The 72,089-nt window shown below is 37.2% G+C and overlaps 1 protein-coding gene and 1 long non-coding RNA gene across 5 annotated transcripts; one reads left to right on the top strand and one right to left on the bottom strand.

The window, feature by feature from the left end:
• Nucleotides 1–14,599: 14,599 nt before the first annotated feature.
• On the bottom strand, nt 14,600–52,813 carry LOC145163006 (uncharacterized). Of its 4 annotated transcripts, none has more exons than XM_079081944.1 (16): nt 52,523–52,813; nt 51,829–51,923; nt 51,613–51,726; nt 51,343–51,447; nt 51,163–51,234; nt 50,970–51,082; nt 50,669–50,830; nt 50,521–50,589; nt 50,358–50,445; nt 50,204–50,275; nt 49,940–50,040; nt 49,633–49,750; nt 49,193–49,252; nt 48,985–49,095; nt 15,068–15,194; nt 14,600–14,722 (listed from the first exon to the last, which is right to left on the bottom strand). In XM_079081944.1, exons 1-15 carry the CDS (start codon nt 52,635–52,637, stop codon nt 15,087–15,089), a joined length of 1,503 nt encoding a protein of 500 aa, XP_078938070.1. In that variant the 5' UTR covers nt 52,638–52,813; the 3' UTR covers nt 14,600–14,722; nt 15,068–15,086. The 4 variants fall into 4 exon arrangements, with proteins under 4 accessions (XP_078938070.1, XP_078938073.1, XP_078938071.1 ...); XM_079081947.1 differs by having other exon boundaries at nt 51,829–51,918; nt 52,523–52,610; XM_079081945.1 differs by lacking the exons at nt 14,600–14,722; nt 15,068–15,194 and adding an exon at nt 20,374–20,779.
• Nucleotides 52,814–53,891: 1,078 nt separating this feature from the next.
• Nucleotides 53,892–55,442, top strand: LOC145167286 (uncharacterized). The gene is made up of 2 exons (XR_013741031.1): nt 53,892–54,243; nt 54,334–55,442. It is a non-coding gene; the product is annotated as an uncharacterized LOC145167286 (long non-coding RNA).
• Nucleotides 55,443–72,089: the final 16,647 nt, after the last annotated feature.

The raw sequence follows: 72,089 nt of genomic DNA, 5'->3' as shown, positions 1-72,089 counted from the left end.
TACGATAAATGCTAGCTACATATTAGTAGTCTGAAATGCCATGTCCGAAATGCGATGTCCGAAATGTGTCTCTCCGGAATGCGATGTTCGGAACGTGTGTCCGGAATATGCGCTCACAACTCATATTCATCAGGAATCTATGACATTTATGATTGATTTGACTAGACATGAATGATTCATATGACGTCTAAAATTTCAGTCCAGAATTAAACTCCGGAATGACATGGAATCTTGAATGAGAGAGTGAAATTACGGAACCTTTAGAACTCCGGAATGACAGTAAATCAACCCTATCCGTGGACTATAGAAGAAAATATCATGTTCGTTCAGTCTTGGAAAATAATTGAGGATGAATTGGTTGTCCTCATGCTGCCACATCTAATGTACGGATTGTGATGGGCACGCTTGAAAAATATGTTTCACTACGAGTTATCTGTTGCACAATATCGAACTAAAGAATAAGTGAAGACTAAGTTTCTAGACATACAGTCAAAACTAAAGAATTTTATCAAAATTTTGAGATCAACAACGAATTACTGATGAAGATGAACAAGTAATTTTTCACCTGACAATGGTGGAAGACAAAAAGAAAAATAACAAGGTTGATTTTCCATATGAATATGCTTGGCATATTTTAAAAGATGTCCTGTATTTTTAAATTATGTATTTTGTTTTTTTATGTTTAATAAGGTTATGGTAGTTCTATATTATGTTTTTTCTATTATTGTAATATGTAACAAATATTAAGGCAATAATAATATTTTTCATTAGTCACTCCAAATCGATTGCAAACATAATTAATTGCGATTACATAGAAAATAAAACATCCAACAATGGGTCTGGTATTTCCCATTCAGACGAAGGGGGAAGAGGGTGCACATTTTGGGTCTGGTAGGTAGTTCGGAACACATCAGCCCAGTAATATATATGAAGCATATCGGTTAATTCAGTGATGTTTCAATAACATGATGCTGCAATAGCATGACCACACACTCTACCCATATTGCGCCATTTCCCACGTGAGCATGTATGGCGGTTCAGATCTACAACATAAGTTGTTTTAAAATCAAAAACTCAGAAAAATGCTAGACAGGAATGGAGACGAGATCTCAGGCGGGATCTTTATTGCTTGCCACCAAACAGACTTTTGCATTCTCCTCTAAAGCACCATCTCTGCATACGGGGTTAGAACGCTAGTCAATGTACCATCCCAAAATTCATAGCCAAAAATTTCATTTTTTTATTTAAGTTATTATAAAACCAATAGTATAAAAAACATCCTTAGTGTCATCCCATATCAAAACCAGTATGTCAATAATCAAAACATGTCATAATGAAACAATATCAGGTTATAATACCAAAGATCTCATATGCGGAAAACATAGTGTGATGCGCTGCGATCATGTCGACTCCTTTCCTTTTTGAACAAGAAGTACCTGAAACCAAACCTGAAAACCGTAAGCACGAAGCTTAGTGAGTTCGCCCATCATACCACACACCATACAAATAACATATTGTCAGACATATCTGGGAGCCCGACCTACCCCTTCAGTCTCTTTCAACCGGTAACCGCCTAGCATATCTGGGTGCTGGCCTACCCCTTCGGTCTCTTTCAACCGGTAACCGCCTAGCATATATGGGTGCTGGCCTACCCCTTCAGTCTCTTTCAACCGGTAACCGAGGATTATTTCACCCGCTACCACTACCACATACATATACATATAAATCACATACTGCCTAGCATATCTGGGTGCTGGCCTATCACTTCGGTCTCTTTCAACCGGTAACCGGGGACTATTTCACCCCTACCACTACCACATAATAATGTAGCATACTAGCACATAAAGCATAACATATAGTGGCATACCATACAATTATCACAAAGACAATCATCTCAACTATAATCACCTACTAGTGGGCCGACATTAGTGCCTTAGACCAACTTCTATTGGAAGGTAACTCACCTCGCACTGCTGAAGTCCCGCGGACAAAACCCTAGCTGCTGGATGACAGATTCCCAAACTGTCAACATCAAAACAACACCTAACTAATAATTGGGTTCCAACACATAACCATAAGTCTATGCTTGGGTAAAAGACTACTTTACCCCCAACTTAGCTTGATTCAAGCCCAAGGCCCAATCCAAAGGTCCAAAAGTCAAACAATGAACTAAAGCCCAATATATGGCCCAATTTTCCAAATTGGGCCCAAACCTCTACTTGGTCTTACCCTAAGGCCCAACCATTTATTCCAGTCCAAACATTTGGCATTCCAATGGTCCAACATCTCATAATCATCAAGGCCCAGTTATGGCCCATCTATAGCCCAATTTTCTAAATTAGGCCCAAACCCTCACATAGGCCTTACCCTAAAGCCCATCTAAATATTTTAGTCCATATACTTGTTCTTGAATGGCCCATCAATGGTCCAATTACCAAAACCCAATAGAAATGCCCAACTCAAGGTCCAAACAATAATTAGGGTTTCTCACATGAAATAATGATTAGGGTTAAGAGTTTCTTACTTAACCCATTAAGAACTTAATCCATTAAGTCCATCACTCTACTAGGTCAAACATACATTGTGGTCGGGATTAATTCATGATTCCAATCCAATGGTCCAAACTTGCAGGTCCCGACAATTCCAAATTAACATATACAAAATTAGGCTTTTTCTAAACCCTAATTAGGGTTTCCAACCCAATCACGATCCAGTTAAACCATTAGTTAAGCTTTTAGGTTAATTAATTGTTAATTAAGTCGGGCACCACCCACTACCACCTCGGGTAGTGGTGGTCAACGACGGCTCACGGCGGCGGCCACCACCTCGTGGTGGTAGTTATAAATTTCCTTTATTATTCCGGTCTCTTATTACAATTATACAACATAATATCCAAATGAACACACACACACACACACACACAAATAACACATACACACTGATAGTCACGGCGTCCGACGATGGATCCGTCTTTGATCGGCAGCAACCGCATCGGCATTAGCGGTCGTGACTCATTCCTCTTCACTCCCGACTGAAACGATATCCCACTGTTGATCTTCGTCCGTAGCCACAAGAGAAACGGCGGCATCAATACTTGAATCGGTGGTTCTCCGGCTCCAACAGCGGCGGTGGCGACCGGAGGTGAAGAAACGCGGTTGGCGGCTGGAGAATGAGAGTAGTGAGGGTGGCAGCTGGTGCATCCGTGATTAGGGTTAGGGTTGGACGAGGGTGACGGGTTATATACCCCGATCCCATGAAACTTCATTCCATAATGCCCCATTTGATCCCTCCTTCTCCCTTTTCTTTCAAATTGAGTCCCAATGTAACCAAATAGCCCCTCCTCTACAAATTACTTTCAACTTTAGTCCATATATATTATCATTCAGCCCATGTCTTCTGAAATCTTTACAATCCAGGTCCAGATGTTACCCCTTTAGCCCCTGCTCCCAATAATCTATTCAATACAAGTCCAATTGATATAATTTAGATTTTAAATTCCCGAAACTTATAGCATTTAGCTCCCAAGACGAACACTAATTAAATTATTATGGCTTCAGGGCTTCGATAAAATAATATACAAAATACATCTCGGGATTTTAGGGCTTTTTATTTATTTATTAATTTTATCTATGTGTTTATTTAATAAACGAGATGTTACAACTCTCCCCCACTTAAATTCGATTTCGTCCTTGAAATCATTCCTTACCATTCCTGCTACACCAAACCACTCAAGTGACATGGCCACAATCCCGAGCACACCCTAGCCTTCCCAGGGCAACCGAAACCAACCTTTGCAAGACCCTAAAATCCACAGATGAACGAATTCCTTGCAACAATCACATTTACTCCATCTGAAATATGCAGTCTCGAGATGGTCAGACTCCCTGACAAACCACCCCTACTGAGCTTTACCAAGCTTAATTTTCCTCGAATGATCGACCAAATGCACACTTTCTGCCTTGATTATCTCGATGCTACCATTAGAAACAAAATCACTGACCATAATCAACTATAGAGCACTTATACTTGATAGAAGGCTCAGATAATCCTTCGAGTAGAAAATCCATCCCTGCAACGGTTAGACTTAGACGAGAGCTACGTAACAGGGTCAAATCAATTACTCTGAGATTATATAATCTGACTGCAAGTGACTTGGAACTTTCAATCAACAAGCTACTCATACACACATGAATCCCCCGATTTATTATCGTTACCTGAATCATCACGTCGCCTCCTATCTGCTTTCCAAAGGCAACCGAGATCTCCCTGGTCCCCAACGACCTACCGTTTCCCGATTCCGATCATACTCTGGCCTACTCACATTTGTGCGGCTGACCCGCTCTGGACTAAATCATCTGAAGGAATATGTGAGTGACTTAGCACTACCCAAACAATCAGTTACCCATCTGTACCTAAAATCCTAAAACACTAATACTGCCCGAAACAGCGTGCTGCCACCTGGCTGCTTTCCAAAATACATCGAGACCTCCCTGGTCTCAATTCGTTCTCCAGTCATCTGAGTACCGGGGTCCGGCCTGGTTGCGGAGCCAAAAGACTCCCACGCAGTCGCCCCACACGACTTCCGAACGAAATCCTTGTCTGTCAATAGTTTCCACTAGTTATCTTGCCACTGTGGCTCTAACGACCTTCTGATCTAACTGATCGGATCCATACGTCGAGTCTTGATGTCACCAATTCCAAGGCTAAAAGTGATTGCTACATGACTAAAAGGTAGCCTTGTACCACAAACGACCTTATACGGTCCATTGCTTCCCTGATCCCATAACCGTAGTGACGTTCCTATGGTCGTATCGTTGGCTCAACCATGTCTAACTCATCTGGGGAAATCCGTAAACCAATATGTGGATTTTCCATGCCCTCACTGCCGCACCAAAACTGGTGGGTACTACTGTTCCTTACGTGATCTAACAACACTCCCATGCTATCTACTAACACAGTGAATGCTACGGCTACACCCGCAGTCTTACAACACTCTAGCATTATCTGTCAACCTTGTGAATGCTACGGCTACACCCACAGACTTACAACACTCGAGCACTATCTGCCAACCTTGTGAATGCTACTGCTACACCTGCAGGCTCACAACACTCGAGCACTATCTGCCAAACTTGTGAATGCTACGGCTACACCCGCAGTCTTACAACACTTTCCATACTATCTAACTGCTTGTGAATGCTATGGCTACCCCCGCAGTCTTACGACACTTTCGCCCTAAAACAATTGCAGCCCGATGCCTTACCCCTAATCTATCAATTCGAAACGCACACAGAGTCGAGCACACACTTGAACTAACACTCAACTGAACTTGAGTACTAACTGGAGCTCTAAGTTGGTCCCCAAAAACCTGCTATCCAATGCCAAGGAAAGGCGTGAACCAAATGTTGGAACGTTTTCTGAAATCTCAACTCACACAATCCTCAACCTAGACGGTCACTCGACCGCCTTCCTCCCTGTCGGGGATGCGAAACTCATCCTAGTTTCACACCTATTTCTGTTCCTGAATACCTGGTCAATTCTCCCCCACTTAGATTTGACTAAGTCTTCACGGCACGTGAGAATTGGAGGATTCCCAATCCTTCTTGTTTTCTAATAATCCACTGTTGACAACCTGTGCTTACCAATGCTAGCGTTCCATTACCAACCAAACCCTAAGATCGTCCATCCTTTGAAATCTTGAAGAGTACTCTTGAAATCTGGTCCAGTCCGATACCTCAATCCACCTCCCATACTGGTGACCGGAGGCCTTAATCTTTACTCTGGCTGACGAATCCTCGTTCCCACTTCCATCCTCGCAGCACCGCTGAACTCTAACCGAAAACAACCCATGCAAAAGTGCAATTCTCTTTAACATCCAATAACCAAACACCTATGCGTCTAACACCCGTATCTTCCTGCTACCGCTCCTCTCCTAGTGTCAGTAGTGCTAGAACCCAGAAGTTATCCCATAGGCTACCGCCGATCATACCGGAACAGATGATGAAACCACCATGCCCTATCAATAGAGGGGGACTAGACTTGATGAAGCTAACCCCATACGTTCTACATAATACCCCTGAACGATCTCTACTACGAACCGAGAGAACACTGAACATCCCGATCCGGCAAAAGGGAAATGACCTTTTACTAACTACTTAGTAATTCATGGTATGCAATTGGCATATGACGATATTTGATGATCTAACCCAACAGGAGCAAAGAAATAACCAAGGATACAATTACCCAACCTTCTACAATATTCCAAACTAAAGCAAAATTCTCACAACAATGTGCCGGTAAAACTGAAAGACGACAAGGTTACATACCCGCAACATCGCCTGTTGGAGTTCTGACTTCTCTTGTCTGACACTGCAGGGCCTGACTCCTTCTGCTGACATGACCAACCCCGCCACACTTGTAGCAGCCTAAACCCTTGGAACGAAAAACACCCTTGTGCACTTTCCCGCACGTGCTGCACTGACTCCGACCCTACTGGCCTTTCACTCGATGATCAGAAGTCTTGGGTCTCTTCCCGGGACCCTCTACTATATGCACTTGGCACGACCCTCTCTTCTCAAAGTGGTACAAATCGATCTCGCATCCTCGAAATTTGGAAGTCATATCCTCCAGGGTCTGACACCTTGTCACGCTCACTATCTCACTTGCCAATGGCTGAGCTGCAACAGCTGGAACATCCTCTGCCCCCAAACCGGGTCAAAAACTCCTCCCCGAATCTTCTCAGATTCTCCAACACTCTCACCAATTCGAGTATGGATCCTATGCTTTCAGTAGTACGGTCCCAATACTACCTTCCATACCTATCCATACTTTCCTCAACAATCCTCCCGAATCCTCCAAGTCACTTCCTCAAACTGATGCACTCACTAAACCTCACTACTAACCCTTTGAAGTATATCCTAGGCTTTCCTAGGTTCCTGAACCCACCCAGTCCTCAGCTGCTGAAAGATTCTTAGTAATGTCAACTAGCTACATCATGAATATAGTCACATGCAACAGAGATCATATAATCCTTCGAGTAAAAGACTCAATCCTAGAACGATTGGAATCAGACAAGAGCTGTGCAATAATAATCACTCTGAGATTATCCATCCTGTACCACTTATCACTTATCATATTCACTTAGTAGCTAGCTCACATTGCTAAGAGTCCCACAAAGCAAAAAGCAAGCAACATTCAGACAATGTAAAAATATAACCAATATACTCCAATCAAACCATTCTATCCTCTTATCAGGAATCTATACTGGCATGAGATTCTAAGACTCATGCAATTAGGCATAACCTAAACAGGCCATCCTATCACTGACTGATCAGTACTAGCATGCAGGTCTACAAGCACATACAATAGGCATATAAGGCATCCTTCCTAGATCCTTAGCCCTAACCTAGCATGTAGTCCACATATCCTCAAACCAGGGCTCTGATACCAACTTGTAACATCCCAAAATTCATAGCCAAAAGTTTCATTTTTTATTTAAGTTATTATAAAACCAATAGTATAAAAAACATCCTTAGTGTCATCCCATATCAAAACCAGTATGTCAATAATCAAAACATGTCATAATGAAACAATATCATAGTATAATCCTAAAGATCTCATGTGCGGAAAACATAGTGTGGTGCATTGCGATCATGCCGACTCCTTTCCTTTTTGAAGAAGAAGTACCTGAAACCAAAACTGAAAATCGTAAGCATGAAGCTTAGTGAGTTCCCCCATCATACCACACACCATACAAATAACATACTATCAGGTATATCTGGGTGCCCGACCTACCCCTTCAGTCTCTTTCAACCGGTAACCGCCTAACATATTTGGGTGCTGGCCTACCCCTTCGGTCTCTTTCAACCGGTAACTGCCTAGCATATATGGGTGCTAGCCTACCCCTTCGGTCTCTTTCAACCAGTAACCGGGGACTATTTCACCCGCTACCACTACCACATATTATCCTAGCATATACACATAAATCACATACTGCCTAGCATATCTTGGTGCTGGCCTACCCCTTCGGTCTCTTTCAACCGGTAACCGGGGACTATTTCACCCATTACCACTATCATATAATAACGTAGCATACTAGCACATACATCATAACAGATAGTGACATACCATACAATTATCAAAAAGACAATCATCTCAACTATAATCACCTACTAGTGGGCCGACATTGGTGCCTTAGACCCACTTCTACTGGAAGGTAACTCACCTCGCACTTCTGATGTCCCGCGGACAAAACCCTAGCTGCTGGATGACAGATTCCCGAACTGTCAACATCAAAACAACACCCAATTAATAGTTGGGTTCCAACACATAACCATACGTCTATGCTTGGGTAAAAGACTATTTTACCCCCAAGTTAGCTTGATTCAAGCCCAAGGCCCAATCCAAAGGCCCAAAAGTCAATGAACCAAAGCCCAACATATGGCCCAATTTTCCAAATTGGGCCCAAACCTCTACATGGTCTTACCTAAGGCCCAACCATTTATTCCAGTCCAAACATTTGGCATTCCAATGGTCCAACATCTCATAATCATCAAGGCCCAGTTATGGCCCATCTATGGCCCAATTTTCCAAATTGGGCCCAAACCCTCACATGGGCCTTACGCTAAAGCCCATCTAAATATTTTAGTCCATATACTTGTTCTTGGATGGCCCATCAATGGCCCAATCACCAAAACCCAATAGAAAGGCCCAACTCAAGGTCCAAATAATAATTAGGGTTTCTCACATGAAATAATGATTAGGGTTAAGTGTTTCTTACTTAACCCATTAAGGACTTAATCCATTAAGTCCATCACTCTACTAGGTCAAACATACAATGTGGTCGGGATTAATTCATGATTCCAATCCAATGGTCCAAACTTGCGGGTCCCGACAATTCCAAATTAACATATACAAAATTAGGGTTTTCTAAACCCTAATTAGGGTTTCCAACCCAATCGCGATCCAGTTAAAACATTAGTTAAGCTTTTAGGTTAATTAATTGTTAATTAAGTCAGGCACCACCCACTACCACCTCGGGTAGTGGTGGTCAACGACGGCTCGCGGCGGCTGCCACCACATTATGGTGGTGGTTATGAATTTCCTTGATTATTCCGGTCACTTATTACAATTATACAACACAATATCCAAATGAACATACACACACAAATAACATACATATACACACACACTCAGCCACCCTTATGGCGGTAGGCGGTGGCTGGAGATTGCAGCCACCACCTCACAGTGGTGGTGGTGGCTTTTCTCGTGAAATCCGACCAAGCAACACCACACACAACATACACTCATAGCAGAAATACACACACACGCTCCTTCTGTTCGTAAAATGGACCCAGCCATCCACCTGGTGGCGTACGACGGCGGCAGCAGCAGCGGCTAACGGCGGCAGCCACCATGGTTGGCAGCTATGGTGGTTTTCCTTGGGTTCTTCTGTCCAGCGAGCACCCCTCTAGACTTCACGGTGGAACAGAAAGCCACCGTAGGGAACGATGACGACGGTAATCGGAACTCAGCAGAAAGCCACCGTAGGGAACGATGGCGGTGTCGGACGCCAGTAGTCGCAATCGGAGAAGAAGCGGGAGGAGAACAAGCGAACTGAACAACAACAATGATAGTCGCGGCGTCCGACGATGTCTCCATCTTTGATCGACAACAACCATAGCGACATTGGCGGCTGACTCATTCCTCTTCACTCCCGACTGAAACGATATCCCACCGTCGATCGTCGTCTTTAGCCACAACAGAAACGGCGACAACAATACTTGACTCGGTGGTTCTCCGGCTCCAACAGTGGCAACGACGACCGGAGGTGAAGAAACGGGGTTGGCGGCTGGTGCATCCGTGATTAGGGTTAGGGTTGGACGAGGATGACGGGTTATATACCCCGATCCGATGAAACTTCATTCCATAATGCCCCATTTGGTCCCTCCTTCTCCTTTTTCTTTCGAATTGAGTCCGAATGTAACCAAATAGCCCCTCCTCTACAAATTACTTTCAACTTAAGTCCATATATATTACCATTCAGCCCCTGTCTTCTGAAATCTTTACAATCCAGCTCCAGATGTTACCCCTTTAGCCCCTGCTCCCAATAATCTATTCAATACAAGTCCAATTGATATAATTTTGACTGTAAAGTCCCGAACTTATAGCATTTAGCTCCCAAGACGAACACTAATTAAATTATTATGGCTACAGGGCTTCGATAAAATAATATATAAAATACATCTCGGGATTTTAGGGCTTATTGTTTATTTATTAAATTTATCTTTTTGTTTATTTAATAAACGGGATGTTACAGTCAACCTCCGTGAAAAGTAAATATTATCATTTTCAGTTAGTGTACTGGTAAAAAAAATCAATATTTTATGGTATTTTACCTCACCTGAAACCGCGTTCAACAAAAATTCGTTGAATGTAGTCACGAATTGCCTTAGTAAGCGTTATTAACAGTACATTGTGTTGATTAACTGATAACCCCTACATAAATTACGGAATATCAATGTTGAGTACATTGCAATAGATGTTAGGGAAATAGGTTCTTCCCCATTTCGCATAACCGATGCTGACAAGCACCTCACGTGCATCATGGGTTAGCCGACAGAAGTTTTGCTCAAAATCAGACATAATATATGAGTTGGATGTCATCTAGAACAAAGGTTCCAATGTTCTGTTTCCACTAACTCTTCTATACATATACATGAACACACTTTTATAAGTATACCCATGATAAGAATCAGGGAATACCTGACATATGCAAGAACTAATGACATCGTCTATATTGGTTATGAACAATACTTTCCTACCCTCTCTCTGAGCTTCCTTCAACCTCATCAGGAACTAGGTACAAGAGTCGACATTATTTTCCACACCTAGACCAAATGCTATAGGTAGGGTCTGGTTGTTCCCGGTCATAGAATCTGCTACAAACATTGTGTTTAGGTAGTCGTCTCTTAGACACGCTACCTATAAAGATGACAGACAACAAACAACCTATGAATGCATGTAGCTGCTTTTTTTGGAAAAACAAACAAAGATGCTTTAGATATATAAACGTTATCAATTTTAAAGAAACGATAGAATTATGGAACAACAAAATTTACCACACATCCAATAATCACAAACCAGACTTGGAAATGATCTATCACATAAATTTTGATGTTCGTGTAAGTATGAGGGTTGGTCCGCCTAAGATTGTGTAGGTAAACAGGTAGACTGGTAAAATTCTCTTCGTGCTCACTCTCTAAGCAACTGATATTGAAGGAGTCATACGAGATAATTACGGATGATCACAAGTAAGCGTCTAACTACATGCGGTAACAACAGTTATATATAGGGGGACAAAAATTGATGTTTTATAATCCAAAATAATTGTCCGGAACGTCTGTCCGTGACTACCTAAATTCAATTCAAAGTTCTAACCTGACAAACGTACAAAGTTTTTTGTTTCGAACAGGGATACTCTGGTATGTAAGTCCAGCATGTACAAACATTCTTGTTTCAGACCAAATCTTCGGAATGAATACCCGAAATGCTATATTCCAGAAAAAGTGATATTTTATAAAAATAAATAAATTAAGTTGGTTATTATTATTAAAATACTTGTTTGTATGAGTTATATTACTCAATTTCCAATAAAACAATTTAAGATAAATAGTTAATAGTTAATCATATAATAGATGCCTTAAAGTACACTTCGGATGACCTTCACTTGATCGATTGGACATATTTCCTTTTTAGCTATTTGTATTTGTATCTACTCATTTAAACCAGTTTAGCATCGTCATATAATTTATTTTATAAATCGTCATGGTCTTCATCATTTTTCATCTTAAAAACCAAATGCCGAAATCGAACAATTACGCATTTCACATTGTATATAACAATTTGGATGAAAAACTTGAAATGAAATTAAATCAAATTAAGAGGGAGTGAGACAAACTGAAACCTGAAGCAAGTGAGTATTTGTTTATAAGATAATATAAGATAAGGATAGAAAGAAATAAATAAGGTATGTTTGTCAAATTTCAATGATGGGACGAAATAATAAAGAAATGAAATGAACGTAATAAAACCAACAAGATAATGGAATAGCTTATCATATTGCATTGTTATATTTGTTTGGTGCCAAGAAAATAAAACGAGTCATTCAATTATGTTGTTGGTTATGTATAGATAAAATACTAAATAAAACTAAATAGATAAATAAAGAAAAAAAAAAGTTATTTTCTAAAACACAAATTTTAATGAAATAAAAATGTAAAAGTATATCGTTAAATAAATAAATTGTATATAAACATATTTGATTTTGTTTAAATAAATTGCATATAAACATATATTTCATTTCGTTTAAAATATTCGGTATATGCAATTCAAATGGTTGAAAACGAATTATATATCATCTAAAGAATTGTTTACTAACACATAAAAACGCTAAACCATGAAATCTTTAAATATAATTAAAATAAATAAATGTTTTGTTTCTTTTGAAAAAAAGAAGATTATTTAATGTAAGTTTTGAAAAATTTTAAAAAATTTAGTATTATATCCCATTTCTTAAAGAAATGAAAATAATACATTCTTCCCCAGTGGAAAAATCATTGACAAAAAAGAATCTCGTTGCGTGAGAAATGCTCAATTCTATTCCTTTATAGCAAATAAATAATATATTTTTTTTTTTCATTCCGTGGCTTCACTCCATTCCCTCTTTGATTGTTGTATACTAAACACTACCTAAAACTTTTACGAGTTTAATGGCATATTATGTGTGATAGGTGAAGATTTAGGATACAAATTTGATTTTTTTTCCATTGACTCACAGTCAGCATATTGTGTGTGATAGGTGAAGATTTAGGATACAAGTTTGATTTTTTTCCATTGACTCACAGTCAAACCGAACGTTCTACAAGACTCTAGTTCTCCAAAATTAACATGGCCTAAGCATGAAATTATCGTTTCAATTGGTAACACATGTTTAGAAAGCAAATAATTCACTAACTATTCAATCCACCAATCTTATTCTTAGGGGTGGTCATTGCATTTCAAATGGCTAAATGCAAGAAACCGAACTTGTACTTTGATTTTTGTGCACTATAATATCTTATTTTCATTTGTTTATATTACATCATAGCAAATTGCATTTCCAATTTTTTCTTAATTTAGGAATTTGTATTTTAGAAAATCTAGGAACTATAAAATCGTACTTTCAACTTTCATACTTGGAAATCTCTAGCTATTTATAACATTAAAAAATTCTTTAAATTTTAATGATATTTCTAAGAGGAAAATCTCCAGAAAAGTCCTAAAATTTTATCCTAATTTACGAAAAAGTCTCAAACTAAATTTTGTTTACGAAAAAACATGCCGGTAAAAATGGCGATTTGACCCATTTTTTCCGGTTTACCGGTTTTATTACTCACCTATTTCACTAAAGTCCTATTATTTTACCCTAATTTACAAATAAGTCTCAAAATAAAATTTACTGATGATTTGGCCATTTTCTCTATGTAACATACATTTTACCGATTTCATTGCTGACCCGGACGCCTAGTCATTAAATGAGATGATGAGATGGATATGTTGAGTTATATAATGCTATGTTTAGCATAAAACTTGATATCCTGATGTATTGTATATCTTTTTGGAACATAAAATGCATCAAACGAAGACTACAATAATTACATAAACTAACAACAACTGTGTTATTTTTTATGTTTATAAGAAATATCAAATTGTCTATCTAATCTTATGTAACCCAATATATTCATCTAATCAGACATCAATTCATTTTCTGCCATTTTTTCTTAGAAACACACATTTTATTGGTTTTATTGCTGACGTAGATACATAGTCATAAATGAGCCGATGAGATGGGTAACAAATTTACAGTAAATGTTACATTTTATAACCCATCGTATTCATCTTATCAGTTAATCTAATGACTAGGTGTCTAAGTCAGCAATGAAACCGAAAATATGTATGTTACATAAAGAAAATGGCCAAATCATCAGTAAATTTTATTTTCGGACTTATTCGCAAATTAGGGTAACATAATGGGACTTTAGTGAAACATGTAAGTAATAAAACCGGTAAACCGGAAAAAATGAGTCAAATCACCATTTTTACCGGTAATTCATGCTTTTTCGTAAACAAATTTTAGTTTGAGATTTTTTCGTAAATTAGGGTAAAATTTTAGGACTTTTCTAGAGATTTCCCATTTCTAAGAAATAAAAAAAGAATGTTATAATAAACTAATAAATAAAATAAAACTGTTGTTTCTTGCATTTAATCCTATTTTAGACTATAAAGTTCCATTAATTTTAAAATGGATTCTTCTATTGGCGATGTTACTATAGAAGAGCGTCAATTAATTCATCTTAATTTTAGATAAAATATAAGATAATCATTTTGAATAGTGCTAAAACTAAAAAAGATTACTACACTTGAAATGACTATATCTATGTATTATGATTCACTCCATACATGAGGAAAAATCTATTATGCGCGCGCGCGCACATATATATATATATATATATATATATAATATTCTTTACTTTGAATTCTCTAAGTCTAATTTTAACTGATATTTTGAACGGAAAATTGAAAATAGAAAGCAAGAACCACCATGCATGCTCGGGAAAAACAATGTGCAATGCTATTCTTCCAAAAACACTTGAGTTGGCCCATGCTGCACCACCTACCAAAGTACCTATATTGGTTTTTTCTATTAAATGTCCCCCTTCCATTTATTTCTATTAAAGCATTGCACTTTTAAAATCTTCCTAATTATAGCAACATCATCCAAATTCAAACAATTTACATTGCTATAATCAAAAACATTTTGCAAAGTACATCTTAATTAAAAAATAATAATAAAAGTACAATGTTATAGCTGAGTTAATTTATAAACCACAATGCCTTAATACGAAAAATAAATTGAAACTAAAATGCTTTAATGGAAAGAAATGAAAGTAGGTTGTTATTTCTTGCATTTAGTCTAATTTAAAATGTATTCCTTGGGAAATCACATGAATATCGAAGAGCAAGAGCTTACCACACACATAGAAACACATTTAAGGACCACCCTCTTGTCTTGCCTTAAGTACCATCTCTTCTGTGGTGGTGCCAATGATCTCATTTGCACGTTTAAGACCAGCACAATAATACCTCCCAATTGCATCCTAAATTCATAAGCATATATGATAGCAAAAACTATTTATAAATAACTACCATTGAATTAATATAAAGACATATATGATCACTTACTATTTTCATCACATAACTTCATGTATTAATATAAAGGCATATATGATCACTTGCTATTTTCATCACATAACTTCATGTAAAAGAAAAAAAAATGTATCTTATAATATAGTTTTTGTTTGCTGTATTACACCATGAGGAAAAGAGAAAAATGAAAGTATGCTACCTTAAATGGGATTTGGCAAACTAGTAATGCACCAGATATAAGGATAAGAAAGTTTAAGATATCTAATGGATGAAAAGTACAATTGATTAAGTTATAAGGACAAGCCATAATACACGACTAAGATGGGAGTTTATCCCATTTTCACTAAATGCCGGTACCTAAGCTTTTTCTAGTTAGGATGTGGGAAACTTTTGGTTATTAATGTTGAATATAAAAAATCTTAACACGATTTGAAGTTTTTTATATTTACCGATCAAACCTTTGGTGTTAGAAATTTGATCTTATTATGAAGTTAGGCTTCTAAGGTGATGAGCCACTAATGAAGAATGATGCAATTGTTGGAAGGAATCAAGTAATGGGTTCATATTATAACTATAACTAAGAATGAATTTCATTTACAAGTTATAGAAACATCAATAATTAAAATGTTTGACTTTTGAAGGTTTTGGTGAAACTTTTGATTATGATATTGGTGAAGGTTATACTGAAAATAAGTTCAATGGTTCCCTTTTATAATGGAAGGATAGTACGATTTGTGAGTCATTAACTTATGAAAGTAGGCTCCCTAAATGAGTAATTGACAAACAACTTAGTCTTGTTGAAATTGAAAGGAGTAAAAGGGATAATGCTAATTGTTAATGTATATCATTATCTTGCTAATTGTTAATGTAATACATGTCACTTTATGGACATCCGACATAAATTTTATGAGATAAGTGTAATATAAAACAAAGTGTAATGTACAAATTAATGTATATGTTAGAAACGGGAAATTAGGGATCTTAATCAAAATGGAGTCACAAGGTTAAAAAGGGTTTATTAAAGGGGGAAATGACGTGTGAGGATAATTACATTTTCGTCTTGTTTACGTTTAGGCAATTTTTTTGTACACAGCTGACAACGGTAATATGTGAACACATTTAACAAGTTAAATGATTAAATATGTATTGAAAAAAAATATTGCCTAAATGTGAACATTTTTTTACAAATTTCTTTAAGACTTTTATAATTTCTTACAATATATTTATGATATTTTTTTCATATAGTATTTTCTAATAGAATGTTTTAAACTTTGCTTAGTTTTTTTTTTAAACTTTTTTTATACTTTCATATAATTTTCATACAAGTGCTTTTAAACCAAATATTTTCAAAATGCTTTAAAATTTGCTTATAAGTTTTTAATTTTTAATTTTTATATTTTCATACAATTGTTTTTATAACTTTCATACAACTATTTCTAAACGTTCTTTTATAATATTTTTAAAGCGTTTCACAGATTTTGTATGAAATTTTAATACTTTTTTATAACATTTAAAATATTTTCGTTAAATACTAGTTTATAACTTCGTATTAAAAAAATTAAAAAGTTTATAAACTTCTAATTAAAAACTATAAAAAAGTTGTAATAATTTTAAAAAATTTACATTATATAGTTTATTTTTGTTTTTTTTCTTTGCTACGTAATATTTTCTTTTTATTTTTTAAAGACCCTCCGTACTTATTATTACGCATTTAAATTAATTTATTTTATCGATAGATACTATTTACTTTAAAAATATTTGATATGCTTAAAAACAAAAGAAAAAAAATATATAAGAGGCTATACTAAATATTTCACAAAAAAAATATTTATTAATTAAAAAGTAGAGTTTAGAATTGATCAATATTTATGATAGTAAGTTTTTGCTAAAAATAAGTAGTCGAAAGATTTGTCAAAATCAAAAGACTATAAATGGGATAGATAATCAATCATTATGGATACTTTAAAAATAACGTTTGGAAAAATAATACAAACAAATATGAAAATTAAAATCACTATTAAAAGTAGGGAAAATGACTTATCAAAATAATTAACTTTTCGTTTTGTTCACATTTACACTGTTTCTGTTTTTTTGTACACATTCGACCGTTTAACTTGTTAAATGTGTTCATATGTTACCATTGTTACCTGAGATGGCCGGTGCCAATGGTAATATATGAACACATTTAACAAGTTAAATGCTCAAATGTGTAAAAAAAATTTCCTAAATGTGAACAAAGTGAAAAAGATGATTGCCCTGGAAAGTTAATTTGCTTATTAGAGGAGTAAAGCATTAATGTTATGTCTTTTATGTATAGACAATTTGTTGAGAAAATAAAAGGGATTTGAAAGGAAATTTGGTTTCCAATAATTATTTGGACAATATTAAAAAGTGTCTAATCGCTAGTCACTCAGTCTTCGAGGACTAATGAATAACTGGCCTACGTGAGGACTACTCGAGTTATCTAAATTGTAAAGCAATTAATAGCATTTCTACATCTTAATTGATAACCATTCGTAAAGTTAGGACATGGAACAATAATTCCATTCACATGTGCAATGTGTTGCTTCAATTTGTAAATCCTTTCGGATAAAAATTTCACACACAAAGTGCATGTGATCTTATATAGTTCATTAAAATCGATCAAACATCTACATCCCCAATCAACATCACTTAATTTCTGTTTAAGTTCAACATTAGCTTTTGTAACATGGATGGTGAACTTGCAAATGTTGTTCGGTTAAGTTCAACACTAGTAGTTGATTCCATTAATGTTGTAATCAAGAGAGACAGAGAGGAATTTTTTTTAAGAATGAGAGTCAAGAGGGGAGAGGCGATATCTGAGGTTCAAAGGTGGCGGGAACAAGATTAGTGTTAGGTTGGAAAGACTTTGTCCACCTAGAACCCCTTTGATTTCTTAGACCGACTTTTGATTGATTTTTTTATCCATATGGTATTACATTTTACATGAGATAAGGCAATGTTATGCCAATAGTACAAACATGTATTTTGGCATGAAAAGAAAGCATGATTTATAATATATCCTGCAACTGAAATCATTTACAACATGGATTGTTGTAAAGTTGCTAGGTGCTAGTGAGTCTGTTGAATTGGGATTAGGGACTAATCTGGCATAGGTGAGGACAAATCAGGTAATAGGCGAAGACCCTAAATTATAAAGGAAATTATTTTAAAAAAGAATTAAATATTACCAATATCCTAACAAAATAAGTAAATAACCATAAAAATAGTCATTTAATCGTTTAAATATTTAAGTCAAACAATCATCATATATGATAATAAACTCAACAAAATAAAAATTCGTTTTCAAATAAAAGTATTACTTTATTACAATTCTGACTTTCCATTAATTTTGACTTTTAAGAAAAACATTTTTTGATAATTCAACTGCCATACCAATTTTTGTCCGCATAGATCAAAATTGGGAGAATGATTTGTAAGGGTCATTGCATTTTCATCTTGTTCACGTTTAGGTAATTTTTTGTACACATTTGACCATTAACTTGTTAAATGTGTTCACATATTACCATTGTTCAATATTACCATTGTCATTTGCTATCTCAAGTGATAATGGTAATATGTGAACATATTTAACAAGTTAAATGATTAAATGTGTACAAAAAAGGAAGTTTCCTAAATGTGAACAATTGTTTTTTTACAAATTTCTTAAGACTTTATATAATTACTTACAACATTTTTATGATATTTTTTCATATAGTTTTTTCTAATACAATGTTTTAAACTTTGCTTATAATTATTTTTTTAACTTTTTTTTTATATTTTCATATAATTTTCATATAAGTGCTTTTAAACCAAATATTTTCTAAATGTTTTAATTTTTTCTTACAAGTTTTTAATTGGTTTTTACATTTTCATATAACGTTTTTTATAACTTTCATACAACTATTTCTAAACTTTCCATTACAACATTTTTAAAACGTTTCATAGACTTTTTTATGAAAATTTAATACTTTTTTAACATTTAAAATACTTTTATTAAATACTACTTTAGAACGTTGTATTAAAAAAAATTAAAAAGTTTATAAACTTCTAAAGAAAAACAATAAAAAAGTTCTAATAATTTAAAAAAATTTACATTATGTTGTTTTTTTTATTTGCTACATAATATTTTCTTTTTATTTTTTTAAAAGACCCTCCGTACTTATTATTTCATATTTAATTTAATTTATTTTATTGTTAGATACTATTTACTTTAAAAATATTACATATGCTCAAAAACAAAAGAAAAAAAAAATAAATGGCTATTTAAAATATTTCACAAAAAAAATATTTATTAATTAAAAAGTAGAGTTTAGAATTGATCAATGTTTAATTAATATTTATGATAGTAAGTTTTTGCTAAAAATAAATTAGTCGCAATATTGATTTGTCAAAATCAAAAGATTATAAATGGGATAAATAATCAGTCATTATGGATACTTTAAAAATAACGTTTGGAAAAATAAAACAAATAATATTGTTTTGGTATATGTAACACAAGCTTAATTGCTTTTTTCTTAAAATACTTTGTTCATGAAAGAATGGTGATATAGTTGACTAATTTTTTAACCCCACTTAGCCGTATGGTTACTATTTCACTATATGGTTTTGGTGCGCATGAAGTTATGTGTGGTATTAACGTACTCCTTTATGTTATGTGCGAGAATTCATGCATTACATTTGCGTTTGGTTTTATGGCACACAAAGTTATGTGGTTTAAGAGCCAACGATTCAATTAGAGTATTTTAATATATGGAAAACCTTTTATTCACTTGTGCTATTAGCCTAACTCTTGTTTGCAAAATGGATATGTTTTTCACGTATCTAACATGAGGCCATAGTCACATAGCTATGATGTTTCTAGGTATATAGATGCTTGATAAGAAAGAAAAAAGAGCATAAGATAGCCATGTATTATGAATTTATGATTAAATTATGGTTTAGGTTGTTATATTTTAAGGGATCAGAATAACAATAAATACAAACTTGGATAGATTCAAGGATCGTGTTTACAAACACTTCCCGGAATCTGTAATTCATTCATTTTTCCTGGGTACACGAATTCAGAAGTGAGATAATCCAAGAATGAACCAATCTGAATTGCAGGTCTAATTTATATTTTGAAACAGAGAATACCTTGTTAATGTGTTCTTGAGAGATAAATGAAATCTTAATATACACATTTTAGGAGTATATTATGTAAAACATTTTTTGGAACATGAAGCATGTTCTTATACAAGAGGGAAAAAGGTAGTTATTGGGGGTTGCATGTAGTTTTGGCGCCAAAACTGGTATTAATGGACATAACTAACGCTTGTATCATCATGATGTCATCAAGTGAATTTAGCGGAACCACCGCCAGGGGCTCTGTCCTTTGGACCCCGCTAGAGGCACGACCCCTAGACCGCGCCAGGGGCACTTCCCCTTAGAACGTCGTACCCAGGGGCACTGCCACCGAACCCCCATATCCCGAGCTCATATTAATCACTTCGAGTGTGCATCCTACACCTCCAATCTTGGTGAATGAAATAGAACTCAATATATCTCAATAGTAATAACAACTACACTAAAACATGTTGATAACACTAAAATCACCAATACAGGTCATATCGTGGTGGGTTGAATTTAGCATTTTTGTACCATCAATTAGAATGATGTTGGTATATATGTTATACAAGTATTTGAGTTCATATATCGTCATTGTTTGGGTGTATAATGAAATTAAGGTTTGTAGCATATTATCTAATATGGAATTCATGGATAGGTTAGTGTTGGTTTATGAGCAAGGGACTAATACAATGTGTATTTAATAATATAGTACATATCGTTGTTACTGACCAGAGCCAATCCAGTCCATCTAATAAACTGAATATAACCAAAATCAGTAAAATAGTTAAAAAGTCAAAAAAAGGTCAAGAATTAGGAAAAAAAATAAATAATAGAAATTATTATTTTATGTAATCTATATTATGATTGTAAGTCTTTTTTCCATGTTTTATCAAAATATTTTCAAAATATACTTGATCTTTTTAGACAAATTTAGTAATTTAAATGTTATAGCTCTCAGACATACTTTATAGGTTAGAAATTTACATGCCCATGGTCATAGAAAAAAATTATGTTAAAGGTTATAATACGGAGTATATGAGGACTAATTTAATATTTGATAGTTATAGCAGTTACAACTATGTGACAGTTAGAGTAGCTATAGTTTTCTTAACAGTAAAAAATAAAAGGGTGTGATGGTGAGGGTTGAAAAGTCACGTTGGTTTAGTTTCTATATATACATATGTAAATAGATGTAAAAAGTCGTTCTTGGGGTTCTAAATAAAAAAATCTTTGTTTTGTTATACAAGAACCCATTTTATTCCTAAGTTTCTTCCACAATCTCTTCTTCCAATTATGTGTTGTCTTTTGTTTCTTTCCAACAAGTATTTATTTTTTCAACTTACTAAACTTATTAATTATTTGGGCTGATGATTGATGACTAAAGTATATAAACACTTAGAAATTATATATTTTTGATGATTATTGCTTATTTTGTTAAGATATTAATCGTATTAAATTTCTCTAAAATTAATTTCTTTACAATTTAGGGTTCCGACTAGTCTTTAGTTCCTGGTCAACCAACTGGCTAACCAAGCGACTTTTGCAACCTTGTGTAGTTGTGTATACTTAGTGATGGCGATAACTTTTCATGTATTTTAGGTGTTAAGAAGGTACCTTATATTGTTAAGAAATCTTTCTAAAGCTCCATTTCATGCCAAGATGTGGGTTAAAGTGTTTAAGTAGGATACATGTTAATATGTGCATATTATTATTGTTATATATGTACCTTAGCTACTTGTATGGTTTAATATTTATATCATAAGGATTTACAGTAAATCATGTAGGCTGTGTTATATTAGGTAGCGTATGAGAGATTTTCTAGAGTCTAAACTATTATTATTGAGTTAATTTAAGGCTTTAATTATTCTAGACTCTACTATTTACGTACTTAGCGAGATCTGTATAAGGCCATGTAGTCACACGAAGAGTAGATATATAGTTATGAGGATTACATTGAGTACTTATGTAACATTCCGTTTAAAATAAACAAATAGGTAAAATTAATAATTGAATAATAGCCCTAAATCCGTGATAATTAGTCAGCGTTAGCCACGAGAAGTTAAATGATATAATTTTTGGAGTTTTGGGGATCTATATTGAAACATTGGACTTGAATTGTTATGCATTTTGGATGCTGGGGGTTGTTTTGTAAATTGTAGGCTTAATTTGAAAAAGATCTTATGAGGAGGGACCAAATGTGTAAAATGTGCATATGTTTGAAGGTGAACATGGGATAAACCCGGTGTCCCCTCCCCCTCGTTCTTGGTCACAAACCCTAAACCTAATACATCTCACAACCGCCACCATCTTGGAGTGCTCTCAGCCACCGCCACCTTGTCGTAACCGATCTCCACCCTACCACCTGCAGCCTCGCCGTCGGATGCCACCACAACAGCCCTGCAGCAGGTGACGTTGTGTGCAGCCGTAGGAGCCGTCGAAGACCGATGAATGAAGCTGTGAACGTCGTCGCGTGGGCCGTGAGCGATCAGAAGACTCTCGGTAATGCCAGCCGCATCTCACACTTTCGTTCCTCGCTATGGGTTCAACGTCAGACACGTCGCTGCCGCCGACAATGGCTTTTGGTCGCCATTTCAGCTTGTTCCAGTGTCATCGGCCGCTTAGTCGGTGGTTGGGAGCTGTGGTCTCGTCTCGTGTATGGATATGTGTTGCTGTTGAACCCGAGATGTGTCGTGCGGGTGTTGTTGGACGGAAACCAAGAAAAATAACCACCATGGCCGCCAACCATGGTGGCTGCCGCCTGCTGCCATATCCCGTCGCCACTAACCACCGTGGAAGGAGGCTGTGTGTGTGTTTTATTGTGTATTTAGGCATGTGTTGGTGGCGTTATCTTGTATATACATTGTTTGGCCAGAAAAACCCGTCACACCACCGTGAGGTGGTGGTTGCCACCTCATGCCACCATTCCGCCGCCACCAGTCGCCACCTTGGGTGGCTGTGTGCACTTGGGTGTGAATCGGACTGTAATTTGGGATGCTTTTGATGTGCTTTGGTCTAGAATCATAACCACCACCACCACGAGGTGGTGGCTGCCGCCGTGAACCGCCGTCGACCACCACCGCCTGAGGTTGCAGTGGGTGGTGCCCAGCCTAGTGAAACCCTAATTTGACCGAAAACTTAACCCTTGGACTAAATGACATGTTCTTGGGTTAGAAACCCAAATTTTGGAGATGCTAGTTTTGGATTGTCGGGACCCGCGTTTGGACCAGTGGATTGAAGTTATGACTTATGCCCGATCCCATTGTATGTTTGGTCTAGTGGAGTGATGGACTTAATAGATTAAGTCCTTAATGGATTAAGTCCTTAATGGGTTAAGTAAGAACACTTAACCCTAATCGTCATTTTATGTGAAAAACCCTAATTATGTTTGGGCTTCAAGTTGGGCCTTCTTTTGGGATTAGGTGTTTGGGTTCTTGTTGGGCCAATTGGGAACATGTTTATGGACTAAGGAAATTATTGGGATTTAGGATAAGGCCCATTGGAAGGGCTTGGGCCCAATTTGGAAAATTAGGCCATAGGTGGGCCATAATTAGGCCTTGATGATTATGAGATATTAGACCATCGGAATGCCAAGTGTTTGGACTAGAATAAATGATTGGGCCTTAAGGTAAGACTAGGGATGGCAATGGGTACAGGTATACCCGGTTTCATGTTCCCTATCCCCATACCCAAATCCCCATCCCCATCGGAGATTAAAAATCTATCCCCATCCCCAATGGGTAACGGGGATACCCAATGGGTAATCGGGGATTTTTCCCCGTTACAAAGTTTTGAACTTTTATGAAAAATAACTCATAGTTATAGATTAACCAACAAAACAAAAACTAACATAATTAATATAAAGCACTATAATCACTGAATGTCTTCAGACACGAACAATAACATTCAAGTTTACAAAATAAACCATTTTTTGCAAAAACAAAGGACATTAAAAGTCTTCTCAAAACTATACGTTTGATTGTTAAAAAAACCTTAATTTGTCTACTGAACATTTGCTTATGCATTATTTAAAATAAAAACATAAATAATACTATATATATATATATATATATATATATATATATATATATATATATATATATATATCGGGTACCCATCGGGGCCGGTTTCGGGTACGGGTATGGGTACCCGACAGATAGAACCATCCCCATCCCCATCCCCATCCCCGCTTTTTGCATTTGGGTAATACCCATCCCCGTCCCCATTCCCGGTCAACTGGGGGATTTACCCGGTCAACTCGGGTTAGGGTTTCGGGCCTTGGTTGATTATTTGGCTTTTGGGCCTTCAGCGTGTGAGTTCGGGCCTTGGTTTTGAACTAAGCTGGGTTAGGGGTAAAATGATCCTTTTACCCTAAGTGTGGACTTATGGTTATATATTGGAACCCAATTATTAATTGAGTGTTGTTTTGATGTTGGCAGTTCAGGAATCTGTCAGCCAGCAGCTGAAGTTTTATCCGCGGGACTTCAGCAGTGCGATGTGAGTCTCCTCAGCATACCAATGGGTCGAAGGCACCAATGCCGACCCATTATGTGATATGTGGAATACTAGCTGATTATTTGATGTGTGGAATACTAGCTGATTATGTGATATGTGGTATACTAGTTGTTTATGTGATATGTGATATGCTAGTTGATTATGTGTTGCTTGCATGGAAGACCCCGGGGGGAGCCCGTGCCAGTTGGATATCAGACCATGTGGGGGTTCCCATGGCATTCCAGGTAAAGATCATGGGGGGAGCCCATGACACATAGGTATAAGACCCTGGGGGAGTCCACGACATCCTGGACTAAGACCCTGTAGGGAGTCCACGACATCTATATATTCTATATATGTTTATATATGTGTTATGTGGTACGCTAGTTATTTCTATGATACGTGGTATGCTATTTGACTTTGTGTTATTTGCATGGAAGACCCCGAGGGGAGCCCGTGGCAGTTGGATAGCAGACCATGGGGGAGCCCATGACATTCCAGGTAAAGACCATGTGGGGTGCCCATGGCACTTGGTTGTCAGACCATGTGAGGGTGCCCATGGTATTTCAGGTAAAGACCATGGGGGTGCCTATGATACTTGGTTGTCAGACCATTTGGGGGTTCCCATGACATTCCAAGTAACACCATGGGGGTGCCCAAGGGATATAGGTGTAAGACCCTGGGGGGGAGCCCACGACATCCTGGAGTAAGACCCTGGGGGGAGCCCACGACATCCTTATTTGTTTATATGCATGGCTTATGTAATTGATATGGTTTATGCGGTTATGTGGATTATTTGGATAATGTAGGGTATGATCTGGGGAACTCACTAAGCTTCGTGCTTATAGTTTTGTTTATGGTTTTAGGTATCATCGGTTTGGAAAGGAAGGGCCCAGTTTGATCGCAGCGCACACACCCGTGTTTTCCGTAATATGTGATTTTGGGATGAACTCTAATAAATGTTTTAATTAGCAACGTTTTTGGAATGTTTGGATTAAATGATATGCGTGTTTGACTGTAACAAAAATGAAATTTTTACCCTTGATTTTTGGGTCATTACAAGTTGGTATCAGAGCCTTGGTTTGAGGGATTCAGACATACTTTCGGGTGTGTCTGAACTCAAATTAAGGATCTGTAAAGTTTTCAAAGGAAAAATTGTTTTCGAGGAAAGAGTTTTCTAAGACAAGAAAGGGTGTGGTGCATGCAATCGGCCGAGCTCAAGTAAGTTTTCCCCAGAATACCCATATATGTCATCTGTTATGACTTGATTTATGAATCTGTGAATCGCATGCTAGTTAGGGCTAGGAGAGATGCCTTTGTATGTATGTTGTATGAGCTGGTAGACTTGCATGCTAGTGTTGATTAGTCAGTGATAGATTGGCCAGATATGTGATGCTTTTAGCCTTGGGGATACTGTATGCTATGTTGGAACGGGAATGACTATTGGTATCAGTAACTGATAAGTGTATGCTTTAAAAATTATATACGGTTAGGATCTTATAGCCCTAGAATAATTAATTTGGCCTTATTTCCTGTTCTTCGTCTGGTTGTGGTCCTAGGGTGGAGTCTATTTGATCCTATTCGGTGTATAATTTGCATGCATAAGGCATCCGACAGTGAGGGTGGATTTGGATAGCATGAGTTGTGGTATGTGGGATGAATGTCCTATGATTGTTTCATGGGTTGGAGAGTTACTGCGCGAATGCTGCTTGCTTTGTGCTTTGTGGAACTCTTGGATGATGGGAGTCAGCTACCAAGTAAATATGACGATATTCAGGAGGTGATGGCTGGCATCACGAGGAGTTCTTCAGAAGTTGTTGGCATGGCGAGGTTAAGAACCTAGGAAAGCCTAGGATATGCTCCAGTGAGTTTAGTGGGGCGGTTCAGCGAGGTTAGGAACCTAGGGGGAGCCTAGGAGGTGCTTCGATAGGTATTGTGTTGTTGTTTAGCAAACATTTAGTACATCAGTAGAGTAAGTGACTTAGATGATTCAGGAGGATTGCTGAGGAAAGTATGGATAGGTGTGGAAGGTAGTATCGGGCACGTACTACTGAAAGCATAGGATCCATACTCGAATCGGTGAGAGTCTTGGAGAATCTAAGAAGCTTATGGGAAGGAGAATTCTGGGTTATGCTCTGATCGTGGGGATAGATGCTTTTTCCAAATGAGGATGAGCACACATGGGGAAGGACCAGGGTTTGGTCCCGGCTCCGGTGGTGAGCCAGTTAGTGGAAGGACTGCCAGAGATTTGAGTTTGCGTTGGATTAAGGAGATGGAAAGTGTTTTCCGCACTAGTCCCTACCCCTTAGGAGCTAGGGTTCGGTTCGCCTTGGATCTCTTGTATCGGGCGTAAAGGATTGATTATGTGATCTATTGCGCTTTCAGGATTTAAGACTACGTCTTGGGAGTAGTTTGTAGCCCGGTTTAGGGCAGAGGTTGCTCTAGCTATTGCAGTTCAGCTGTTGACGATTGAGCTGGTGAGAGTGTCAGGGTGTCATACTCTGAATGATATGAATCCCAGATCCCGAGGGCGGGAGATTGATTTGGGGTACCTCGGGGAGAGAGGATCAGGTCAGGTGCACTAGTTAAGGGTCTCGGGAAGAGACCCACGACTTCAGAACATGGTTGGAGAGGCCAGCAGGGCTGGGGTCGGTGTAGCGCGTGCGAGAAAGGCACAATGGAGCTTGCCAATCCAGAAGTATGGGTTGCTACGAGCGTAGCAGGTTGATCATGTCATTATAGATTGTTCTCTAGGGGAGGCAAGGGAAGGCAGTGCTCCAGCAGGTGGTTCGACGAGTGTGTTATTATTTACGATTCTTTTCGGTTGTTATCGGTTTCTTGTTGCTTGGAATCCTATAGTATGTTGGGTTCGCGTTATCTTTGGGTTGTGATTATGTCATCGTTGGGCTGTATCTTCGAGGAGTGTCTTACGTCTTTTGCATGTCGTGAATCATTAGTGGGTTATTAAAGGGTCATTTCTCGTACAAAAAGCTTCAAGTGTTTGATTGCATGTTAGGTGGTAGTCGAGATCAGTTCAGGGGCGTTGTGTGGAGGGTTTATGGTCAGGATTCAGCGGGTTAACTCTCCTGTATCGTTAGGATTCAGTAGCTTTTCCAGTCATGTTGATTGGCATTTAGGGGCGACTAGGGAGGTGGTCCATTGCTGAGGTTTTAGTTGGGGCATCAACTCTGAGAGTTGCAAGTGTGGGCTGTAGTATCATCTAAATTATTTGGGATCAATAGTGTTGTTGGGCTTCAGAAAGTGTTAATCAGATCTTCGGGGATTGTGTAGTCTTTTGGGATGGTTAGTGATGGAACAATAGAATTGGTAAGCGTGGATTGTTAGCAGACCGTTAGGGGGTAAAAAGGATTGGGGAAATCCTTCAATTCCCGTGTGCCGCGAGTACTTGTTGAATCAAAGTGGGGGAGAATCATTCAGGTATTCAGGAGCAGGAGCGGTTATGAAACTATGATGAGTTTCGCATCCCTGTCAGGGGGGAAGGCAGCCCAAGTGGTTGTTTGATTTGAGGGTTGTGTGAGTTGGGAGTTCGGTAAAACTCCCCAGCATGTGAATCGCGTCTTTTGGGTGCTTGATATCAGAATTTGGGGAATCAGGTTGGGGTTCCAGTCATGAATTGAGTTCCGTTCAGGTGTTCGGTCGAGTGTGTGCTCGACTCTAAGTGTATTTGAATTGATAGATTGGGGGTAAGGCATAGGGCTGCAATTGTGGTGAGGTGAAAGTTTTGTAAGACTACGGGGGAGTCGTAGCATTCACTAGTAGTCAGTTGGGGGTGAAATTGTTGTAAGACTACGGGGGAGCCGTAGCATTCACTAGTAGTCAGTTGGGGGTAAAAGTGTTGTAAGACAACGGGGGAGCCGTAGGATTCACTAGCAGTCAGTTAGGGTGAAAGTGTTGTAAGACTACGGGGGAGCCGTAACATTCATTAGTAGTCATATAGTGTGGGAGGTGTTGTAAGACTTCGGGGTAGCCGTAGCATTCACTAGCGGCCAGATAGTGTGGGAAGTGTTGTGAGACTGCAGGATGACCCGTAGCATTCACGGATTCTTTCAGATGATTAGGCCAGGGTTGGCCAGTTTGCAATGTTGTGAGTAGGTCACAACATAATTGGAATCAAGAAACGGTAGGTCAAAAGAGACCGGGTATGATGTAAGACTATAGTTATTCTGGTAGCATTCACCTTTTTGCGTCAGATTCAGTGGCGACAGGTTGTCTGTCTATTATGATCAGATGGATCAGAAGGATTGATGGAGCCATGAGTGGCGATATAGCTAGGGAAATTATTGCTAGTCGAAGTTTCCTTAGGAGGTCGTGTGGGGCGACTGTAAGATTGCTCATTGGTTCAGCAACCGGGTGGGAATCCAGTAGTCTTGATGTGGGCAGATAAGTTGGATCCAGGGAGGCCTCGGTTGCTAAGGAAAACAGGTAGGAAGCGGTGTGATGTTCCGAGTAGTGGTAGTGATTTGGGATTCTTATGGGAGTAGCTTGTGGGCTGGGAGGTGCCAAGCCTCTTATAGCAGGATTAAATGATCTCAGAATACTTGATTTGACCCTGTTGCACAGCTCTTGTTTGAGTCTTATTCGTTGTAGGGATAAGTCTCCTACTCGAAATATTATTTGAGCCTTTTGACAAGTATAAGTGTTCCGCAGAGATATTTGGTCTATGATTCCGTTTCTCGAGGGCATCTCAAGTTATCAGAAGTTAAGTAGTCAGTTGGGTGATAAGTGGACTGGGTTCAACAATAATGATTCAATATGGGCGGTCTGTCACGGAAACCGGCCATCACGAGACTTTAGATTTCAGGATGAGTAGTTGTGGTTAATTCGTAAGGGAATATTGTCGGAAGGTGAAGGGATTCGTTCAGCTGCTGGTTGTGGTATACTCGGGGTAGTGACCGTGTTGCTCAACTTATCGAGTGTGTCAGGAATGGTAAGGAATGATTTCGAGGACGCAATCTAATTTAAGTGGGGCAGAGTTGTAACATTCCGTTTAAAATGAACAAATACGTAAAATTAATAATTGAATAATAGCCCTAAATCCGTGATAATTTGTCAGCATTATCCACGAGAAGTTAAATGATATAATTATTGGAGTTTTGGGGATCTATATTGAAACATTGGACTTGAATTGTTATGAATTTTGGATGTTGGGGGCTATTTTGTAAATTATAGACTTCATTTGAAAAAGATCTTATGGGGAGGGACCAAACGTGTAAAATGTGCATATGTTTGAAGGTAAACATGGGATAAACCCGGTGTCCCCTCCCCCTCGTTCTTGGTCACAAACCCTAAACCTAATACATCTCACAGCCGTCACCATCTTGGAGTGCTCTCATCTGCCGCCACCTTGTCGTAACCGACCGCCACCCTACCACCTGCAGCCTCGCCGTCGGCCACCTCAACAGCCCTGCTGTCGGTGACGTTGTGTGTAGTCGTAGGAGCCGCCGAAGACCGATAAGTGAAGCCGTGAACGTCGTCGCGCGGGCCGTGAGCGATCAGAAGACTCTCGGTAATGCCAGCCGCATCTCACACTTTTGTTCCTCCCTATGGGTTCGACGTCAGGCACGTCGTTGCCGCCGACAATGGCTTTTGGTCGCCATTTCAGCTTGTTCCAGTGTCATCAGCCGCCTAGTCGGTGGTTGGGAGCTGTAGTCTCGTGTCTTGTATAGATATGTGTTGCTGTTGAACCCGAGATGTGTCGTGCGGGTGTTGCTGGCCAGAAACCGAGCAAAATAACCACCATGGCCGCCAACCATGGTGGCTGCCGCCTGCTGCCATATCCCGTCTCCACCAGCCATCGTGGAAGGTGGCTGTGTGTGTGTGTGTTTTATTGTGTATTTAGGTGTGTGTTGGTTGTGTTATCTTTTATGTACATTGTTTGGCCGCAAAACCCCGTCACCACTGCCGTGAGGTGGTGGCTGCCACCTCATACCGCCCTTCCGCCGCCACCAGCCGCCACCTTGGGTGGCTGTGTGCACTTGGGTGTGAATTGGACTATTATTTGGGATGCTTTTGATGTGCTTTGGTCTAGAATCATAACCACCACGACCACGAGGTGGTGGCTGCCGCCGTGAACCGCCGTCGACCACCACCGCCTAAGGTGGCAGTGGGTGGTGCCCGGCCTAGTGAAACCCTAAATTGACCTAAAAGTTAACCCTTGGACTAATTGGCATGTGCTTGGGTTAGAAACCCTAATTAGGGTTTAGAAAATTCTACATTTGGAGATGCTAGTTTTGGATTGTCGGGACCCGTGTTTGGACCAGTGGAATGAAGTTATGACTTATGCCCGATCCCATTGTATGTTTGGTCTAGTGGAGTAATGGACTTAATGAATTAAGACTTTAATGGGTTAAGTAAGAACACTTAACCCTAATCGTCATTTTATGTGAAAAACCCTAATTATGTTTGGGCTTCAAGTTGGGCCTTCTTTTGGGATTAGGTGTGTGGGTTCTTTTTGGGCCAATTGGGAACATGTTTATGGACTAAGGAAATTATTGGGCTTTAGGATAAGGTCCATTGGAAAGGCTTGGGCCTAATTTGGAAAATTAGGTCATAGGTGGGCCATAATTAAGCCTTGATGATTATGAGATATTGGACAATCGGAATGCCAAGTGTTTGGACTAGAATAAATGGTTGGGCCTTAAGGTAAGACCAGGTAAAGGTTTGGGCCCAATTTGGAAAATTGGGCCATATGTTGGGCCTTGGTTGATTATTTGACTTTTGGGCCTTGGTTTTGAACCAAGCTGGGTTAGGGGGTAAAATCGTCCTTTACCCCAAGTGTGGACTTATTGTTATGTATTGAAACCCAATTATTATGGGTGTTGTTTTGATGTTGACAGTTCGGGAATCTGTCAGCCAGCAGCTGGAGTTTTATCCGCGAGACTTCAGCAGTGCGAGGTGCGTCTCCTCACCATACCAATGGGTCGAAGGCACCAAGGCCGACCCATTATGTGATATGTGGAATACTAGCTGATTATATGATATGTGGAATACTAGCTAATTATGTGATATGTGGTATACTAGTTGTTTATGTGATATGTGATATGCTAGTTTACTCTGTTACTTGCATGGAAGACCTTGGGGGGAGCCCGTGGCAGTTGGATATCAGACCATGTGGGGGTTCCCATAGCATTCCAGGTAAAGACCATGGGGGGAGCCCATGACAAATAGGTATAAGACCCTGGGGGGAGCCCACGACATCCTGGAGTAAGACCGTGGAGGGAGTCCACGACATCCCTATATGTTTATATATGTGTTATGTGGTATGCTAGTTATTTCTGTGATACGTGGTATGTTATTTGACTATGTTTTATTTGCATGGAAGACCCCAGGGTGGGGGGGGGGGAGCATGTGGTAATTGGATATCAGACCATAGGGGGAGCCTATGGCATTCCAGGTAAAGACCATGGGGGTGCCTATGGCATTTGGTTGTCAGACCATGTGGGGTGCCCATGACATTCCAGGTAAAGACCATGGGGGTGCCTATGGCACTTGGTTGTCAGACCATGTGGGGGCTCCCATGACATTCCAAGTAAGACCATGGGGGTGCCCATGGGACATAGGTGTAAGACCCTGGGGGGAGCCCACGGCATCCTGGAGTAAGACCCTCGGGGGAGCCCACGACATCCTTATATGTTTATATGTGTGGCTTATGTGATTGATATGGTTTATGCAGTTATGTGGATTATTTGGATTATGCGTGGTATGCATTGGGAAGTCACTAAGCTTCGTTCTTACAGTGTTGTTTATGGTTTCAGGTATCATCGGTTTCGAAAGGAAGGGCCCGGTTTAATCGCAGTGCACACACCCGTGTTTTCCGCAATATGTGATTTTGGGATGAACTCTGATAAATGTTTCAGTTAGCAATGTTTTTGGAATGTTTGGATTAAATGATATCTGTGTTTGACTATAATAAAAATGAAATTTTTACCCTTGATTTTTGGGTCGTTACAACTTACTTGACCCATTAGCTTTTGAGGACTTGTCCTCGAGAGAACCATGAGAGAGGCGATAAAATGATTTTCCAAGTTCATCACCCATCATACCATCATGATGAATTGGCTTGTTTAGTCCGACCAATGTCGGATGGTCATGTGTTGTTTCTTTTTCATGAACATTTCTATACTCCACATTACTATTACTAGGAATACCATTAAACTCTATCTTAGAGCGAAAACCAGTTTATAGAATAAAACTTGGGCATTACATAAGATCTTTAATTTTGTGTTGTTGTAACACCCATTTTTTCGGAAGTACTTATTTAGTGAATTCAAGGAATTGGAGAAAGAAAGGTTTTGGGGAAAACCCTAATTTGCGGCTCGCTTTGGAAAGTCCTATATAAGGTCCTTAACTTCTATTGTTACCCCAAATTTGGGACCTCCAACCCCAAAAAACCACCTCACCTCAGCACCCTATCCTCATTGCCTCCATTGTTGGTGTTTTATGCTTGAGAAGCTAGCTTGAAGAGGAAGTAAACCATTATAGTGCTAACGGAAGAAATATCTAGAGTTTTTCCAACATCTTCACAACTCTCTAAACCTTTTTGAGATATAAAGTCTCCACCTTTACGTGTTTTGCTTCCTAGATCTAGGTTTTTTTACGATGTTTTAGCCCTTTCTATGGCTTTGGATGGAGTTAAGGAAGTCCCAGGTCCTAAAGATTGTGTTTTATGGTCTCTCGGACCCATAGTGGTGGAAATATGTGATTTTTATCTTGAATTTTTATCGATGCATGATTCTCGTAAATTTTGGACTCCTTAATGTTTAAGGTTTGAGTTAGAGATTACATTGGACTTATGAATGGATAAAATTGGAAACTTGATCCATTAAAACCTATATTTGATTCAGATATGAGAATGTTTGGCTTGAGAGATTAAGCATTTTTACAAAATAAGTGCTCTACCCTGAAAAGTGTGACACGACCAAGGGAGGGTCGCGAAGCGAGCCTAAAGATGGATTCACGACTGTTTTGTCGCCTAGTAGTCGTGACACGACTGTCATGAATTTGGCTTGTAGATTGTCTGAAATGTATTAGACATAGCAATGTTTTCTACAACATTCATGAGTGCTCATAAGGTCTGAGTATTGGGTTAAACCCACGCTCACTTGTATCACTTCATGGAATTTATCTCGAGTGATCGTGAGATGATAATACCATATAAGTCTTCAAACCAAGATATATGAGTTATTGACTATGAGTTGGTTGTACATTGATAGTGCGAAACCGCATTAGTAACTTGATGTTATAAAACAAACTATTGTGTATGATTTAACAAGTAGTTAGTACAAGCATATACTGTCGAAGTTTATTTGTTCCTTTTAGTCCTTGGAGGATTAAAAGCGATATCTTGGGCCCCTCGATGATTTTTGTTTTGACTTGTGTGATGGACCACTTAATACCATTCACGACTGTTTTGTCGCCTAGTAGTCGTGACACGACCTGGGTCGCGACACGTTGGCCCAACTGGCCGCTGACTTTGGCCGTTGACTGTTTATAACTAGTTTGACTTTTGGTCAAAACTTTGATGGAATTGAGGATCAGTCTCTGATTGGTATTAAGTGGTCTGTGCTAACGGATTCATCAATGTTGACTTGTATGCAAGGATTGTGGTCGATGAACTAGATTCAATGAGTTTTCTCACTATATTATATGTGACATTACATGTCTAATGAGTGGTAGGATGCATGTGTGTTATAGGTATACAACTATGTGACAGACTAGGATAATATTAAGTTAGTATATCTTTGCTTGTTGGGTTGTATTACTATTGATAGATCGTCGAGTGGATGACATGGGGGGTTGTGCATAGTTATAATATCATAGCCTTAGGAATCTTGATCTGGCCTTATTGCATCGTTCTTATTTGATATATTTCCGACTCGACATCCATCTCCGACATGGAAGACGAGCACTATGACCCAGTTATGTTATGGGTATGCTCTTCGTTTTCTATTGTTACTTACTGTTCCGGATGTAGTAGACCACCTCCGGAATGAACTGAAAACGTTCCGGAGTTTAAATTAAAGATGCAATTGTTGTAGGACCAACTAAAACATAGTTTAGTTGTGTAGTTATTGTTTATTTACATCGGATTGTTTTTTTCCGGATCTTAAAATGTCATTCTGGAAGGCTTCGGAACTCGAAGAACCATTCTAGAACACGATGAACGCATCCAGAACATCAAGAACAGGTCCGGAATATTGGTCATTTCCATTTTAGAATAAAGTGCTAACACCTTTTTTATTTGTGCAGCACGGCATGGTTGTTGATGCATCAATTACACTCTCGTGTAAGCCCAAAATCGACGGGGAAATCATTGCGACATTCAGAAATAGAGCCGAATGCGAGACTATGTTCTGAAATACATGTTTCAGGAGGTGGTTAGACATTCCTAGTGTCGATGGGGATCCTTTGCTTCTACATTACGTCTTTTCCCACGAAGTTGTCACCGATCCCTGAAGCCAAGTAGAGGAAATGGTTTTTATGATTAGGGGTTACGAGCTGTCTTCCGGGAAGAAAGAATTTTGTCTCATCACCATCTTCCGGTTTGGTGACTATTTTCCTGCTTCTGCATCCGGCGCTGTCTTTCGTTCCCGTGTGTTTCCTATGGTCCCGACGAATGTCTCGGTCAAATTAGAACATGTTACGAATGTGTTTAAAAATTCACTTAATGAGTTATCGGACGAGGATGCAGTGCGTGTATGTATTCTATACCTGTTAGAGAAGGGTTTCAATGGGCGACCGACTAAACAGCCTGTTACAAAAGAGTATTTCGCTTTGCTATCCAACCTTGATGAATTCAACAGGTATAATGTCATTTATTTTATAATTACTGATTAATTAAATTACTTATCGTTACTAATATTTTTTAGAAATTAAATTGTTAATTATTTTTTATGTGGTAGATATCCATGGGGGAGGATAATTTGGGATCAATTGTACAAACAACTACATACTGTATTCAATAAAGTTGAGAAACTTATACATCCAGAAGAACCGAAAGAGAATGAACCTCAAAAAGTGACCTACACCCTACATTGATTTTTAGATGCTTTTAAGGTAAGTATATAATGAAAAAATTATTATTTATTTTTATTTGCTAACATTCTAACCATTTTTTATTTATTTGTTTGCAAACATTCAAAGATGAATTCTTAAGACTTTTCCGATGAGCAGTTTATTTGGAACCGACAACAGAATGTGATCCATCGGGCTGTTGCATGGTCAAAACTTAGGCCGTTACAAAAGACTCGTTGCAACCAGTTTTTACAAATAAAGGACGTATGGTTACTTTATTATTTAAATATTTATTTATTTTATAATTTATGTTTATTTATAATTTTATAATTTTGTTAGCAGGGTAATAGATGTTGGATAAGGTGTTTAAGTCCATAACTATATTTGGTATTTACTTGACCCGAGAGTAGCATGGTCCATTTGGGTTTCATGTCACCAGAACATTTGTACGGATGGACTTTTGAGAAGAGGCTATTTATGATTTATTAATATATTATAAGTTCTAATATATTAATATGAAATCATATTATTTAATTAGTATTGATCAAGAATTAATTTAGAAACTGCTGGACAATAAGTATGACATTGTTCCATGTATTTGTTTGGATGATATCTTGAGAACAGAGGATTATATGATCACTTATCTAAAATGGCGCGTCACGGTTCGACAGAGGCTTTTAAGAGCTACGATTGCCAGTCGGTGTTTGAGGTCATACTTGAAACGATAGTTATTAGATTTATCCAAGTGGGAGACTGTTGGATAAGGTGTCTAAGTCCATAACTGTATTTGGTATGTACTTGACCCGAGAGTTGCATGGTCCATTTGGATTGCATGTCACCAGAACATTTGTAAGGAAGAACTTTTGAGAAGAGGCTATTTATGATTTATTAATATATTATAAGTTCTAATATATTAATATGAAATTATTATCTAATTAGTATTGATCAAGAATTAATTTGGAATTAATTTAGTGATCAAAAGAGACTAATTAAATGTAAGGGGTTGATTTGGTAAATCAATGATTCTTATAGTGTGGGCCTATGGTTATTTAGGTTGGGCTAAACCAACATGGTAGTCCATGGATAGTCCATGGAGGTTTTAATCCATGGAGCCTAAGTAAGATGAAAGGTCATGCACATTAGGGTTTACATGGATGTAACCCTAATCCTTGCCACACTATATAAGAAGCCTCTTAGCACATGAAATCGGTACCTAAATGATCTTTGGAAGAGCATAGCCGATTTTGTGTGCAAGTAATTCTCTCTCAAATCCTCCATTGTTGGTGGTGTTGTGTGAAGAATTTGAGACATCACATTTGGGGTGCTAGGCTCTTAAAGGTCCAAGGAATCAAGCTACAAGGAAAGGTATGTCATCTACCTAGTTTTGTTATACAAGTACCCATGTTTTGCATGCTAGTTAGGATAATGCTTTGGAAAATCAAATTGCATGTATAATTAGATAAAACATAGATCCAAAGCATTTAGGGTTGTATGTGCACCTTAAGGTTGTTAGAGTGCTCAAAACTCATCAGTGGTATCAGAGCCTAGGATTGTTTTCTATTCTACTTGATGTTTTATTCGTTTTCAAAGTTGGAAAAATCGAATTTCTGCAATATGTCAGGTGAACTCGCCGAGTCCACTGGGTGACTTGCCGAGTCCACTCAGAAATAGACCAACGCGATGAGTCCAGTTCACGTACTCGCCGAGTTGGTGCCCCTGTGTGCAGAATTTCGAGTTTTGGCCAGAAATTGGATTAAGATCATTACCCAAACTGTTTTTTGAACCATGAAATCTTTTTTTTTTCATAAGGTAATGATCATGATTGTCCAATTAAAAGATAATTGTCATAATTTCAAGATTTGTATTAGTTTATATGATTAGGCTAATTTCTTGAATATTGATGATATGAATTATCTTGTTCTTATGAGTTTAACTAGATCATGAATGTATTATTTGATTATTGTGTTAATTAAAATAATGATCTAAATGGTTTTAATGGACTCCATAACTTGTCCTCAAGTTATGGAAAGCCAAAAGTATTTTCTTTAAAAGGTCATTAAACTCATAACTTATGGAAATGAAAGGTTTTGAATAGTTTCAAAACTTGCCCTCAAGTTTTGGAATTTGTAAAGTTACAATTATGAATACTTTAATTCCAAACCTTAGAATTTTAAAAGTTAAAATTCAAACCTTATACTATTATAATGTTATAGGTTTAATATTTATATATATATATATATATATATATATATATATATATATATATATATATATATATAAGACAAGTCATTCTTACCGTTAGTAGGCCTCATTCACGAAGCTAGTCTATAAGGGGTATAAGGTTACTGCCTATGAAATGGTGGTTTAATGGGTGTCCACTCTCACCCACCGCTTCCTTGACTAGTCGAGGGTCGTTAGCCGAACGGGTAGGATATGACATTAATTCTCTTTGAAAGTATAATGATAATTATAATGTAACAAAACTTTTATTAAATTTCCAATCTTAGTTACTTTAGGAAAAATGTGAATTTGATGCTAATCCATGAAATTGCACTTTGCACATTGCCAAGTCGTTAGGGGAGCGTGTGTGGTTAACTGGCACACTAACTTGGACTAGTAAGGGTGGCAAAGTGTAGCTTGGTGTTTATCATAGATCGGTGGAGCGTGTGTGGTTAATCGGCACATCGATTAGATGATAAATGACATCAAGTGTACCAGGTTAATTTGCATGGTTATTCACACCTTGTTTATGATCCTCGGTATCCCAGTCACAAATTTGAAGGGCATAATCGATATTTAAACATGCCATTGAAAAGTTCAATGAAGCTCAAAGGAATCTAGAAATTTCAATCCAATTAAAAACTTAATAATCAATTTTGTTTTTCATGGTGGAAATTGGTAAATCGTCATTTACCTACCTTCAAATATTTTGCAAGTTGGATTACGACATCCCTCTTCCAAATTGTAAAATATTGTGTTTGGTCCTAACCTTAATATTTCATTTGGGTGTTATATTAAGGACTCTTATCTAATCTAAACTTTGTTTTTCTTTCTTTTCAGATGTCTTCCAACACTGCTTCTAGCTCAAATCCTACTATCTCCTTCTCTCTCATGAACTTGTGTGGGAGAGTCATCTTTGATGACACTAATTTCAATGACTGGATTAGGAACATCAGGATGGTCACTCGCTATGAGGACAAGGAATATGTCCTTGACAAGGAGCTTAAGGAAATCAATGAGTTTTCTGCTACTCCTCAGGAGATTGCTGAGTTTAGGGAACATGAGAAGGATGCCACCAAGGTAGCTTGTATCATGCTTGCCACTATGTCAGCTGAACTCCAAAAGTCCTATGAGGACTTCTACCCTTTTGAGATGCACCAAGACCTGATGGAAAGATACCATCAGAGTGATCGTCAAGAGAGGTATGAAATCATCACATCCATGATAACAACAAAGATGAAGGATGGTGAATCCATCACGGCCCACTTGTAGAAAATGCAAAGGTTTGTGGACCGTTTCCTAAAATTGAATGTGGACTTCGATGAGGAGCTGGCTATAGATATCATTCTACACTCCTTACCTCCATGTTATGATCAGTTCCGCATGACCAATCATATGAACAAGGAGGAGGTCACACTTAGCAAACTTCAAGGGCTTTTAAGGACTGCTGAAAGTAGTCTCAAAGGTAAATCGGTTGTTCCTACTCCTACAGAAACTGCCCCTATCTTGGCAATTGGACATGGGAAAGGGAAGAAGAGGAAGGCTCCTTGCAAGTGCTGCAAGGGAAAGTCTCTTGATGGATCCTCTTCAAGTGGGACCAAAGCTAGTTTTGCTGCTCCCTCTTCCATTCCTAAGGAAGAAGAGTGTTTCTACTGCCATGATAAAGGGCACTGGAAGCGAAGCTGCCCCAAATACTTGCAGGATGTCAAAGATGGGAAGGTTAAGGCCACCCATGCAGGTATGTATACTATTCTATCTAATAACTCATCACATTCTTGTTCTTGGGTCCTTGATACAGGTTGTGGAATTCACATTTGTTCTGATTTGCTACATCTATCGTTGAACCAACTTCCGAATCATCTATTGAATCGCATAATCAACAGGGACTAAAATGAAGTAAGGATGTGGAGCACGGGAAGATAAACTTGATCATGGGGAATAGGAAGGTTTCACCTGTGACCAAGATTGGAGTTTATTCTTTATTGCTGAGTAGTGGGTTAGAATTAGATTTGAATAATTGTTGCTACTCGTTTGAAATGGCGAGAAATGTTATTTCCTTTCATGGTTTGTACAAACAAAGTTTTAGTTTTTCATTTGATAATGAAATTGGTGCTATTAATGCTTTTTATAATGGTGTTTTTTATTTTAAAGCATTGTCTTGTAATGGTGTATATGAAACTGTGATGGTTGTAGACAACTTAGGAAATAATGTGTTGCACATTGATTCTTCCAATGAATTGGATAAATCATGCTTGTGGCATTGTCGTCTTGGACATGTCAGCAAGAAGCGCATAGGCCAACTCCAGAAGGCTGGAGTTTTGGAGTCATTCGACTTAAGGTCGGATGACACTTGCGAATCTTGTTTACTTGGAAAGATGACCAAGTCACCCTTCACTGGTACTTGTAAAAGGGGTGAAGGTTTGTTGGATCTCATACACAGCGATGTGTGTGGGACCTTCAGAACCGCCACAAGGGATGCTAACCGCTTCTATGTGACTTTTACTGATAATTACAGTAGATATGGCTATGTCTACTTAATCAAACATAAGTCTAAAACCTTTGAAAGATTCAAAGAGTTTAAGCAAGAAGTGAAGAATCAGCTAGGCAGGAAGATAAAGTTGCTCCGATCCGATCGGGGTGGTGAGTATCTTAGTATCGAGTTCCTAGACTATCTTAAGGAATGTGGGATTGTTTCACAATTGACGCCACCTAGGACACCACAGCTTAATGGTGTGGCTGAGAGGCGCAATCGAACCTTGTTGGACATGGTTCGTTCCATGATGAGTCGAGCTTCGTTACCTATCTCATTCTGGGGGTATGCCTTAGAGATTGCCGCCCATATCCTTAATCTAGTCCCAACTAAGAAGGTTTCCAAAACACCTCACGAGATGTGGATATGGAAGGTTCCATCGTTAGCACACATCAAGGTTTGAGGTTGCGAGGCATTCGTAAGGCGTGAGACTCACGACAAGCTCGAACCTCATAGTGAGTGGTGTATTTTCATCGGCTACCCACAGAAATCATTTGGTTATCTCTTCTACAGAGCGAGTGACAATGTTGTCTTCGGTGCGAGGAGATGAGTCTTTCGCGAGAGAGTGCTCATAGGCCAAGGAGACAGTGGGAGGAAAATTGACCTTGAAGAGCTTCAAGAGTCAAGTGGTGAAGGAACCTCAAACACTAGCAATCAACCTGAGAAGGAAACTCATGTTGTTCCAGTTGATGAGTCCGTACCTCTGAGGCGCTCCAGTAGAGTTAGTGTTCCACCTGTGTATTGTTAGCCATAGCTGCATTTCATGACTATGAAATATGGCAAATGGATGTCAAAACCGCTTTCCTTAATGGAAAGTTGGCTGAGGATGTTTACATGAGTCAGCCAGAGGGTTTTGTCAATGCAAAGTACCCTAATAGAGTGTGCAATCTTGAGAAATCCATTTATGGATTGAAACAAGCATCTCGCAGATCGAATCTTTGTTTCGATGAGAAAGTCAAAGAGTTTGGCTTTTCGAGAAGAGAGGATGAGTCATGTGTATATGTCAAGACTAGTGGGAGTACAGTTAGCTTTTTGGTGTTGTATGTGGATGACATACTACTCATAGGAAATGACATTCCAACCTTGCAGGAAGTTAAGTCCTGGCTTGGGAAGTGTTTCGCTATGAAGGACCTTGGAGAAGTTGCTTACATCCTAGGGATAAGGATATTGAGAGACATGAGTAAGAGACTAATTGGACTTAGTCAAAGTACCTACTTGGAAAAGGTGTTGAAAATATTCAACATGATGGATTCCAAGAAAGGTGACTTACCGATCCAGAGCAATGCCAAACTGAGTAAAACTCAGAGTCCGAGTACAGAGGCTGAGATAGCAGAAATATGTCATATACCATATGCTTCCGCAGTTGGTTCGATTATGTATGCTATGACTTGTACTCGCCCTGATGTGGCCTTTGCTTTGAGCATGGTCAGCAGATATCAAAGGAATCCTGGTAAGGCTCACTGGACTGCGGTAAAGAACATTCTCAAGTACCTGCGGAGGACTAAGGACTGGGTCCTTACCCTCGGTGGGAGTGATGACTTGAGAGTGGTGGGGTATAGTGACGCCAATTTTCAGACTGACAGAGATAATTTCCGCTCTCAGTCGGTCTGGGTATTTACCCTGAATGGAGGAGCAATAACTTGGAAAAGTTCCAAGCAGGAGACAATAGCTGATTCAACGTGCGAATCAGAGTACATAGCAGCAAGCGAGGCAGCGATATGGCTGAAGAACTTCATTGGAGATCTTGGAATTATACCAGATATAAAAGAGCCTATGGAGATTTTCTGTGACAGTGAAAGTGAGGTTGCCTTATCCAAGGAACCAAGGGATCATGGCAGATCCAGACACATCGATAGAAAATATCACTTCATAAGACATCGGATAGAAGAAGGACTCCTCGTAGCAAAGAGGGTATCGTCAGAGGAGAACCCAGCAGATCCCCTCACGAAGGGACTGAGTAGGGATAAGCACTTACAGCATGCGAGGCTCAGCGGGCTGAAGGACGATATTAGTTTTAATGATTAGATAGTTTTGAAACTTGTAATAGTTGAAATGTAATTGACATTTGATGATTAAATAAAAGGTGTTCTTTATTTATAAGTAATGTTAGTATCTTGTGTCAATCATTTACTATTGTTTCATTTTGCATGTTTTGACTTCCAGAATAATTATATTATTCAAACTGTCCAAAGTCGATCATACTTTGAAAGTAGGTATTGAAGCAAGACTGTCATGAATTTGGCTTGTAGATTGTTTGAAATGTATTAGACATAGCAATGTTTGCTACAACATTCATGAGTGCTCATAAGGTCTGAGTATTGGATTAAACCCACGCTCACTTGTATCACTTCATGGAATTTATCTCGAGTGATCGTGAGACGATAATACCATATAAGTATTCAAACCAAGATATATGAGTTATTGACTATGAGTTGGTGGTACATTTATAGTGCGAAACCGCATTAGTAACTTGATGTTATAAAACACACTATTGTGTATGATTTAACAAGTAGTTAGTACAAGCATATACGGTCGAAGTTTATTTGTTCCTTTTAGTCCTTGGAGGATTAAAAGCGATATCTTGGGCCCCTCGATGCTTTTGTTTTGACTTATGTGTCGGGCCCGGTCAGAACTCAATTGATGTGTTCGATTAAGTTCTATGTCAAACAAATCGGAAATCAGGAAACAAACTGCTGGACAATAAGTATGACATTGTTCCATGTATTTGTCTGGATGATATCTTGAGAACAGAGGATTATATGATCACTTATCTAAAATGGCGCGTCACGGTTCGACAGAGGCTTTTAAGAGCTACGATTGCCAGTCGGTGTTTGAGGTCATACTTGAAACGAAAGTTATTAGATTTATCCATGTGGGAGACTGTTGGATAAGGTGTCTAACTCCATAACTATATTTGGTATGTACTTGACCCGAGAGTTGCATGGTCCATTTGGGTTGCATGTCACCAGAACATTTGTAAGGAAGAACTTTTGAGAAGAGGCTATTTATGATTTATTAATATATTATAAGTTCTAATATATTAATATGAAATTATATTATCTAATTAGTATTGATCAAGAATTAATTTGGAATTAATTTAGTGATCAAAAGAGACTAATTAAATGTAAGGGGTTGATTTGGTAAATCAATGATTCTTATAGTGTGGGCCTATGGTTATTTAGGTTGGGCTAAACCAACATGGTAGTCCATGGATGTTTTAACCCATGGAGCCTAAGTAAGATGAAAGTTCATGCATATTAGGTTTTACATGGATGTAACCCTAATCCTTGCCACACTATATAAGAAGCCCCTTAGCACATGAAATCGGCACCTAGATGATATTTGGAAGAGCATAACCGATTTTGTGTGCAAGTAATTCTCTCTCAAGTCCTCCATTGTTGGTGGTGTTGTGTGAAACATTTGAGGCATCACATTTGGGGTGCTAGGCTCTTAAAGGTCCAAGGAATCAAGCTACAATGAAAGGTATGTCATCTAACTAGTTTTGTTATACAAGTACCCATGTTTTGCATGCTAGTTAGGATAATGCTTTGGAAAATCAAATTGCATGTATAATTAGAGAAAACATAGATCCAAAGCATTTAGGGTTGTATGTGCACCTTAAGGTTGTTAGAGTGCTCAAAACCCATCAATAGACTCGTACCGAAGTTGGAGCCGATAGAAAATGAGACGCGTGTTGAATAGTGGCTTGTTAGCTCGGCGTAGATTGATGGCCCTGATTTTTTCCGACACTGAAGTTGACAGGGCACCTTTCCAAACACCATCACCCAAAAACTCCCCTACCCATGAGCATCGAGAAAAGAAGGCACAAATAGATGATCCATCTCACCCGCCACCATCACCACAGTCGGCTGCTGATCCATCAACTGATAATGACCAAATTATTAGTGACTTGCAGAACGAGGTCGGTCAATTGAAAAATGAGGTCCGTGAATTTCACGAGAAGTTGCGGTCTCAGGAGGAGCGTTTAGCAAAGCAAGAGGCTACTTTAGCCATGGTTCTAAAACTTATCAATAAGACTCCCGGAGACGATGTTGGTACCTCGAAGGGGATGGAGGTACATTTTTAATTATTTCATCGTTTATGGTTGTTATGTTTTTGCATCGTTTACAAGTATATATTATTGAACCGTACAAGGATACTACAATGAGAATGGGTTATGGGAGCATGATTATGTCTTAAGCAGCCCCGAAAAGCCGCTGAATGTCGGACCTGAAAAACCGCTGAATGTCGGCCCTGAGCAGTCGCCTCCGGTTATTCAATCGTCGGATGTAAAAGAGATTCCACGGGATGAATACAAAACATCGGCGCAAGCACAACTTAGACGTTCTAAACGCCAAAAAGTTATGTCCATATGGTACAAGTCTTCATGGATACAAATGAAGAGGAAAGGTGTTACACCGCAACAACCAACACCGTTGGACAATCTTCTAGATCCTACCGTACACAGTGTATATAAAGAACATGATGGTTCGCTATTGTGTGCTCACAATTATTTGACCGGTTTTGCTACGATTGAGTTTTGGACATAGTTATCTGCGGATAGTCATGAAGGATGGTTGTCATGTGATGTAAGTAATATAATTATTTGATTATTACATACTACGCTTATAATAATAATACTTACTTTACTGCAAAAACATTAATTGGCAGCACATCATGATGTGGATCTCATTGCTGCTAGAGCGTAGAGCGGATGATGCTCGGTGGACGGTGGTGTCGTCAGCTTTCAACATTGATAGATATGACTGGAGTGACATGGATGACGGATCCGTTTACCCAGCTTGGGCAGAGTGTGATACAATATAATTTTTTTTAGATTACATTACCTGAGTATCTATATATTAATTAATTATTTCTAACCTTTTTTGTAGCTTTACATCCCAATCAACATACCACAAGCTCATTGGTTTTTGGGTTCTTTGGATTTGAAGACATTGAAAATGACTGTATACGATAGTCATTGGAAGGGCGGCTACTGTTCGGAAAATGAGGATTGGTTAATAGGTATGACAACTCGCATCTACAAACTGATACTGGGAGTCAACTACTGGGGTACCGAACCAATTGATTCAATCCCACTTGAGAGCTTCAAGATGACCTTGGAAAAGGTCACAAACACACCACAACAGATTGACAACAAAGGGAATTGTAGGATGTTTTTGTGTTGGTTCTTGGAGGCGTTGATGACCGGGAAATCGATTTTCTGTAGAGGGTAAAACCGGTCCATGGGCTTTGGGTTATCGAAAACGACTAGCAGAAATTTTTTGGTGGTACAAGGACACAGATAATTTAAATATCGTATTTGTAATACCAGCTACATACACATCCTTTATTTAGTTTATGTATTTATTAGTTGTTTGTTGATTTTAATTGCATTTTATATTTGATAAAACAAAAATGTATACATTTTATAAAAGCAAGACTTGAACATTTTATAAAAGCAAAACTTAAACATTTTATAAAGAGTAAATTACTGAAATACTCCCTGTGGTTTGGTTAAAATTACGTGTTTCGTCCCTAACTTTTATTTTGCACTCGGACCGTCCTTATAATTTGATTTTATTGCGATTTTAGTCCCTATTAGACAAGAATTAACAATAATACCCTTATGAATTTCTTTTTAAATTGTTTTATTATTCTTATTATTATTTATAAATCAGAAAGAAAAATGAAAAAAAGTGTGGCCCACCCTTATCCCTCTCCTCCTCTTCTACCCTAAATCACTACATCACAAAAGTTCACGACCCCACTTACCTCCCACCACAACCGACGACTTGGTTGTTTCTCCATCGGTTTTACTCCATCGCCGCCGGAAACCTCCCAATCCCTTCATCTTCTCCGGTTCTGCTCCACCTTTACCTCACACCCCCATCCTTTCATCTAGAAATTAGAAAATGGGTCGTACCCCCACCTCACTTCTTCAACTCTTATAAACCTCTATTTCTATCTAATCTCACTTGAGCACGTGAAAACCATAGCTGACTGGAGCTCAACCAGCCTCCAACAGAAGGCCGTCGGAAGTGCTGGATCGCAACTAGAAATACTGGATCGGCGCCAAATGGTATCGTCACCGGATCCGCACTATCGTCGTATTGAAATCACCGCCGCCACCAGAATGTTTTCTGAAATTATCTCTCTTTCACGTCGTTGCTCTCTGTTATCTCTCTCTCTTTCTCACCGTCTTTTTTCTTTGTTACCGGTGGTGGTTCGATTTTAGAGGTGGCGGTGGCGGTCAGGTTTAGTGGGTTTAGTTTCAGGTAAGATCGAGGATTTTTATGCATTTGATTTGTCTAGATGGTTGCATCAAGTTTTGATCAGGTTGATTTTTTTTGGATTGCATTAGGTTTGATTTCTCTAGATTTTTTGCTGGAGTTGATAAAGGAGATTTTAGTGCTCAGGATTTCAGTAAAGACATGGTGGTGAGCAACTACATAGAACAAGAAGGGACAAAGTAGAAAGGTCGGGGTGCTCCACTGATTTCCGACTACGGTGGTCTGTGAATTGGTGGTCGCCGACAATGGAGGCCTGGGGAAGAATATAAGGAAAAGGAAAAAGATGAGTGGGGGTAGGAGTTAGGAAAGGGTGGTGGGACCCAATGATTTTTTAATTTTTTTAATTATAAATAAGTATTTACTGGTTATTTAAAATGTGGGAAAAAATATAGTAAGGGTAAACTTGTCTTTTCATGTTTGTCAGGGACCATAACCGAAACAAAAACAAACTAGAGGGATGGTCCGAGTGCAAAAAAAACGTTAGGGACCAAACTCGTAATTTTGACCAAACCACAGTGACGATTTCAGTTATTTACTCTTTTATAAAAGCAAAACTTACGTTAAAAGAAAAACCACCTTAAAAGAAAAACCACATGTTACACGTTAAAAAATTAAAAAAAATAAAATAATAATAATAATAATAATAATAATAATAATAATAATAATAAACCCTAGGAAACTGTATTCCGGAACCGTACTCCGGAATTCCGAAGAGCTCTCTGGAACAAGGTGTTCCGGAGAATGTGGTTATTTTTCAAAAAAAAAAAATAAAAAAAAATTGGTCATTTATAAGGGTTAGATTACTCAATTTGTTGAAAAATAATACTAAAAGGTTTAGGATTCATTCATGATATCACAATATATGTTTAATATACTTATATTGTCTGTTGCATTGGAGTTTGCATTTTCTACTGGTGGACGTTTCATTGATTCATATAGGACTTGTTTATCTCCTAAGCATATACATCGTCCACTCAAATATACTCACACTTGGATTCATCAAAAAACATCATTTGGTGGTTATGGAAAAAATGAAGAAGTGGAAGCATTAGAAGCCGGTAAGTGACAAAAAGCTTTCATATTTCACTTTTAAACTTATGTTTTTGAATGTTCCATTATGAATTGTAACATACTAATATTGCTTCTCTTTAATTTTGTACAACTGTTACCATCTTTGGGCATATTGAAGATTCGTGACTTGGCAGTTGGTATTTTGATTGAATTTTGAAGTGTATGTTTTATTTTGGAACTGTTATGGTATTGTGGTTGAACTTTAAAGTGTACGGTTTCTATTTAAATGATCTATTGTATTTTAGTTGTTTGTAATTGCATAAAAATAGGATAGACAGTGGGTAGATCCAATATGATAAATTGGATAAATAATTGTAAAATCCAATCAATAAAAAGTGTTTAATTGGGTTGGTTGGATATGGTCGATTACAATCACCTGAATTATATCTGTTGGAAAAATTTGACATGAAATGGATGATACCATTTGATCGGTTCTATCCAAAAACATTGGATGCGAACCGATGAACACCCCTAATTATGAGGTCACTTTGGGTTGAGATGTTACATGTTCATTTGTATGAGTCATTGTCATAACATGGTTGCATCAATTATTTACATATTGCATCGCTTACCTTTATTCATCAAATGTTGATACCAAAATTTATCCTCACTTTGAAATTTGGCATGTATTTGCATTTTCAAAGCTAGAGTCAAGGGAGTATAAAGAGATTATATACATTATAGGACACCAATGTGTGGGAGATAGCACTTATAGAGATAATTATAGGAATGTCTTTATTGGACTATTATTGCATGCATTTAGATTTTTTTCTTATCACTGGTGAATGGTGCAGGGGGAGTAGTTTTTTAAGGATTACTTAATTATGTTTAGTCATATATCCCTACCATTCAAGCAAAATAATGCTATCAATATCGTAAATCCAAATGAATGAAAATAGGAGATATTTCAAGAATGGGAAGATATTCTAATGAAGTGATCTAAGAAAGAGAAAAACAGAGGTGCAAACTCACCTTAGCAATAATACCCAGCTTTTCTAATTTTTGGACAGCATCATCCACATCAAAGTTGCATCTCTCACCAAACTCGTCATTTATTAGTTCCTCACATTTTTTGTCAAGTTCCTGTAAGGTAACATGACAAATGACCATTTTACTATAAAATTGTGCAAATTTGTTCATTGGCTTCATATTAATCACAAGGAGCAATAGTAATTAATACCTTTAAAGTTGCTTTGCCCTGTTCCATCAATATAAAAAAAGAAATGATCACCTCTTTTACCTGAAATGGTTATTTGATTTTGTTAGTTACCAATTAGGACATGGTGTTAGGCCATTTAAGGACTTTTTTTTATCACTACCGTAGAATACCAAAGATCATGAAAAAAGAAAACAAAGGATCAAATGCAAGAAATAGCAACATACTTCCGTAATTTGTTTGTTATAGCATCTTACTTTCACTTCTTCCTATTACAACATTCTACTTTGAAAAAACTGCTTAATTATAGCAGTGTCATCCAAATACAAAACAATCTTTAATACTATAATAGGGTAGATTTTTCAAATCATAAAGTCTTAATAAAAAATGACCATAAATACCATGTTATAACTTGGATAAAAATTTAAAGTACAATGTCTTAATAAGTAAGATACCAAACTTACTTCTTGTTGAATCACATCATCACACAAATGAAGAAGAGTTCCTTTTCCACTATCCAGTTGTTTGTCATACATGAATTGTGTAATTAAGTTCTGATACATTTCCATATTTGCCTGAAACCTACATTTCAATTGTATAATATTGGTAAACTAAAACCACATACATCCAACAAAATGTAAAATCAACAAATCAATTGAACCAATATGATGGTTTTACTTTTTATTACCAACTTCAAGAACACCGTCACAAGAAGACAGACATATAAGTTAATCTTATCCACTTGAATTTCATCAGAGAAAGAAGACTCACGTAAAGTATATTTTGGCACAGTATCCAATCACTGAAGACACAACAGCAACAATGACCCAAAAGTCAGCTTCGGGTGTCTGGATTGAACCAGTGGCAGCTCCCTGAAAAAAAAAACACTTCAAATAAACACCACGGAACCAATGGGGGCGTTTTGTTTGCAGAATGTTCTAGAAATAACTATTGGAATTTGAAGAGGGTATTTGAATATTTTTAATATAGAGGAAATTTAGGGAATTGAATTTCATGGTAATATTAACAACTAACCAGACCAAGTACAGCAGTGGTAAGGAATTTGACCCAGTCCATAGGTGTTAGACTTGGATTTTTCTTCTCAGGCTGTACAATACATTACAAGAATCTCATTAATCAAACTTAAATTCCAAAAAAAAAAGTCATGGATGAAGAAAAACCAACTCACCAATACTATTTCCATATCTGCCATTGGGATCTGTTTTAAATGTTTCACATATATCCCTCTTTCCTTTTTTGCCTTACTGCCTGCTAGCCTGCATATGAACAACATCTTTCTACATCCACAAAAAAAACAAAGTATGAAATCTTGACAAAAATATGAATCATACCTGTAAACCACAATTATCCTGTCAAATGTAGGTTCTTGGATTGTAATCTTACTTGCCAAATTCTGTAAACTGGTTGAATAAGTACATTCTAGTGTCAGTTAGATATTGTTATCAGCTATTAATGTAAAGATCACTTTTATTTTACAACCTGAAATCCAAATTTTCAATACGGATCCGCTCAACATACAAGTCATCCTGAAATTCTTCATCACTATTTTCACCTTCTTTCTTTATATCTTTGGTTTCATCCTCTTTCTTCATAACTTTCCTAATTATTGCCCTTGTTTTTTTAGGAAATAACTTCTCTAGCCTGCAAGCACAATGCACAATGCACAATTTCTCTTTATAATTTAGTATAAACAATTACAAAATTATGGAACAAGATGCTGCTTCCCTATACACTTTAGAGATTAAATTAATGAGTAAGTGAGGATTGAAAGAAAACTTGCCTAGTCACTCTCATGATCCATCCCCATATACGGGAAATGAGCATGTCCACCTTCTCCATTATAAAGTAATCAGTTGTCCGATCAATTCCAATACCACGTCGAAAAATTATATACTACAATAAAATATTTTTATTATATTAACAAAATGACTAAATTTCCACATGTGTGTCAATCGAAAATATAATAGAAACACCTTATCTGCAAAGTCAGGAAGGTTTTCTCTAGGATGCTCGGAAAAGTACCTCTTTAACAGGTTCTTATCAAGCTACAGTAAGAAAGGGGGATATTAAGAAAGAAGAAGAAATGTTTATATAATGGAGCAGAATGATAATATCACCTAATTTATATAACCATATTCAAGTGCATATATAACCTTTGATTCATCCACTGAGATGGGAAGATTTAGACGATATTGCCCTGATTGTGCAACCGCAATCTCCTCCTCGGTAGCAATCTTAAAATTACTCTTTTCCATTACCTACATTCATATGAATTTGTATTTCAAAGTGTAAAACATAAAGAGGGAACAAATTCAAATATAGCCAACATGGAAAACCAATTTAAATAATAGTTCATGGTAGATTGATGCATGCGCCATGCTACATGATGATGAAATGAATACAGATGGTTAAGCACGTGCTACCTTAAACATGTAGTTCAGGAAGTTTTGTTCAAGAACATCAACCTCATCCGAGGACAAATGTTGTTGCTGCAGTTTCTGATCTCCATAGTCTGGATCAAAGAGTGCATATAGTTGCTGCAAGAGAACAAAGGAAATCAAATACAATTAATCTGCTAGAAAGAATTATTGGAAAACAAGATGTAGACGATGGAATAAGTTAATGAATCAAGATAATACCATAAGATCTTCAAACTGAAGAAGATACCATGCTCGAATCGTGTACTCAACTCTCTTGCAGAGCTTCAAGAATTCTGATCGGTCAGAACTCTGTTCTGCAATGCATCAAGAATTTCAACAGACACTCCATTCAGGTAATAATTAATAAATACACTTTGACCTTTTATGTCAAATTTGATAATTTCATCAAACTTCATCTAAATCATTAACTTCTAATTAAACTTTACAACACATACTACAAACCGAAAGAATATGATTTGTATCTACTACAGAACCCAGTTACTTAATTTTCATTTGTAAAGTAGCATGTTTTATATCGAAAATCAATCAATATATCTTTAATATATATTTTTCATGGAATGAACTGGTTACACATAAAAACCAACACATGAATGTGAAAGTCAATTTACACGTTGCCATTCTTTGGTTGTCTAAATTTCCTACAGGAGAAGAAATTTCAGATAAACGTAAGTGATCATAATCCAAAATTTATAACAGGAAGCGAGTATGTGAGCCAAAAAAACAAAACAAAACAAATGTGCGGATACATCGACATTGCAACAGATCCTAATTTTTGCAAGGATTACAACTAGAATAAGATAAGAGGTTCCGTTCGTTGAAAAATAAATCGAATATATATTGAAAACAATGAGCGAAAATATATTATATATATTGAAGAAAAATATATAATTACCAATGAGGTTGGCCAAAGTCATGATGAGCTTAGGCTTCAAAACTGGAATTACAGCTTCACGCTCCAATCGGATCACTTCCTTAGCCTGTTTGCTACCGGTACTAGCGGTAGCCATTTTGTGTATGTATGATCAGACCTTAATTGAATCTCAATCTTTTTTTCATCATCGATCATCAAATAAAGAGAGTGAAATAACATCGATCTGATAGCAAATGCGATTGTGAAACGTAAAGGAAGGAGTCAAACAAACGGTTCGGACATGAAACCTTCATCTGCGAAGGTTTGCTTAATTAATGGCGAAATTATGGTTTTAAAATGTGATTTGCTTCAGGCCACTAGCCACCCCGGGCATTCAATGCAACCTATTTCTTTCCTTCCCTTGAATATAGTACATTTTGGGTATAAAAAAAATAACCAATTTCTTTTATTTATTTTGAAGTGAGATACACCTAAATACCTATTTTATTAACTTTTATTATAAAGCGGTTATTCTAAACAAAATTAGTTGGTAACTTGTAACTTTTATTTGTATAAAAATATCCTATAAAAATAGCTATTAGTTTATAAATATATAAAATTACATAAAAATAAAAAAAACTTCAAATTTTAGATTAAAAACTTTTCATTTATTACGTATGTTCAGTGAACAACACGTATGATATGCGTAATGTATACATTACACAATAAATGTTTGACAATACACGAACATGACAAAATTGGCCTTATAAATAGGGTTTTAAAAGTTGAGACTCAGGAAATTATTCAAACATATGGTGTCATTTTGAGCTCAACAACCTTACATAAATTCATGCACAATAGTTTCCATAGAGTGTAAAACATTTAGTAGATCCACATAGAAAACTGTGTATGTCATATTGTATGCAAATGATGACTTAATTTTAATGGAAAAAATGTTTTTTTATGCATTGGACACCACATATATTTAGTGTCGTGGAGATAAAAAAAGAAAACAATGACACACGAGCTCATTAATACTCTCTTTGTCAATTTAAAGTGGTTCATTAGTAAAATAAGATGAACATAAATTTAACGATTTTATGTATTAAAGAAAATTGGATTTTATAATAACCTAAAACACAAATATTAAAAAAAACAGATTTAAACAAGGAAAAGATACAAGGTAAAAAACATTCAAGAGAAATCTATTAATAAATGTAATAGATATACATATTCTATTGCAATAATATATATATATATATATATATATATATATATATATATATATATATTATCTTACTATCTTATAAAGCATACATAATAAATGTCTTAAATACAACTATTTGAACTTGATGTACATTGCATATTAAGAGATACACTAGCACAAAATAATATATTTTAATACATGATGTGTTAAAGCAAAAGGGAAAGTATGCGGATCGCTCATGAATGTATATGGGCTGTTTATTACTCACACGGATCACTGGTGAATGTAAATGGTTTGTTGATTACTTCTTCAATCAAATATCTTCTGATAACAACAAACGAATACATTTTCGCAAACAGACACACCCTAAAGCCATTTCAAAATTGAATCAGACGCTCCCCATCGCATCAGTCGTTCTCCTCCGTACCCCCTCTAACTCTCTCAAAACCCTAACAAAAAAGGATGGCAGTCTCTTTCTCACTAGCGATCTCACACTATCGTTGCGAGATCTAAACTGAGTGCAGGTCAAACAAGCAACCACCTTGATCCGCCCAGAGTTTGTTCATCTTCAAGTGTTTTTCTTTGTTAGTTGTTTCTTATTAATGACCTAGCGATTGCTCAATTTACTGATTTTTTTGGTTTGTAGTTTCTCATCAATTACCTAGAGATTAGTTGGGTCAAAAGAAGATCTTTAGGAGTCGTGTTTGAAACACTATGCTAAGCTTCGATCCCCAGTGCTCTTCACTCTTCAGTTGTGTAAATTATGTCTCCCCTACCATACGAACTACGCCAAACTCATCATCTTCATTTTCCTCATTTCCGGAGGTAAAAATTTCCATCAATTTTCTCTTTTTGTTCCGTCTCTTATTCTCTTTCCTTATTTTCACATCCAACATTGTTTTTTTGAGTTTTGTACGTATTTTTGTCAATGGTTGTGGTTCTCCAAGATCTACATATTCAGTTATAAAATCCATAAAGATAGTATTTCAAGAAGTACGTCCATTTGCTTTTTCCCTTTCACCCGCTTCTCCTGAAACTAATGTGATTATAAGCTTTTGTAAACAGGTTTTTTAATTTTGAACACCTGGTTTTATTTTTGTGGAATTATCTGGTTTAATCTTTTAATTTACAGCTTTTATTCTATATTTTTTGTTTATCTTCTCATTTTTTGTGTGAAATTTGTGTTAGGCTTTTTACTAGGTGGTAGAATTAGGGCTCCAAGTAAAATACCAAAAATCAATGACAGGTAGCTTTTAACTTTGAATCTACTGATCTTGACTGTACCATGAATGAATGTGAATGGAATTTAAACAATGCTTTTGCTAGAAACTGTGGTTGTGAACTTTGATTGGCCTTTGACTTGTTCAAGTAACTCTAAATTAATCAATCTTGGAAGCTTTTACTGATCTTGGTATGCATTTAAAGAAAACTATGATTTTGTTTTACAGTGAACTTGATGAAAGAACTATAGATTCAAGAGAAATGGTAGTATCTTGAACTTTATCACTAAAAATTGATTGACAAATTGTAAACATGATCCAATAAAGTTTGGATCTAAATTATGATCTTTTGATAGCTGTTAGAAACAGCTTTGTCATTTGCAGGTTTAAAACAAAAAATAAAAAATAACAGAAAATGAGAAGTTGATCGAGGTTTAAAAGAAAGGAGTTAAAGGACGTTAGAGAAAATGACTTGACATGATTTAGAGATTTTGAATGTTACAAAGCTTTTCTGTATCATAAAGCTTGACCTGGGGTTGGTATAATATTATTGTAATTCATATATTTATTTTTAGAGTATTCATAACATAGATGAAGATTTTCCTGATTTAGAAAGATACAAATGTAAAATTTGATAACGAGGCAATTGTCGTTCTTTATTTATGCTATACCATATCTCTTTTTACCGTTCGGTTTATCCCTTTTGAAAGAAGTAACTTTTATTTGATTCATTGGTTCATAGAAAGTGGTCTGATTGAAAACGTGGACTCAATCAAGTGGTAAAATTATAGTGTCAGAGAAAGTTAGAAAAAACATGGTTATTTGTTACTTTCCAAGATATAGAGAAAGTTAGAAAAAACATGGTTATTTGTTACTTTCCAAGATATAAAGCTACAGTAATAGAATAAAATCTTACATGACCATTAAATGCTTTTTTAGTTAAAAATATGTTTTCATATGTAAAACTGGTAACTTAAAAGAAATTTAAAATTTTGAAATAACCTAAATAAAACAAGTTGAATTATGTATTGCCAAGGTAATTTTTAAAATTGTATTATACTATTAGTGTTTAAGTATTTATAAGAGGTTTTAATCATTTTATTATATGTTGTAGGATATAAAACCATTATAAAATAATAATACATTTTTTGAAAGTACATTTTGATAACTTTTTCTCATGCAGAACAAAGAAAGGTTAGTCAGATGAGGGCGGAAAAAGAAGACATTTTACTTTTTTTTGTTTCATATGCTCTTGCGATGCGTACCTGATACAGAGAAATCTTTGCCGCAGCACAAAGCCATAGCGTTCTTTATGGGTATTATTCGGTGCCAGTGGCCTCTTAGCTTTGTGGGCGATATCGGATCAATGTTACTGATTTTTATGTCAGTGATTATTATTATTATTATTATTATAATTAGCATTGTTTTACTTTTATTAATGTGAACACATAAAATTTGTCAATGTTTTATTTTGTTTGGAGCTAAACAATATTTTCTTAGATTACATAAAACGTTTTAATAATTTTTCCTTGAAATAAAATGTTGTAATAAATTATAATTGTCATATAAAAATAATACAAACATATTAACAGTTACTATGAAACATATCCAACAATTGAGAACAAAAAATAATTCCAACGGACGAAAATATGCTATGGCAATAAATACATGGAGAAATGTTTTTGAAAGTCTTTAAATTTGTGAAAACATTATGATTTTGTTCCTACCATGATTTTAGGTTCGTTAATGTCTATATTCTGTCAATTTTTTCCCTTAAGTTTACAAATTTACTAAAAAGATTCTTAAGATTACAAATCTTTTATGCTTTTACCCGAATAATGTTCTCCAAATTTGACATGAAAGTCTTTAGCTTTCATACAGTTTATCGGTTTCGTCGCTTAAAACTTGCTATTACAGGCATCAAGAACAAAAACTATCATATACAAAAAAAAAAAAAAACCATTAACAATGTTTTAGGTTTAACCCAAAATAATTTGTCGAAAAACTAATAGTTTTTCGAAACAATCTAAAAGCGATTCAAAATTAGAAACCACACCACCTATTTAAGAATGGTTAACTTAAATCAGTTTCGGTTAATTTTTCGGTCATTATACTCACTTAAACTAATTGTATTTAGTTGTTCACGTTAATAACAAAAATGATCACAATCAAAGGTTTTTTTGTAACATGTATACAAAGAAAATTAATTGTCGAATAGAAATTATCTGCTGACCAGTAAAATAAACTATTCATTGACCATTGAAAAGAAAATGATCACCGAATGCCGAATTTTTAACCTGAAACAGACTACCGAAAAAGTACTACTTACCGAAAAAATCTATCCCGCGCCGCCGCATCGCGCGAGTATTCTACTAGTATATATATATACTAGGCGAATGCCCGCGCGTTGCGCAGTGGAATAATTATGTAGTTTAATATGGTTATATATATTATGGTAAAATAAATAGTTAACATTCTTTTTAAGCATATGGTTAATTGAGAAGTTGTGATTTTAAAGCAAATAAGATGCTAACATAATGCAATTAACAAAATTATTACATTATAATTAATATGCGATTAAATAGTTTGTACATAAAGGTTGTATGCGATTAAATAGTATGTATATTTTTTGATTTACAAATAGTATATACTAATAAATAATTCGAATTTATTATTAGTTTAAAATTGTAAATGTAATGTTTATATACACATTAGTATCTAATGTGTAACTATTCGATAATTCAGTAAATATGGGTTGTCATTTGTGGTCGTATGCGTTTAGTTTCTTAACTAAACCTCACATGTGTTGAATCACATTTTTTGAAAATTACTGAAAAGGATTAGAGAACTTACTTATTGCCTGTAATGTTTGGTAATATAAGACATCTAATTTCACATTTTTTCATTGTAGAATTTGTACAACTTGTGAATTTCTGCCATTAATTTCTATGCTCGAGTTTCTCATTCATTTTTAAAGGTTTTAAATATTCTTTCATTCTTGGAGTTTCAAATTCTTCAAGAATTGTGGGTAGACTGTTCTTGCATTCTTTAGTAATATTTGAATAAATATAGTTCTGGAAACCTATCTGAAATGCAAAGGTTTTGATATTCTATCTTGAGACTTTAACTCCGGTAGAAAATATTGCCTTCACGGACCGATGATCGGACAACTTGGATTCATTTCTAGGGTATAATGTCTGCTTTAGTTCATTACCAATCCATATTATCCTATAACACCTGCCATATATTCATAATCCGTTTAGAGTATTTGAAATTATACAAACTAAAGAAGTGGAAGTTATGCAATGAATGATATAAAGGGATTTAATTACCATGCAGCAGGAGCAAACTAAAGGAGTGGAATGTATGAAATGAATGACATAAAAGATTTAATTACCATGCAGGAGCAAGTTTTGTTTCATCATTCTTGCCAAATTTTCATTTGGGAACATATTTATAAGTACGAAGGAGCAAAATCAATTGTTCCTTCATGTCATACTCTAAATTCATAATCCATAGTTCCATTCATAGCTTCAAAATTTCATTTATATAAAGTGTGTGATGTGTTATTAATTACTTTGAAGATGAAAATGTGTGGGGGTTTCAAATGCATGAGGTGTTTGGAAATTTGTGTGGGGGTTTCAAATGTATGAGATGATTGGAAAAATGTCTCCTTTATAAGTATATAATGATAATGATATATATTCGTTTGAGACCAATGAAATTTTGTGACACAAGGGATGAGTTTCTAGCCCCACAATTATAGGTGTCAAAAAATAATATATATATATATATATATATATATATATATATATATATATATATATATATATATATATATATATATATATATATATATATAGACAAAATTGCAAAAATGGTCCCTGTGGTATGCATTTTTTTGGGGTTTTAGTCAAAACCTCGATTTTTTTGGATCCATGGTCCTTTTGACCTAGTTTGTATGTAAACTTGGTCCCCCGACTTAACTTCCGTTAAGTTGTTGCTGTTAACGCCCTCATGTGCCTCCCACATGAGGGTATATTTGTCTTTTCACTTCTAAATGACCATTTTTGCATCTAAAAAGATATATCCTCTTTTTTTTAAAAAAAAATACCTATTTATTTATTTTAATAATTAAAAAATAAAAAGGTCTCTCTCTCTCTCTCTATCTCTCTCTCGTTTTGTGGTAAACCTGAAGAAACACACGCACTACACACCATTTCCCTGCCACGAACCTTCAAGTCCATTTTCATCATCTTCAACGTCTTCATATTTCAAGCATATCACATAAACCACCGCCATACACCACCTTCATCTCCAACCCTGTTATTCATCTCGCCATCACAAAATTTATCTTGTTCAGATTCATGCAGTTTCTTGTTGAGTTTGAATCTTGGACCCAGTCAAGCTCTCTATGAAATCGTTACGATGAAGACAGTCGAGTTCGTGGCCACGTACCCATCTCCTACCCTTGGAGTGAAATCGATTCTCATAAAAGCACAATCGATTTGCTAGAATCAGAAAACACTAGTCTCTCTAAACAGTTGAATTCTCATCAATTACAAGAAAATCTAGCAAAGGGAGTCGTTAACAATGTCGAGGTAGATGTTCTTAAATTAAGACGACTGAATGTTGAGCTTCATCTTCAAAAGAAAATTCTCTGTTGCAGGGTTTCATCAATTGAGTCTCAGCTAGTTTCCTTAGAAAAAGATTCTGAGGTGCATAACCTCTTCCAAATTATTACTTCATTAAATTTCTTACAATTTATTTTTTGTTTAACTTTTAACGATTGACAGAATGAATTTATCCAAAAGATCAAATCCGAAGCATCTATATTACGACAAACAAACGAAGATTTATGCAAACAAGTTGAAGATCTACATGTAAGTCGATTGAACGAAGTCGAGGATCTTGTTTATCTTAGATGGGTCAATTCCTATCTAAAAAACGAGCTTCAAAATTCGACTTTTTTTACTTCTGATATATCTTCAAGCCCAGCTTCTGTTGAATGACTTAATCCTTCTGTATCAAGTGATGAAACTTCTGAACATGGTAGCACTCAAAAGAGATTAAGTTCGATTAAAAACTGGAAAAAATGGCCTGTTTTAGATGAAGAATCACAAGTCTCCGAACCCATGAATTACAAACTCAACCTTGGATGGTTAGAAGGAAGAAGACATTCGGTTAGTGGCACAAATTGTTGTCAAGAACAACTGGTTGTGAATAAAGGAAGACAATCAGATGGTTTTATTATATCTTCAATGGAAATGGAGGAAGTGGATTGAAATCGTGTTCCTGGGTGGTTATCGCTTGCTGAACTTCAACAAAAATTGAGTACCCAGTTGGCTTATAGGTTCGATGATGGTGGTGGGATTGATTTCTTCTCCAAAACATGAACACAACAAGGAAGAAGTGTTTGGGGCTTGAGTAATTGTGTGTTTTCTTTTTAGAAGAGAGAGAGAGAGAGAGAGAGAGAGAGAGAGACCTTTTTAATTTTTAATTATTAAAATAAATAAATAGGTATTAATTTTTTTTTAAAATAAAGAAGATATATTTTTTTAGATGCAAAAATGGTCCCTTAGAAGTGAAAAGACAAATATACCCTCATGTGGGAGTCACATGAGGGGGTTAACAACAACAACTTAAAGGAAGTTAAGTCGGGGGGACCAATTTTACATACAAACTAGGTCAAAAGGACCATGAATCCAAAAAAGTCGAGGTTTGGACTGAAACCCCCAAAAAAATGCATACCACAGGGACCATTTTTGCAATTTTGTCACATATATATATATATATATATATATATATTATATATATATATATATATATATATATATATATATATAAAGTTAAGTGAAATAAAACATATTTATTTATAAGTTTGTTTTTGTTGAATATATATATATATATATATATATATATATATATATATATATATATATATATATATATATATATACGCTCTACAAATAATGAGTGATAGCTTGGTTATTATATTTTTTTTATTGTTTAGAAGAAACCCTTCTCTTTTTAAATAGAGAGGGAGTGGTTATTCATTTTGTGTGCACCAAAAATATAGTCCTCTATAGGGATGTAAACGAACTGAACGAATACGAACAAATGCCAGTTCATGTTCGTTCTTTTAAGTTAGCCGAACAAATGAACGAACACGCACGAATTAACAAACAAGTTTTCTTTTTCATTTTCATTCGTTTAAAAAATAACATTGTTATGTTCGTTTATTTTATGTTCGTGAGCAAGCTAAGCGAACACAAACAAACGTAGATAAATAAACATATATGAACGTAGATAAATAAACATATATGAGCATAAACAAACATATAATATAGTAATGTAATCAAACACAATTGAACATATAGAAACATAAAAGGAACTTAAATGAACAGGCATAAACAAACATAAATGAACGTTCACGAACGTAATTTAACGAACGAGACCATTGTTCATATTCGTTCGTTTAACTACACGAATGAGAATTTGTTTTCATGTTTGTTCATTTATTAATTAAACGAATAGAAACGAACTTCCCGCTGAACGGTTCATGAATAGTTCGCTGAACGTTCAGTTTGTTTACAGTCCTAGTTTTCTAGTTAGAGAGAGTAGTTCGTTTACGGCCCTAGTCCTCTAGTTAGAGAGAATGGGTGAGATATCTCTTATCGAAGAGAGTTATAGTATTGTTATATTTGTAACTCTTTCTTTTTATGAAATGATTGGATTGCTTATCTTTTTGTGTTATTCGCATTTCATATAGTTAACCTTCAATATTTCTTATTCCGTACCAAGCCAGTCGTCCAAATTGGGATCCTACGAATGGTATCAGAACTACACCTTGAAGATGTAACATCCCAAAAAATAAGACCCAAAAATTTCATTTTAAAATTAATAAAACGGTAATCTAAAACATTGTCATACAACCAAGATGGATCGAAGTGTATCAGTACATCATAAAATATCAAGAGTAAATCACAAAAATGCAGAATGAGATGGTGTGTGCTCTACAATCATCTCAAGCTCTTCCTTTTGAACCAGAAGTACCTGAAACATAAACTGAAAACCATAAGCACAAAGTTTAGTGAGTTCCCCAAATCCTCTTGAAACGCATCTGGATATTCCCACACAATCGACACATCATCCACAGTCGCCTTACCCTTATCCTGGGTATCCATAACATAGGCGACAAATCCGAAACAACCCTGCTGAATATAGCGTCTGGCCCTCGCTGCTGAACACAAATCGGCCCACACTGAGCTCTCTCTCCCTGAACCACTAAGTCTCCCCCACTTAGGGTTCGAATCTGAACTAACTGCTGCTCACACTTGATCACCGCCCCATTGGGGATCTGCCAATTCATACCCACAATAACCTTGTTCCTACGCAAAGGAATGGGAACCAAATCAATCGGATAATGCTCGCTGAACATCTGAAGGATACAACCCTGATGCACCCTCGTTACCCGGACAGATTGATCATCTGCAATCTCGACATCTAAAGGACAATCCAACTCCCCCGGAGCTCCAACAAACCTCCTGCTAAGTGCAAGCGATACAAAGGATCGGGTAGCCCCCGAATCAAACAAAACCAAGGCATAAATACCGTTCACGAGGAACGATTCTAAAATAAAACACATGAATATAAGCAAGCAATCCAATATAAATAAAGAGATAAGGAGAATATACATACCTGTCACCACATCAGGTGTCGCGCGAGCCACCTCGGCCGTTAACGAAAAGCCCTGCTCTTCACCACAGGTGTATCCGCCTTGCCCTGGCAGTCGTCAGTGATTCATAGAGTCACAGGAGCGGGTGTTGACACCATCCCTGCTGTAGTCAAACACGGACAATGGGCCTTCTTGTGGCCCCTCTGATTGCAATGAAAGCAAATCAGACCAGATCCTGGGGTGGTGGTGGTAGAAGTACAATCCCCGCTAAAATGACCCGTCCTGTCGGACTTGAAGCAGCCCGGACCGCCCACCCTGCACGACTCCTCGTGGATCTTGCCGCACTTCCCACAACGGCTCCGGCCCTGCTGGACTCTCGATCTCGAATCCTAAACATTGGGCCTCTTGCCCGATCCCCCTAAAACTTGAGCCTGATCCGGCTTCCTCTTCCTCTCCATCTCGATATCAATCTCTCTCTCTGGCTCTCGCTATCATATCCTCCAGTGTCGTGCAACTGGATCGGCTCACAAACTGTTGGATATCACTCCTCAACTACTCATGGTACCTCGCCTTTTTCATCTCCTCGTCAGCCACATACTGCGGAACCAAAAGCGCCCTATCACGAAACATCGCGGTGATCTCAACCACCGTCTCAGTAGTCTGCCGGAGATCTTGAAACTCTCGTGCCAACTGTTGCACCTCAATCACTAGTGCAAACTCAGCTCTAAACCTAGGCACAAAATCATCCCATGACATGGATTCAATCGCCTCGCCTCCCAAGGCATGCCCTACCTCCTCCCACCAGTCTCGAGCTTTGTCTTTTAGAAGATAGGAAGCAAGTATGACCTTTGCCCCATCGGGACAACTGCTAGTGTAGAATATGTTAGCAACATCTGCTAACCATCGCCTACTCGCTATCGGTTCCTTCTTCTCGTAGTAGTCCGAAACCCCACATGCCCGGAACTCCCTGAAGTTTAATGAACGTGCCCTTATTAAGACCATCATCTCAGAACGGAAAGAGCCCAAACGCTCCTCCAGCAGCTCCACAATACCCCCTTAATTGTACCGAAGATCACAGGAGTCTGCTCGAGTATGCAACGCGTAATGTTAGACGAAATGAACTCCCACGTCTGATCATCCAACTGCCCCGACTCCAAAATCTAAGCCCGAGCCCTCACCAGCACCAGAACTACCAACCGGTCTTTCTCGAAGAGTCACCATGCTGAAAATAGACCATATAAACCATCAGAAAATGCATCAAAATATATATCGAGGGATCTCATACTCTACAAGATTCCTGGCTTTACGCAGCTTTCCTTGAATCGAGTACAGATCCTCTACTTCCAGTAGTACGGGCCCATACTACCTTCCACATTTATCTGTATTTTCCTCAAGGATTGCCTTGAATCTTGCAAGTCACTCTTTATCCATACAATTACCCCTCATCATGATAAGGCTCCCAGCACTAAATCTCTTCCTAGGTTTTCCTAGGGCAACCACCACACCACTCTCTGCCATCAGTTGGAGAAGGAACTCCTACCGGTACCCTCTAACTAGCTCATCAATACAATTACATATCACTGAAACTAGATAATTCTTCGAATGAAAGGTCTCACACTATAACGGATAGACTCAAACAAGAGCTACGCAATATAGTTAAAACCTAACCTTCTAAATTTCTTTAGTTTCTGCAATATGTAACTTAACATATTCGCTTACTAGTTAGCTGATGTTAGTGAGAACTCCTAAAAAGCACATAGCAAGCAGCATTCGAGCATTGAGTAATCAGAACCAAGCATAACCTAATCAGTCCATCTTATCACTGACTGATCAGTACTAGCATGCAAGTCTAAAAGCTCATACAATAGGCATACAAAGGCATCTCTCCTAGCATTCTATCATGCAAATACTGAGCATATCCTTAGCCCTAACTAGCATGCGATTCATAGATCCACAAATCAAATCATATCAAATAACATGTATAGGTATTTTAGGAAAACTTACTTGAGCTCGGTCTATTGCATGCACCACACCCTTTCTTGTATTAGAAAACCCTTTTCTTAAAAAAACATTTCCTTTTTGAATTTTTTTTACCAAATCCTTAGTTTGATTTCAAACACACCCGAGAGAATGTTCGAATCCCTCAAACTAAGGCTCTGATACCAACTAGTAACGTCCCAAAAATAAGACCCAAAAATTTCATTTTGAAATTAATAAAACGGTAATCTGAAACATTGTCATACAACCAAGATGGATCAAAGTGTATCACTACATCATAAAATATCAGAGTAAATCACAAAAATTCGGAATGAGATGGTGTGTGCTCTGCAATCATCTCGGGCTCTTCCATTTTGAACCAGAAGTACTTGAAACATAAACTTAAAAACATAAGCACAAAGCTTAGTGAGTTCTCCAAAATACCACATACCATACATAGTAAACACATACTGGGCCCCCGCCCTTCATCGGGCCTCGCCCGCCATCGAGTCCCACCTGGCCTCGGGCCCCGCCCGACATCGAGCTCTACTCGGTTTACAGATCTGCCAATCACCAGGCCCCGCCTGATACACATATAAACATATAAACATATAATCATACTAACGCATGCGATAATCACAAAGATAATAACATACAATACATTCATCAGGCCTCGCCCGACATCGAGCCCCGCTCGGTATACATACCAACGCATACACATGTAAGAGTCACGCAGACATCTAGCATCCTAACATAATAAACCATGAGCCAACATTGGTGCCTTCGACCCGCTAAACACAGTGAGGAAACTCACTTCAAGCTGCTGAGTCTCTCAGATAAGTCTTTGTTTGCTGGTCTGATAAAATCCCCGCGCTATCGTCATAAAATAACATCCAATTAATAATTGGATTTTTGACCCATAACTAAAAGTCTAAACCAGGATAAAAGACCATTTTACCCTTTACATAACTTGGCCCAAGTCCAAGGCCCAAACCAACTACTCAAAAAGGCCCAGTTCCAAAAATGGTCACCCAAAGCCCAATTATGGCCTGATCTTCCAAATTGGGCCCAAATCCCTTCGTGGGCCTTCAACTAAAAGAACCCAATATAATATCACCAGCCCAAAAATAGAAATTTGATGGCCCAACAAGACCCTAATCTCCTAAGGTCCAAACATTGGCCCAAACCGAGAAGCCCAAATCTAAAGCCCACTTGTTGAGTACGTGGGGCGTACTCAGCTCGTAAGCTTAGCATACACCCTCTAGGGCTAGTATGCTCAGCGTACCAGCTTTGTTTGCCCAACGTACTCCCAGTTGGCTACCCCACTCCATTAAGCACTTAATCCATTGAGACTTCAAGCCAAACTCTCAGATCTAATTCTATAAACCACTTATCACGTAAAGTTGGCAACTTTACACACATTCATGACTTAATGGGGCTCAAGAGCTCAAAAAGAGCTTAACAAAGGTCTTAACACATGCATGGTCCAAGATACACCATAAAGCTTGCATTTTTATGAACAGGGGGACTAAAACAAGCCTAGATCTAACACCAATACTTCTGGAGTGAGTCAAGAAGCTCATCAATCACTCCAATGTCTCAAAAAACATAAAATAATAACATAACTAGATCTAGCATCATGGATCATCAAGATGTGAGCTTTTTACCTCAAAAAGCTTGCTAATGATGAGCTAGCCCCGAATCTTCAACATCAAGGCACCTATCCAAATGGTCCTCTTCTTCTTCTCCTTCACAAACCACCAACAAACACTCTTTAAGGCTCAAAACTCAGAAAAACACACTAGTGTTTCGATTTCAGGGCAAATGAAAGTGGATGCTGGCTAAACATGACCAAATGAGACTATCATAAGGTTTAAATAGGGTGCAAACCCTAAAAATTAGGGTTTCATTTAAGCTCGCGTACGCCATGCTTACTCCACGTACACCCAACGTACGTGGATTGAATCCGCGATCATAACATCAGGCGAGTACGCTAAGCGTACCACCTAGTACGCCCCGTGTACTAGCTTATGGACCAAAATGAAAAGTTTTTAGATGAAAGGGTTAAATGCAAAACTTACCAACTCGAGTGTTACAAAAGATCTAGATGATTATTTCAAGGAACGATCCCGATTGGCTCTTTTTCTCTTCAGATTTTTCGATCTTCTTACAAGAATTTCTTTTATTCGCAAATTGAAATTTTTGTGTTGAGCTTTTCCGATTTTTTGTGTTGATACAAGCTATCTGAAAATAAAAAATTGTTGTTGTTGTCTGTTTCATTTTTCTGCTGAAATATCGGAGTTTATCAAGTTTTCTTTTGATACTTGCTCCTGAAAAGAAGAAAATGATGATATTTTTATGTAACCTCATTTGAAGTATTTTACTCTAGACATTTTGATGTTCGGGAAAGAGACAAAATATCTTGTGTATTGTTGGTATAGACTTGCTTTGAAAATAAGATATAAGCCAATATCTTTTTGAGACCATTTTTTGTAAATATCATGCAATTATGTGAGTATGGGACTCCTGTATTATTTATGGCTAATATTTATTTATTTAAGAAAAAACATCATAAATGGTCCCTGTGGTTTTCCAAAATCTGAAGTTTAGTCCCCGTGGTTTAAGAACATCATAGATGGTTCCTGTGCTTTCAAAACTTTTGACGATTGGTCCTTATTGCTAACTCCGTTAAGTTTTGTCCGTTAACTAAAGGGTATTTTCGTCATTTCACTACCATAGGGACTATTTATGATGTTTTGTCTTATTAAAAAGAAAAATTAAATATAATTATTTAATATATAAAGGGTCCCATCCTCTCTCTCTCTCTCTCTCTCTCTCTCTCCACCGTTGCCTGTTTCGTCTTTCATTCCTTCACCATGGCTACTTTCCCCAAACAGATGTGAACAAACCCATTGAGATCAACGAAAATCAAATAAACCCACGAAAATCTTCAATGAAATCAAAAACCAGATGAACTTCCTTCTGAAAACTCTTTTTGATCAAATTCTATCAGATGATGATCAGGAAAAAGTGCTAATAAACAGTAAGAAAAGAATCTCTTTTTAGTTTTTATTCTAATTTCACACACACACACAGACACAGTTGAATGTTTCTGCTGATTTTTTTTTTGAAAAACAATAGAAGCTTTTGTTCAAACCTCCTTCATTGTTTCAACAACATTATTGTAGCCCTGCATCTATTCATCGACGTTTTCAGGGGTGGGTTCCCAGAGGCACAAGAACATGTTGCCTGAGTTGAAGACGACTCCCATCTCCACCAAAATAGTCGAACCCATCTCAATCGACGCCTTAGGGACAGAGTATCCGACAATCTCCTTCCATATTATCTCCCTCTTCTCTATGCAATCGCTAAGGATTTGAAGATTCAAAATCACTGATATAAAGAAAGAAAGAAGATCCGGTTCGAAATTACCTATTGAAATCGGAACTAAAATTAACCCCACAAATTTAATTATTGTCTATTGAAATCGAAACTGAAGTTTGACCTTACGAACACAGAAAGGGTTGGAAAGCCTAGAAGTAAGGATGTAAATGTTGATTTGGGTACCTTGATCTTCATCTGGTGTTTGGAATTATTGGGTTTCTGATTTGCTTCTGGGTATTTAATCTTCTTCTAGGTTTTGTCAATGGAACACAGTTGAGCTTTAAAATCAATCGTTTGAAGAAGAGAACGATATTCAGATTTATAGACAAGGATTGGGGATTTGATGGCTAGTGAGAGAGAGAGAGAGAGAGACCTTTTATTTAATTATTTAAAAAAATAAAATAAGAAAAAGCATCATAAATGGTCCCTATGGTAGTGAAATGACGAAAATACTCTTCAGTTAACGGACAAAAGTTAACGGAGTTAGCAATAAGGACTTGAATCGGTGTCTTAGGACCGGTTATCCTCTACACTACAGTCGGACATCATATTGTTTCTTTGTGAAATTTGCAATGTAGTTGCGTATGATCAACAAAGTTGCCTCACAACCTTCGCTCTTTGAGATTTTATATGGCTTGTAGCTCTTGACTTTCGGTTGACAAACCAAGTGTCTCGGGCAAGCGGACTTTATATATTTAAGATTGCTTCAGAAGTTCCAGCACCGCAATATGTGTATATCAACATTTTTAAGCATATCAAAGATTTTTCTAGCAGAGTTCTTATCACTACTTTGGTATTTGTTCGGAAATTTTTAGCGAACGAATCAACCAACTATACATGACCTTGGTAGTATTAATATACTTTCTGTCACGTGAATTATCGAGACCTTCTTACATCTAGGGGAGAATGTGAAGCTCTTGGCATCCGAAATTCTCTTTTTGAATTTATTTATGTTTGATCTCATTGTATTGTTGATCACTGATCAGAAAAACGGGTAGAATATTATGTTAGTATCGGAATCTGATATTATGATTATTTGAGCTTGGATTTTCAAGACCTCTGAAGACGATAATTTATTTAGTGATGCGACATGGCATTGGTTTTTTGTCATTAATGGTTTATGGGGAATTACCCATACACGAGCAGGAAAGCAAAATAAAGGGCGAATCAAGACAGACGCAAGGCCCAAATAAACAATGCGGATCGGTAGTCAATCTACTAAGTCACGCCGACCACTGATAACCTATAAGCCAAATCTTCTGTATAAAGATATCCAAAGCAACATCCCAGGAAACACGGAAAAGAGAAGGTTATTTTATTAAAAGGTTCTACCCTTCCGACTTGTGGATCAAAGAAGGACCCAAACAGGAAAGTTACGAACCGGACCAAACTTCACCTATAAAAACGTAGTCTCATCTCTTTTCAAGGGGTCGAAGGCAATCCTTAGCAAATCATTTCTATAACCTCTAATTTGTAACTAACTTAGGCATCAGAGAGTGATATGTGCATATATATATATATATATATATATATATATATATATATATATAGAGAGAGAGAGAGAGAGAGAGAGTCAAGATCAAATAAGAAGGAAATTTTTGGTAAGAAGGTAAGAAGTTTTTTTCTACATATTTTTTTCGCGAACAAACAAAATGAATCATTAGATGATTCAATTGTAAGATGATTCACAAGAAAAAATTGTTAAAAAAAACATCTTGATGATTCATTTATACAATGATTTTGTTGTTATTCACTAAAATTGTCATAAAAGTGAATTTTTTCTTAATTTACTTAAAAATGAATCATAAAGATGTTTTTTTGAGAATTTTTTCTTGTGAATCATCTTACAAATGAATCATCTAGTGATTCATTTATTTTGTTCGTCAAAAAAATATGTAGAAAAAAAACTTCTTACCTTCCTACCAAAAAAATTTTCTTACCGGATCTATATCCTATATATATATATATATATATATATATATATATATATATATATATATATATATATATATATATATATAATATCATACCTTAATATTTTTAGCCTTAATTATGCTTATTATTAGGAAAAAAGATGCTTAATTTGTTATATGTTGTTACAGCAGTAAAAGACATGTACGGGACCAAAAAGGAAGCTGGAAGTTAGGAATTTGGATTAAGACTAAAAGAAGAAGGAAAGCTGAAGAACCATGGCGTGGTGACCCTCACCATGATGTGGTAACACGAAGAATCCCGATCCCTTTATGCCTAGCCGGATACGTGAATTTTGCACCAACCATGGCGTGGTGGCCTTTACCGCGTCGTGGTGCACCGATTTTCGAAAACTATTTATAGATCGATTTTTCTCTTAAACATGTTGGATGCAAAAAGTAATTATCGACTTTTGGAGGCCAGAGACGTTCCTTGGATGTAACATCCCAATGATGAGGTACTTCTAATTTTGACCCTATAATTGAATTATATTGCATTTTGGTCCCTAAGTAAAAGAAAGAGTGTAAAAGGGGCCTTTAGTGCCACTTCGGTAAATTTCGACTTTGGGGAGTACGCTGAGCGTACGTGTGTACGCTAAGCGTACTAAGACGCGCCTTAGTACGATGGACTTACACCTCGTAGGGCCTACGTGAAGATCATGCAAACCCTAAATTTTAGGGTTTTGGCCATATATAAACATCATTATTGTCTCATGTCCCCTTCCTTCTTTTGCCACCCTCTGTGAGAACGACCCCGAAGCAAACCCTAAGTGAAAGAGTGCCTTTTGGAGCCCATTGGAGTGGTTAGAGGAAATCTTGAAGGTGAAGAATGAAGTGTGAAGAGCTTGGAGTTGGGAAGCACCTCGGATCTGTGATATTTACCTTGATTGCAACCTCCAGGAGGTATAATGTAACACTCGGTTCCTGGTACGTATTTAATTCCAAGTATTATTGTATTTTACCCTGGGAATCGACGAGTTGAAGGCCTAACTCGTCGAGTCAGCTAGGCTTTGCGCGCGGATTTTAAGTGACCTACTTGACGAGTCGTAAGACCGACTCGGCGAGTAGGAGCTGTCTGAGTGAAACCCTAAATTTGAGGGTTTGCACCCTATTTAAACAACTTATCTCCTCCCATATCAGCCTCCATCGTCCCTCACACTTCCAGAAGACCTTAAACTGAAACCCTAGCCTTGTTTGAGTGCTCTTAAGCCATTTTGTGCATTCTTTGGTGGTTGTGAAGCTTGAGAAGAAGGAAGAAGCTTGGGAGTTTCAGTTGAAGCTAGAAGATCCAGCGATTGTGTTTCATCTCCAGCTCATTTAAGGTAAAAAGCTTCAATCTTGACTTTCCATGTGTTTAATCATCTTTAGGGCTTGGGTTTTGGTATCTTTAGGGCATTTCTAAGCCATTTTCGGGTTGTGGGGTGTAATGTGAAGTTATGGCTTCAGATCTTGGACTTTGGAAGGGTCTCATGGCATAAAGGTGCCAACTCTATGGCCATAAGAGCCCCATGCATCTTGTAGGTCTCATTTTTGGTCCTTTTGAGCTTAAAGACCCATGCATGGACGTAAAGTTCGTGACTTTACGTGTGATATCGACATTAAGAGGTCAGATCTACCCTTTGGATGAGATGGGCTCAACAAAAATCGAGTTTATGGACATGGACTTAGTGGACTCGGCGAGTCGGGAGATGGTTCTCTGACATTTGCTGTTTTGAGGAGTCTGGTTGAGTCTAGAAAGGACTCAACAAAGATGGACGTGATTATAAGACTTGGAAATCATAGGACTCGGCGAGTGTATGAACAGACTCAGCGAGTCCAAGGCAATCTCCCAACCCATGAAGATGGACTCGACGAGTTGTTCATACAACTCGGCGAGTCATAGACTGAACACATTCGTTTGAGGGAACTCGGAGAGTCGATTGAAGATGGTCCCAATGTTACGGTTGAAGAAGGACCCGTCGAGTTGTTTCTAGACTCGAAGAGTAGAGTCGGGGGTTGTATCATTTTGAAAGGATAGGGACTCGACGAGTTGGTGGACTAACTCGGCGAGTCAAGTCAACTGGATGTTGACTTTGACCAGGGTTTGACCTTGAATTTGACTTGGATTTGGATTGACCCTTGTAAGGCTTATGAGTATGCAATTGTAATCGAAAAAGGTTGTTGTGTGGGGATT

This window comes from Lactuca virosa, chromosome 3 (genome assembly GCF_052849685.1).
Source record: "Lactuca virosa cultivar CGN04683 chromosome 3, Lactuca_virosa_CGN04683_v6, whole genome shotgun sequence".
NCBI classification, from domain to species: domain Eukaryota; kingdom Viridiplantae; phylum Streptophyta; class Magnoliopsida; order Asterales; family Asteraceae; genus Lactuca; species Lactuca virosa.
The sequence above is the reverse complement of the archived record's forward strand: the minus strand, read 5'-3'. Positions and strand labels throughout refer to the sequence as shown.

Coding starts and splice junctions, on each gene's coding strand:
- LOC145163006 (XM_079081944.1), bottom strand. CDS start 52,637: ATGGCTACCGCTAGTACCGGTAGCAAACAGGCTAAGGAAGTGATCCGA. Junction 51,924..52,522: donor GACTTTGGCCAACCTCATTG/GTAATTATATAT, acceptor GATGCATTGCAG/AACAGAGTTCTGACCGATCA. Junction 51,448..51,612: donor TCCTGAACTACATGTTTAAG/GTAGCACGTGCT, acceptor ATATGAATGTAG/GTAATGGAAAAGAGTAATTT.